General features: G+C 38.4%; 2 protein-coding genes across 3 annotated transcripts in view; one reads left to right on the top strand and one right to left on the bottom strand.

Moving 5' to 3' along the window:
• The window catches only part of LOC121423917 (methylcrotonoyl-CoA carboxylase beta chain, mitochondrial-like), an 11,382-nt gene extending 6,723 nt beyond the window's left edge, over positions 1-4,659 (top strand). The window contains exons 6-10 of the mRNA XM_041619466.1: positions 278-369; positions 1,175-1,448; positions 2,981-3,076; positions 3,524-3,646; positions 4,553-4,659. Of these exons, the coding sequence (XP_041475400.1) occupies positions 278-369; positions 1,175-1,448; positions 2,981-3,076; positions 3,524-3,646; positions 4,553-4,639 (672 nt within the window). The 3' untranslated portion in view covers positions 4,640-4,659. The remainder of the gene's footprint in view (positions 1-277; positions 370-1,174; positions 1,449-2,980; positions 3,077-3,523; positions 3,647-4,552) is intronic.
• Positions 4,660-12,130: 7,471 nt separating this feature from the next.
• Positions 12,131-46,601, bottom strand: LOC121424027 (atrial natriuretic peptide receptor 1-like). Of its 2 annotated transcripts, XM_041619600.1 has the most exons (17): positions 46,519-46,601; positions 45,015-45,087; positions 44,373-44,502; positions 42,442-42,528; positions 35,288-35,431; positions 32,194-32,315; positions 30,742-30,886; positions 30,042-30,198; positions 28,684-28,897; positions 27,145-27,232; positions 26,427-26,566; positions 24,445-24,597; positions 23,463-23,561; positions 21,102-21,193; positions 19,661-20,024; positions 18,384-18,404; positions 12,131-14,569 (listed from the first exon to the last, which is right to left on the bottom strand). In XM_041619600.1, exons 2-17 carry the CDS (start codon positions 45,061-45,063, stop codon positions 14,505-14,507), a joined length of 2,070 nt encoding a protein of 689 aa, XP_041475534.1. In that variant the 5' UTR covers positions 45,064-45,087; positions 46,519-46,601; the 3' UTR covers positions 12,131-14,504. The 2 variants fall into 2 exon arrangements, with proteins under 2 accessions (XP_041475534.1, XP_041475535.1); XM_041619601.1 differs by lacking the exon at positions 18,384-18,404.
• Positions 46,602-72,089: the final 25,488 nt, after the last annotated feature.

Here is a 72,089-nt window from a genome sequence, read left to right as displayed (position 1 = left end):
CTTCAAACAGTGGACTCATGAATAAAATATTGTACCTAACCATGTTGATATGCGTCAATTTGGCGCGCTGTGACAAAAGCGCGCATCAGCATTAGATATTCTTTATACACGCGCCCGATATACGTTAAATTAAGCGTAATTTATACAGGAAATCTGCTTAAACCATGGATTTAAATGTGGGTTTTCAAAACCGCCTTTGTGAATTCGGGTCTTAGTTTCTGCATGTTTCTTGCTTCCTCTGAGTGATGTTGATATGAATATATTGATTTATTTTCAGATCTTAGCACGATTAGTAGATGGAAGCAGATTTCATGAGTTCAAGAAACTTTATGGAACTACTCTCATTTCTGGCTTTGCATTTGTGAAGGGGTAAGTCTTCTGTTGTTGTACACATTCTCTTCTGCTTGTACGCACCCAGCTCATTTTGTCTATACAGCTAATTCTTTGATGTCATCCAATTGTAAATACGGGTGGGGAAATTTTTTATAACTAGCAGCTGAGAGATGTAGTCTTTTTTTTTTTTACATTTTGTTTTGCTTCAGAGAAGAATCCTGATTTAAATGTGCTGTCTATTAATAAGCTCAGTGGGGCAAGAGACTTGCATTTGTTTTCATGCAATGTGAAATTTAGTTTCTCTTATTTCTTGTACGTGTACAAGTACTTGCTGATTCAGTAGCACTTAACCCACAAGATTACTTGTTTTAAGTTAGTCTTCTGCGTCCATCTCGATTTTTGTATATAGTTGTATATATAGTTGTATATATAGTTTGTTTATAATTAGCATTGAAACTAAGTTTATGGGCTTGCCTTCTTTACAAGCTTTTGCTTTTCTTGGCAAGTCCCTCCGTTCACTTCTTGTTTCTTTTCATTGATAAAATTACTGCAACAAATTGTAGTTTTGATTAATTTATATTCAACATTTGTTACAAAATGTCATTGATTTGTCTGTGTTATCTATTATATTGAATATGTATTGTTACTTTGATTGTATTTTGAAAAAAATTGTTGAACGGAAATGAATAAATCTAAATCTCAATCTAGCTACAGGGAATGGGGGTCTCTGGACAAAGCCGATGGGAATTATAGAATTCAGCAGCAACAGGCTTAATATATCAATGTTTCTAAGTTAATGTGCTAATATCTACCATTCCCATCTTGTTTCTCTGTTAAATAGACATCTTGTTGGAATCATAGCGAATGATGGAGAGCTATCCCATGATGCTGCGATCAAGGGGGCCCACTTCACAGAGCTCTGCCAGCATCGGAACATTCCCCTCGTTTTCCTGCAGTCGGTATCCGAGGATGAGAGCTGGGCCGAGGGTAACTATGAGCTGATTGCAGAGACCCTCAAGGCTAGGGCGAAGATGGCTGCTGTGGTGGCATGTATGACTGTGCCGAAGATCACAGTCATTGTAGGGAGAAGCTATGGTTCAAGCAGCTTTGCCATGGTAAGCCATTCCGGTGACTTCATTCTTAACATACTGTTGTAGCCAATTGGCACCAAATAAATAATACACATAAGTAACCCAGAGTTGCAATTTGGTGGATTTACTATATGCTGCTCTGCCTGTCGTTTGCAGCAGACAGGCCAAAATTCGCAATGCTTCATGGGAAAATCGAAATCAAACTCTGTGGCGCATGCAATGTGCATGCAAATACGCTGCGCTTGCCGACTTTGCTTGGACGGCTGGCATATCTGTTGACCTGTGTACAGGAGGGGGGTGAGATGTTGCCGCGTATTTCCCTGCAAAATGTAGATGGTTTATGATGAATTCTTCCTCCACTTTTGCCATGGTTTTTACATGTGCAGCGGATGGTAAACACACAGTACAGTACCCTAGCTCTGTGTACTGCCTGCGCCTGCCATGTCAAACCAAAATTTAGAAATTGGCCTGTCAGTTACAACTGAAAGGAGGCATACCTTATTGTGAATCCACCAAGTTCATCTGGCACATTCAGATGATGTGACATAAAATAATTTTCAATTTTTCTCTGGTCTTTTATTTAACATGTAAATAGGGCCTGGTGCTACAAAGTCAGAAAATAGCATTAAAAATGGTATGCCTTTTTTTAATGCTATTTTCTGATTTTGTATGATATATCATGACAAACATTATACATTGTACTCTTATGACATTATAATTATCCACATTCTTACAACCGAAGTAGAATATGTGGGGAAGCATGATAGTGTTGATGTAAATGTAAATTGTCTGACTTGACCGAAGATATGTATGTTCTATAGAGATCTTGTAAATTCATGTAGATGAAGTTCTAACTTTGAAAGTGTTGACTTCAGCAAAAAAAAAACAAATAATGTAATTGTTATGTGCTAATTCATGTTCTGTAATTCTCTGTTATCAATTTCTTTAAGTGTACCATACTGGGGTATCTATACACCTTAATGACAATCTGACAAGGCAATGGCATGGGTTATACATGTACAATGAACCAAGCTGTTCATAATGGAAAAAGGTCCCTGTTTTATAAGTTAGAGTGAGGAAAGACCAAAATTGAGTGAGTCTTACTCTCAATGGGTGAGAGTTGGCAGCACTGCAGTTACCTTAGCAGAGATGCCAACTTCAAAGACCAGCTATGTGTGAGATTTTCTGTGAATCTGAGTGAAATCACAGACATTGTGTACAATGTATATGGGGATAGGCTGTGATAGTTGCGTGAGACAGAGATTTGAGGGGATGAACAAGAGTCCAAAATGCTTGAGTCTCACGCACAGTGCGTGAGACTTGGTAGCTCTGCCTTAGTAACTGTACTTTACAGCCAAAAGCTGAAATTCAGGGAAAGCTGTCAGATGTATTAACAGCTTCTTGGAAGAAAATGTTGATGAAACACTTCCCAAAATCTTGTGTTTTGACACATTTTTAATAGGTGTGAAATCTTCATTCATTATGTTGAATTCAGAAGAGGGTGATTTATTTCATGATATTTGTTTTGTTGCCTCCTATTTCTCTGTTGTTTACAGTGCAGTAATTCATTTGATCCTCGTTTTGTATTCATGTGGCCTAATGCAAGAGTAGGACTCCATAACCCTGAGGAAATGGCAACACTAGCTGCACAGGTAAATACAGCTTTTGAATAATCCTCTACTTGTGATTTGTCCCTTCCAGATTCTACCCAAATAATAGCGTAATTGTCATATGTTTAATACTTTCTAATTGGATTCTCCATGAAAATTTGTTGTCACAATCTTAACGTAGTATTAACTGTTTTGTTATAACATATGACAACAGGAGGATCACATTGAAATATTGTTTATTGATGGGTAAAATTGTAATCAATATTTAGACTCAATGGCTTGTATTCTGAACTCTTGATTTAATTTCACCTCTGGTCTAAAGGAAGTATTTGTTACATTGCCCACAAAATGATTCTCCTTTCACCACTTGCTTGTTCACGTAGAAATTCTAGAAATTCTAGAATAAACCTTTGAACTATGCACTTTTTCTGAATTTCAGTACCTTACTTTGTTATGAAATATTTTTCTATTGTAATGATTACTTTGTAGGAGTCTGGAAAACCTGAAATGGAAGAAAAACTAAGAGAGAAATTCCAGAAACAGTCCACTGCCGTCTTCGCTTCGAGCAGAATGTGGAATGATGGGGTCATTGCTCCACAAGATACCAGAAATGTAAGGAAGCATGTTCAGAATGATATGGGTATCTTTAAAATTACATCCAGTGGGTGTTTCATAAAGCGGTTCGTAAGTTACGAGCAATTTTACGAACAATTTTACGAACAATTTTACGAACGACCTGTGACCCCTTCTTTGGAACTAAATACACACCAATGAATAGTTAGTGCATATTATTTACCTCGAGATGGAATCACCAGTCATCCCTACAGTTGCTCGTAACTTACAAACAGCTTTATGAAATATTCACCTGGGCAGTCACATGAAATATGTACAGGTGTATGTCCAGCTTATTTATATGTTCCCCTACGATTTCTCGTATTTTCAAGTTCTTATGAAAGGTGTGATGAAATCACAATTTCAAGAGTTCATCCAGTAAAGGAAGAATAAAGAAAAGTGGGGTAGGACAAAGGTTGGAGTGGTAGAGTGATTGAAAAACAATTTAGAAATATTTTTTCCAAAAAAAATGAACATGAATGTTACAATAATAATAATAATTCTGAAGTACATGTATTATTGTATTGAATTATTTTTTTATCTGACGATTAAAAATGATACTTGGTTAATGTCCACAAAGTAAAAAAGATTGGAAAATAACTTGACTTGAGTCAGAAAAAGAGTAAGTCGATATAAATCAGATCCGTAAACATTTTTCGTTTGCTGCAGTATTTTTTCTGTTAGGGGGGGGGGGGAACAAAATCATATTCATGGAGAATACTGATTTGTCTCAAATGAATTTACTACTTTTTCAACAATAACATGACATGAACTTGCCCTGTATGACTGAATATTAACAAATTTGTATACTTTTATTTTATAGGCAATAATATTGATTAAACTGTTAAGTGGTTCTTCACAATTGTGATGTCCGAACATTAATTTTCTGTCCCTTTATATTCTCAGGTTTTGAGCCAGTGCCTAAGTATCTTGTCCCAACAAGCCTGCAACGAGCCATACACCTATCAAGACAGAGCAGTGCTACGAATGTGATCCCTCAAGGAACCGTTGTAGGACCTTTATTGTGGTAATTTGCTGTCCATCTATTCCAAAACAAATCGAAGGTCTTATTAAATTTCATGTATTATTTCTGACTTTTAGGAAGGGCAACTTTCATGACTGTGTTGGAGAAAATTGTCAATTTGATAATTATGAAATTTATGTTTTGTCTTCCTGTTGTTGCCCATAATCATAAAAGTTGATTATTATGGCAAGTTGAATAAGGAAAATCAGTGAAGAAATGTCTCAAGCCAGAGATTTAGTATCATCCCCCCTTTTCTGATTACTTTCTTCTTTTTTTGTTTCATTTTTTATATGTGGACACATAGTGGTCTAGTGGTTCTTACTCTTGCCTTTGAATCCTAGACATAGCAAGAAATTTATTCACACTTTGCTGCACTCGACTCAGGTGAGGTGAATGGGTATCCAGTAGGAATTATACCTTGATGCTTCAGCACCAATATGGTGGCTCAGCTACAGCTGGGGTAAAAATATGGTACCAAGTATGAAAGCGCAGTATGTACATGTAGTAACTGTGCTATATAAATGGATATATTATTATCATTGTCATTTTTAAAAGAATTACTTTTTTCATGTGTCGAAATTGAAATTTGTTCAATAGGTTTAAAACAAGAAGTCCATACTTATGAATAAATCTTGTAGGTTTTGAGATACGAAGGAAAAACCCCAAACAAACACAACAACGATATATCTTGGCTGAGAATGTATAGACACTTTCTGCTATTATGTATTGATTGTACAAAGACCAAAAGTTTTAATGAAGATGTAATTATTCTACCATGTGTATTCAGTAGGGTGAATAAAAAAAAATACTTGGATTAAAGCTGCTGCCCAATATTGGATATTCAGGTTTTAGTAGCTGTAATACTACAATGTGGCACTATACCATCTTTATTTATGTACTTGGGCTGTAGGACAATATTGAAAGTGGGGTGGGGGCAGCTGAACATACATAGAATCACAATTTGATTGTAATTTTCATTTTTTTTTATAAATGGTCAATCAAAAAAGGGGGAGCTTAATACATTTGTGACATTTCAGTGCCTTGATGCATGCAGAAAATAATAATATACATACACATATATGTACATGTATTTAAATAAGGCTTACTAAAATTTCATGACACTATTAACGGCTTCTGAGTAAAACAAACAGAAACCCACTCATAATCCTCTTTTCATCTCATTTCAGCACACATAAACCAATGCAAAATACAGGAACCCCACTGTAAATTTGATTTCTGCTTAAAGGTTTGACACAAAATTTTGTGAAGATTCATAATAGTATACAATCCCTGATTCAAGAATGAATTTATTTGATTATTGGTGTACTACTCTGTCATTATTCTGGTCAGAAAACTGATTTGACTGAAATATGAATTTGAATATGGAAAAAAAGAAATTGAATGAAGCATGAAATGATATTAATATGCACTATACATTGATCTTGAACAGGAAATGAATGTCTGAATAGTGACCTGAATGAGTTGTTTCACGGAACAATGACAATGTCACAACTTTGACAGATACTGTAAGTAAGGTAATCGCCTATTTCAGTCAAAGTGAATTGTTAGTAACTGTATTTTGTTTTAAAGTGACCAAAGGGATATTGGTAAAGTTTGACTTTGATTAGCAATCGATTGCAAATATTATTTGCAATATATGCAATTGATTGATCACATGTAACTTTTTGTCAATTGCTATCATGTGAATAGTGGACTTATGATTGATTTTTAAAATGAAGAATTGATTCCATTTTTTTTGCTTACAATGTATACCATTGTCTGGCATGTCTAATAGACCAGTTCGTAGTTACTTCATGGGCAATTTTGGTCAAATGACCTTTCATTTCTTTCATCATGATAGGCAGATTTCAAAGCACGATATTACGTAAGCTTGCCTTACATAGCAGGATGAAGAAATTGAATAGACCAGGTGACTAGAATAGCACACCAATGAACACTTAATGAAGGTATTTGTTGCATACCTACTTTGAATGCATATCTTAGCATGTTGCACAATGTACTTGACAAACTGTGAAATACCAGTCGTTCGTGGAAGCATTGCTGTTTTTTGTGGATGTAAATGAAAACGACAATTCAAAAGAATATATGAATAATCAAGACATCAAAGTTGGTGCTTATCTCATTAGATTTTAAACCACCATGTCACTTTAGTACAAATGACCTTCTTCTGATCATGCGTAGAATCTTTTGATCATGCGCAGAAAGGAACTACGAACTAGCTTATTATAAGGAAAAATGTTGTAAATAATAAGAGTATACAATAAATATGCAGATTGAACATATATGTTTAATAAGCTCAGAGAATGTGTGTGAATTACATTATATTGTAAGTACATGAATTATTACCTTTTTTAAAATTCTATTTTGCCCTGTGTATTATATATAATTGCATTGAAACATCATTAACAACAAATGCTTTCTTGTTACAGAATTGAATCTTTAATAACATCAACTGGGATTGTTATGTAATCATGTAATAGATTTACATATTTACACCCATCCAACCCCTTTTAAACACTTATTTTCAGCTAGCAATATCCAAAATTAAGCATTTGATAATATTTTGTAAATTTGAATATGACTAAAATAATAGATTTGATAATGTTGAAGGAAATATATTAATGCGATTCATGTTTGATTTGTACAGTACATTGTGTGTGTGAGAGAGATCAATGATACATTTTAAAGCATGTTATGATTTGATCTGTTTTTAGACCCTTCATATTTAGAAGAAGCATCCAAATGAAAATTGGTGTTTATTCTTACCCCATCTCCAGAACAAATAATTAGAATATTGATTCAATTTTCTATTGAATTTTATCTCTGTGCTTCAGTATTCATGACAAGATATTATATCACATACTTTATTTGGATCCCCCATTTCATCACAAAACCACCCTTGTGTCAACCCAGGCAGCAAGGTCATTTGGCTTGGGTGCCCATTTTAACTGCCTTTTTGCCCTCAAAATTCCTTTCTGCCCCCCCCCCTTTAAAAAAACTTTTATTTTTTGGTTGCTCCATGAAAAATAGGGTCTGTTCAACAGGATTTTTTTCTCTCTTTTTATACCCCCGTCCTAGATGGGACGTATTATGGTATCGCTCTCAGTGTCCGTCCGTCCATCTGTCTGTTAACTTTTCCTTGTAAACGTTTGACTTAACCTAGGCTCATATAGTTTGGTGTGTATGATACTAGCATGGATCCCAGGAAGCCTATTGATTTTGAGGTCAAAGGTCAAGTTCACTGTGACATGTTTTCATCTTACCCTTCTGCAGTCCTTGTAAACGCGATAACTTCAGTTTAAGTTAACCTAGGCTCATATAATTTGGTGTGCATGATACTACAGTGAAGCATGGATCTTAGGAAACCTATTGATTTTGAGGTCAAAAGGTCAAGGTCACACTGACATGTTTTCATCTTACCCTTCTGAAGTCCTTGTAAATGCGATAACTTTAGTTTAACGTAATCTAGACTCATATAATTTGCTGTGTGTGATACTAGCGTGGATCCTAGGAAGCCTATTGATTTTGAGGTCAGAAGGTAAAGGTCTGGTCATAGCAACATGTTTTCATCTTACCCTTCTGCAGTACTTGTAAACGCGATAACTTCAGTTTAACTTAATCAAGGCTCATATAATTTGGTGTGTATGATACTAGCATGGATCCCAGGAAGCCTATTGATTTTTGAGGTCAAAAGTCAAGGTCACAGTGACATGTTTTCATCTTATCCTTCTGCAGTCCTTGTAAACGCGATAACTTTAGTTTAACATAACCTAGGGTCATATAATTTGGTGTGTATGATACTACATGTAGCATGGATCCCAGGAAGCCTATTGATTTTTAGGTCAGAAGGTCAAAGGTGAAGTCGCCACCTACTTCTCTTGCTTGACCAATAACTCAATTTTCCGCATTACAGACTGCCATATTATATGTTCGCTTTAGTAACACTTGTTAATATTGGAAGCTACCTTAAACTATTTATAAGGCTTCAGCACATATATTCAAATTATTTTGAAGAATTTAACTCTTAATTGAAGTGTTTTGATGTGTTATGGCTGTGGGTCGGGAAAAATGGGTCGACCATATATAGGGTCGGTGGGTGAAGTAACATCAAGCATTTTTATTTTTTCCTAATCCTGTCGCTCTTAAGGCATTTTTTTGGAAAAATGCCTTGCCATTGTGAAGGCCTTCAAGTGCTGGTACAAACCTTCCCATACCCCTCTTCTTTATATATAAAACTTTTCACTACAGGATTTTTAAACATTAGTACAGGATGAATGAGTTCGCAACAGGCTTTCCATAATAAGTATGTTCCAAATTTAGCCAGGCTCGGCCATTTTATGAAATAAATGTACATGAGACTCACCCTTCAGTCCCCCCAAAACAGACTGTACCCATATACTTTTGAGTTCAGATAGAATTTGATATAGATTCAACATATAGATTATATTGGCTATGCTATGTGTTGAATGTACACTACATGTAAACCTGAAGAGCATAACATTTAGTCAAGTCAAAAGTACAGTCAACTTTGTCTAGGTCAAATCTTAGAATGACTTAATATGAAGGTTAATACCTGAAAAAGATTATCAAGAAAAGATTTTCGACTTGGGCGATTTGATTAATGAGAGTTCAAATAAGGCAAGGCTGAGTGTAGATTTCTCCTTTACTTGCAATCACATAAAAAGTTTGATTTGAAGAGCATCTTTGATACAAGTTATTGAGAAATATTCCATTTGATTTTGAGAGGCAACTTCACCCAAAGAACAAGACGGACAAAAACGAGAGTTACAACATATGAAAGTTCTTTGTATAATAATTCATTTTTATTGCCTTCATTCTATAACAAATTAAAAGACAAATTAAAAAAATGTGAACATGACACACAATCCTATGTGCTGTATTTTTTCCACTTCTCAATGACAAATATGGAAACATTCTCACTAATTTTTTTGAATACTTAATCTATAGCAGTGTAAAATCTGTATAAGTTTAATCAAATTCAGCCATTTTGACACAACGAATCCCAGGCGTTGAGAATTCAGAACATAAAAAGTAAACATATAGTACACATTACCAGCCAACACGCTGATGGTTTCAGCTCACTGCCAAATATTGGGGGTGTTTTTCGTAAAACTGTTTTTAAAGTTATGAACGATTTTATGAAGGATGGGAGTATGTAATGCAATCCGGAATTCTCAATCACGTTAACTATCATCTAGCATTCTTATTGATAATATTCTTTTAGTAATAAGTGTGACATGCCGCCCCCATTCAAACATTTTTGTTTTAGTCACACAAAATAAATTTTGAGATTGTTATTGAGCTTGAACAATCATGTATTCCAAGCTTTGAAATTATTTTAACTTAGAAAGAAAATATGGCAATTAAAGACAAGAAAGTTTCAACTTTTGTGGAAACAAATCTTATATGTTATCGATAACTAGTCTATAAAGTAATTTCAACCTTATTAATTCAAAGGGAATTCTATTTTAAGAAAAGGACGTGTATGTGATTGTTTTTTCTAAATCATGTGAACAAAATCTATATGTATATTTTTTTTACATCTGATGCAACATACTTTCCACAAACGAATCTACATATCAATGAAATATGTGAACACTTAAGGCGCTCATATATGTTTAAATGCCATTTGTTGTAAAGAGACTTATTTCCACTGCCAAATATTTTACAATCATTCTTTTTTTTCATAAAATCGAGTACATTACATACTGTCACAATGTACATGTACATGTATATATAAAATATGATAGTGCTCTAAACAAGAGAAGATAAACATTTGATAAATTGTACATAATCGGAATCATCATTCAATCTATCTTTACATTATTTACAGTATGATATATGAAAGAAAGCTGAATCCTTTTTATATAATGTGCAACATTTTGTACATATTTTACATAAGTGGGAAAAATCACTTAGTACATGTATATACAACATGCATAACAATAAAACACACAAGTTTCATAATAAGTCTAACTTGAAATATGGCAATCAAATATAAAAAGAGGAGAAATTGGGTAAGATTACATTGTTATGAACACAGAGAATTAGGATGATTGAAGTGTACTGCCTACATAAAATGCAATAATTCCATGCAAATATCACCACATCACAATTTAAAAACAATAATGATTAGCCCGCACTACAATAGATCAGTTTACTAATGTTACGATTTGGTGAATTTCTTTCTATTATTTTCTTTATTTAAAAAAAGGGAACTGACTTTGATAACCTGTTTGATAGACTGTTTCGCCAACTTCCACAAATCATTAATGCTAACCATAAATGAACAACATTTGCTTTGTTAAGTTTTCACTAGAGATATTTGTTTATTTATTTCACTCTTTCTTGTCTTTCATGCATTAATTCATTCTTTCTTTCCTTCTTTTTTTCTTAGCTTTTTTATTTTCTTTCAATCTTCTCTTTCACTCTTTCTTTTTTTTCACTCTATAATTTTTCTCTTTCACTCTTTCTTTCTTTCTTTATTTATTTCTTTCTTTCCTTTCTTTTTTATTCTTTTTTCTTTCACTTTCCTTTTTTCACTCTTTCTTTCACTTTCCTTTTTCACTCTTTCTTTCTTCTTTTTTTCTTTCTTCATTCCTTCCTACCTTGTTTCATATTTTCTTTCTTTCTTCCTCTCTTCTTTTGCCCCTTCCTTCCCTTCATTCCTCCCTCCCTTCTTTCTTTCTTTCTTTTTTCTTTTTTTTTCTTTCTTCCTTCCTTCCCTTCTTTCTTTCTTCTTTTTTTCTTTCTTCATTCCTTCCTACCTTCTTTCATATTTTCTTTCTTTCTTCCTCTCTTCTTTTGCCTCTTCCTTCCCTTCATTCCTCCCTTCTTTCTTCCTTCCCTCCTTCCTTTCTTTCTTTCTTTTTTCTTTTTTTTTCTTTCTTCCGTCCTTCCTTTCTTTTTTTCTTTCTTCCTTAATTTCTCTTATTTCTTTTGTTCTTTCTTCTTTTTTCCTTCCTTTCTCTACTGATGTTTTCTCCTTTTTTCTTTCTATCTTTCTGTGTGTTCTTCTTTCTTTCTATTTTTCTCCTTCATTCCATCCTCTACTTATTTCTTTCCTTCTTTCTTTCTGTCTTATTTTCTCTTTATCTTTCTTTTCTTTCTATCTTTCCTTCTTGCTTCCTCCCTTTTTTATTCTTTATTTCTTTCTTACTTACTTTCTTTCTTTCTTTCTTCTTTCTTTCTGTCTTTTCTCTTTCTTCCTTCCTTCATTCCTCTCTCTAATTATTTCTTTATTTATTTTCTTTCTTTCTTCCTTCCTTCTCCCTTCCTTCCTTCCTTATTTCCCTCCTTTCCTTCCTTCCTTCCTTCCTTTTTTCCTTCTTTCATTCTCTCTTCCCTATTTTCTTCCTTATTTATTTATCTATTTAATATTTGTATTTATTAATTGACTTGTTTATTTACCTTTTCGGGGGGGGGGGGGCTCGACTCGAATTTTGGAAATTGATAAACTGTAAACAAAATAAAATAAAATATTTTATTCGAGGCGACTTGAAAGTATAGTGAGGGGCGATGACGAGGGAAAAAAACAACAGGACAGTCTGACTCAACTTACTTATTTCTGTTGGAAGATCATCTAATCATGTCTTTAGCCGTGTATTGACAAGTAGGCTTAATATGGTGTCATCAGTAAACTGGTCCATTGGTTTGAATTAGTAAAGGTTAACAAACCCAAATCTATGAGTCTGACATTTGCATTCAAGAAAAAAAATCACATCACACTATATTTTTCCTTATTTTTTTTTCTTTTTGCAAAACATAAACCAACACAAGCAATTTCGTTGCAGAAGACATTTTCATGGTTGTTTATTATTCATAAACAGAAATTACTACATCTGTTTCATAAATTCCCACCACAACGTACACCACAATTTGTTATTGATCTGCCGTGTATTCCCAGTCAAAAGTAATCAAATGATCTTTCATGAATCTTTGATGGTTAGTAATTGAGGATTTATTTTTAAAACTCTGTCCAATGATCGAGACTGAACTACATATATGATGTTTGATCCATCATCATATTAAGTGACGATTTGACCGGTTTTACTTGTTGATTGTTTAACTAATATGATACGTTTGGAGTGAATTAAAAAATTCGCACAGGCGACCCCCTTAAAAGAAATTAAAGAATAATAAATAAAAATAAGATAAAATAAAATGATATTGATGATAATAATAATTAAAAAAACACAAAATACAAGAAAAAAAGTACACAGTCGGGGATTGAGTTCATAACTTTTAATTCATGGGTATGTGTTTAATGATTGAAGATTATAGCCTGTTGTCGTTAAGGACCGAATTAAAAAAAAGTGAGAAAGTGAGAAGAAAGAGCAGAAAAAGCAAATGTAAGAGACAAACATAAAGAAATGGACAGAACAGAGGAAGAGATAGAGAGAGAATGAGAGAGAGAGAACAAAAGAGAGGGGAGAACGAGGGGATTGGGAGAAAGCAAACAAGAACAAAAAATGAGGAGATAAACAAAAAGATCGAGATAGAGGAAAGGTCATTTTGAAAAAAAAATCTTTTATATTGAACACAATTATTGTCCAATATAAAATGCGAAAGGAAGGACGGATAGGTGTATGAGGCATGTGAATGAGCAATAATAAAGATTGAACTAATGTTGGCAAGGCAGTGACATGAAGGTGAACAAGAAACTACATCAATATCTTTTTTTGTGCGAGTTTGTATGACTTCTTAGATATCATAGATATTGAAGATAAAAAAAAATTAACAATCCTCTCGAAATCCTTTCTGCCGTTATGCTAAAAACGCCAGCAAGACCAGGGCATCATCTGATAGCGGTTTAGGGGGCTCAGTAGCGTCGTAGTGTTGCTGCTTTTGAATCGGTACCGCACAAATAGTCACACAAGTAATGCCATTGATCACTGATATATTTAATGTAGTGCCCGAAGTAACAGCGAATTCGAGTAGAACCAATGTCACGGTATGGCAAATCAAGCTGACGCCATAATAGCTTAAAATGAATCAATCGACGTGGAGTGGACGAATCGTCTCTGTTGCGATGTGTCCAATGAATGTCGCTGGAATGACCACAAAGAGATCAGTTCTCTCACAGCATATCACCCTAAACTGTTTATTTACCAATCAGATCGCATTATTCGACAATTTAACATGTGTAATAAGCCGACTCAATCTGATTTGTAATCGTTGCGTTTCCAACGACCTTGTTTAGTTTTGATTGCGTCGGCATAGCAGCCCGACTTCTGTTTATGCATTAAACGACTGGCCAACAACGTGTGGAGAAATCTCTTCATTTTTTCTTCTGTTGATACAGTCTGAACCGGCAGACTTAGTTGTTTTATCTTTATTCAATGACTATACATGTACAGTGTGCTCATCGCATAGATATTTTGTGTGTGTGCATAGCTTTTAGCAAAACTACCAAATTTTAAGCATAGGACAAGTATTGGAAATGCATCAGGACTTCCGTAAGGAATTCAGCTTCCTTACTTATCGCCCGTTATACCGATTTTTTTAATCATTTTCCATTCTTGTGAAGAACTATAATATTTTCTTCATTTTGTCCTTACATAATTTAGCCATTTGAAACACCATGAACAGCGTTACAATCTGCTACCCTTCATATCGCGTTCACATACATGATGGCTTTTATTAGCTGGTCTTTAGAATCAACTCGCGAACAAACTAAACGCTACTCATTAGTTAAGCGAAGGGAGCGCCCTCAGCTGATCGATCCTGTACTGATCTCGCTTCACATTGGCTGATCCAGTCGGGTCACGTGGTAATTATGAGTTGGCGCCACTAGAGGACACTTTCGCGGATGAGGCAAGCTGTCTCCGACTCATCTTGCTGATCGTCTACAGAACCTGAACATGGAAGGTTATTAGAAGGGGAAAAATGAAAGACGAAATGGACATGCATGAACGTCTGAATAATATGATGTATGGTTAGAAATATGTAATTTGTTAAGTATGAATTGGAGTGTAATTACACCAAAAATAATTTAAATTGTTTACCACGTGCGTTAATATTATCCGCATGCACAGTATAATTGTTACTGCGTGCATGGATATGACGCTTAATGATTAAAAGAATGTTTTCTCCCCCGACCCTCTATTTAGCTATGTTTCAATTAAAATAACGAGTCTCCAATTTTTCACTCCATGATGTATCACGATAAATGCTTATTCTCAGTTCAAATGACGTTAAATGTTCATGAATGAAACGGAAAACATATGAGCATAACTCATAAAAAATGATATGCTACACAACTAGACATCGGTTGGAAATTGGACTTATTGGACTTGGTAATTGATATAGAAGATGGTAAACACGTCAAATTTCATGTATGTATAATTTTCTGAATTTCATTACAATTTATACAAAACATGCAAGACTGATATTATGGTTAGACATTCCACAATAATTAGAACATGAGCATGCGACGAAATGAAAGTGAATAGAATGAATATGACATTCATGCTAAAATCTGAAGTTCACCCATGTACAACGAAAAGCAAAACAAATAAGGAAACGTGCTCATAGCTTGTTCTTTCATGAAAACATTACTAGTATCTTATTATTTTTATTGCCATTTTGTTTTCTTCTTCGAAGAAAGTTACAATTACAGAGAAACATGTGGTAATAAATATCATTTTTGCATCTAACCATTCAAGTAAAGATCAAAGTATTATTCAATCTAATAATTGCTTTAAATGTTGAAGACGTAGAAGAATAAAATGGAAAAAATAAGGTTGCTGAAGACAAACGAAAAAAAATGATGCAAAAACTTGAAAATCGTGATTTATCCAAGTCATTCTTTTTATGTCCCATTTTATCCGAAATTACCAAAACACCTGTCCACCCGTCTGTCTAAAAAATGGATATTCTGTTTGAAATAAAGATACGGGACCCATTGCAGAAAATTGTTATTATGGTAACTTTGCCATCCAATGGTACCTTTCATTGATTCCTTGATTTTGATTGGCTGATTGATACTGTTACCATGGTAACTTTGCCATCCAATGGTACCTTTAATTGATTCCTTGATTGTGATTGACTGATGGGTACTGTTATCATGGTAGTTGCCACTGTATGGCAAAGTATCAATAATAGTAACTTTGATATTGTAGCCTTGATATTACAAACTGAAATTACGTATAGACCTGTCGAAACTGGAAAAAAAATCACAATTTAATATCCCCGGCTTTCCTTTTATTTTTGTAAATATTATTACTGGAATATAGTCAGCAGGATGTGGAATCGATATTTTTAAATCAAACTTGACTAGGTCATCTAAAGACAAAATAAAAACGGTGCCAAAATATCCAAGAAAGTTAAACTCGACTAGAGGCTGCGTCATTTGACTTTCTTGACATATAGTCTTAATGTTTCAGTTTCTTTCATTAAAACGCGTTAAGACGATTTTCTTACTCCTTCGGCGTACGTTATTTCAAATAGTAAAAAAAGTATATTGACTGAGTATATGAAAGTGTGTGTGCTATAAAGTATTGGAAATGTTAAAAGCACCGATAGTGCGTTGTAGACTGATCTGAAAGAAGGCAAATTGTAGGAAGATAAATCAACTATCGTCTACTCAAGACTAAAACCTGTATACTGCAAAGCCATAATAACATATCCATTCTGCATTACATGATTTAAGCAAGAATCCATCGCGACTTATAAAGAAACGAATCCAAACATGGATTTGCTTTTCATATCTAAGTTTAGATATGACCCTAATTAAAAACAAAGTTTATTCATCTTTTCACTTTTGATGGAGGTCATATACCTATACAAAAATACAGAAAACAAAGTTCGATTCGACAGGACAGTAATAAAGCTCGAAAAGATGAAATGTTGAATGTTCTGACATGTGATTACATAAGCATAGAGAAGAGATATCCAGAGCTGAAACGGAGAGAAACTATTCACTTCTGATTATATGAAATGACGAGTTGAAGGGAAATAAGAGATTTCCAAGATATGTCGTAGTGTGCAAGACAAAACAGGAGATCAGGACACCGTCTTACAAAGAGTTGCGATTGATCTTTCCAATCAATCAATGTAATTTGTTTACAGGATATTGGCACAGTGTGATTTTTAAACAGTAAACAAAGATAAGCACGTTGAATTTTCAAGAAGACAATGAACTTATGAATATACAGCAAATCTAGAAAATCTTTTGAAGAAACATGCATAACAGATGTGGACGTTGCTGGCTTTCTATAGTTGCGGCTTATTTGATCAATCCCAACTCTTTGTAAGACGGGGCCCAGGAATCATCTGGGGAGCGTTTCATTAACATTTTCGTCCGACAAGTTGCCAGGTCTGACAACTTTCCTCGATTATGATTGGCCGAGAGGCAGGGTTGCCATAGTAACTGCCGGATAAAACGTCTGACAAGTCCTTTCATGAAACGCTCCCCGGATCTCGCAGTGACAGCTATCAGAAGATATCACATGTATAATACCTGGCAAAGAAATATTGTTGGAGTGGGTCTCTATACGAAAAAAAAGGTGAAAATCGAAGTGGGAATAAAAAAAAGGAAAAGTGGTGATTGAGCTAAAATCACAAGTGCATTATGGATACATAGATAATGTTGGTTGGTACTCTCTATGAGCTATTATAATAACATTTTGCCATGTTGAGAACATGAAGGTGCCGTAGTCGGATGGTCTATGGTGCCTAACTGGACTTTTGAAAGACCGGGGTTCGATCCCAGGCCACGGCACCTATGCCCGTCAGCAGTACATTTTATTGGACAGTATTCTTTTATTCTGCATTCAAATAAAATGAAATGTGATATGAATTCTTGGAAACTTGGCGTGGACTTTTTTGAGTTGAGAATATTAGCGAATAAGCGGATCACATTTTCCTTGCTTATTCGTTGTAACCTCGTTTAACAGCTTAATTTAACAATGTCAAATAATCTGTTAAAACTTACCTTCCAATGTAATGAAAATAAGAAGCCAAAGGGAGAATACCAACCGTCAACTTCAACATGTCAATTATTGTGTGAATGTCACAGCTATCACTGGTATTCGTGTATCGTATTTCTTATGGAACTTTTGGTCACACACGCACACACAAAATTGTGATAATCATCTTAGCATGGCATATTAATTATGTAAAACAAATCAATTTGCTCCCAATGTTATTCGTACGCATTTATGACGGAAGCATTCTACGTCATTTCCTGTCCCCACATCTTTTGTGTTCACTTTCATACCAAAAGGAAATAATTACAAGGATATTGAGCATCCTTTTAAATATCAGTGCAATAATGAGAAAGATGAAATCATAGTGGATGTTTACGTATTAAAGATATGCGCAATTTTCATGACTTAGGGAGGAAGCATTTTAAAATAAACTCGGTATTTTGTAAAATCTTATCACAGCCTCATTAAGATTTAATCAAATGACCAGCGTCATTCATACATGCATAATCAATTTAACTTTCATTAAAGTAAGTTGCAATTTGTGGGGGGTGTAAAAATCATAAATAAATAAAATTAACATGCAGGAATACACTTAGCCAGGTAAGGTGTGCGAGCTACTCGAATTTCCACCTCACACAACCAGATTCTACACATTTACAGATATAAATTGATACAATTTTTTATGCCGAAAATGGGCAAATAAAAATAAAACATATTTCTTAACCTTCAATGCACTTACTTATTTTTGTCGTTTTACCATCTGACAGATTATCAAAAGGGAAAAAGATCAGGTTAGTTACAGTATTTTTGATTAAGTAGAATGGTATTGACAAAATACATTTAAAAGCATTACTGACGGGGAAGATATAAATAAGGCCATGAAATAAATTACACGATATTGCACATTAGATCAAAGTTAGGAAAAATGAAATTATAGAGTTAGACTATACTCATGGGTAATCAAGATTCAAAGATTTTATTCATATTACAAACATTACTCTGATCACAATTCAATGGAACGCCGTCTAACCCAAATCAAAACCCAAAGCCCCCTCCCCCCCCTACTACGACTTCCTAATCGCCCAGGCCCCAGATCCAGTTGAGTGTTTCGTAAAACGTTTCTCAAACTTGCAATTTTTTGAACAACTAGACTACCCGTACCGATTCTGATATATCTTCCCGTGTAACAAAAGTATTTATTGTAAACGCATTTCCAGAATTACAATAACAATTTTGGTATTCAATGCTCCTTTTTTTTTCCATAAATGCACATGAAATCTGTGTTAAAAAATCTCAAATAGGCCCTTTTAATCATATTCCATTTATGGTATTCAGTGGCGAATCCAGTTAGGGGCACTTCCAGCGCCCTCCCCCCCTTGAGAGGCATAAAAAAATTATAGTTGAATATGTATGAATACGCAAGTGAGGACTTTTTTTTGCTTAACATTTTTTTCGTGTACAAAAATCCCCCCCCCCCTTTACTTGGAAAATCCTGGATCCATCCCTAATTGTAGTCATACTCTAACTCTAAGAAGACTATTATGATTATACCTTATGATATAAACAACCCCAATAACGTCAGATTCCCTTAACGCATAGGTTAGCGATTGAACGGACGCTTGATTTCCACGATTTAACATACTTTATGGGCAATCAATCATTGTGAAGATATTCCTCCACGATGATCGCTAAACTATGTGTTACAGGACCCTTATGTTATTGCCGTTTGATTATATCAGGTGTATAATAGTCTTTACCTAATCTTAAGTACTTCATCAGCAGTCTAAAAAGGACAAAGTAAATTGAAGGTATTCTTTTGTTTTTCAAACTTCTATTCTTTTCATTGCTTGAGTAAAACTCACTCCGATAGCGGAAATTCTATGTCTATCTATGTCTACAAGATATCCTCTGCAAATTTAGACTTTTCTTTTCCGCCATCGTCACCGCATGCACCCATCTCCTCCGGGTCCCCGACAAAACCATGATTGCACTCAGAGGTCAAATCTATAAGCTCACCCGGAAGTGATATGTGACTGTTCCTGTTTCCGCCCGACGGCGAGTTCGGCTTCTTCACTCCGGGTTTCACCAGGTTAATGGCGTCGCCGTTCTCCGGCCCGCGTAACGGCGTCGTGACATTGTTATTCGCCGGATCGTCCTCGTCCAGATACACACTGTTGACACTATTGGCAGTTAAATTGTTTTTTGTGACTTGTCGGTAAGTCGGAGGCTGCGCATGTTGGTCCTCCTCGGCCTCCATCTTGTGATGGTGCGGCGAAGGCGATAAGTCTATGATTTGTGCGTCTGCTCTGATGTCGTCTGAGCCGCTGCTTCTTCGTTCCGTCTTCCCCTCCACCCAGTACGTGACCATGACACCCTTGCCCTGGATGAAAATCAAGGATAAGGTTAAATATTCAATAACAGCTTTTAGTAAAATGTGGACATGATCTTCTGCAATCAGAGAGGATCAACCCTCGCACCAAACAAAAGGATAAGCGAAGGACGGAAGGATGGAAATCCCCTATTTTAAGGGTTCTTTTGATCGTGGTTATCGTCTAGAAAAATGTGCTTTACCAACAGTAGTAGTAAGAATGTTGTTCTTCAAGTATTACGTTCTCAATGAAAGAGAATAACTGACGATGGAGAGTCAGTTAATGGTCTCCTTTAGTAAAGCTATTATGTTCGTACTAAACGTTCTCTTGCAATAGATCTTCTGCACTGACGTCATCGTGCCGCCATCTAAGACATGTTAGAGGCTTAAACCATTGTCTTGTAGGTGATCTGCAGCCGCCACACCTCTGAGAATTCAGGTTAACGCGTATTTCTATGTCCTCTGAGAGAGGGCGCTATTAAATTCAAATGCATAAAGTCTCCACAAGATAATGCATCGGGGATCTAAACATAAACTGAGGTAACATGGGGTTAGATTCTTCCCGATTAAGGGTATGCGCGTCTTAATGGGTGTGTTGCAAGAAAAAGATTGACGATCAATAGCAAATATCTTTTGCACGTTTACAATATTAAGAGTGACTGGCGGGCCCCTTCGTCATAAGGCAGATCTCGCAATCGCAACGGGCACGGATTCTACAACATACAAAATCTATTGTCAAAAGCCCTTCATGGCAAAGGAATCTTTGTCGAAAATCAGTGAATCAAAACCGCAGTTTGTCCTGGACTCTGCAAAATGACATATATATAATTTTTCATCAGATCAGAATCTTACAAGAAACAACTGTCCCGGTTTACCAATTTTACACCAAGACCTCTCAGCTGTTCATTCTGATTTGACAGGCAAATCCAATACATTTTCTATGTTACAGATCCCGTCCCTGCCGCAACTGCAAAATGTCCCTATTTGCTTTTATCTGATTTTACCAAATCCATGACACTTGAGATGAGCATTTCAAAATTGAACCATGGATTCATACAGAGATTTAAAATACTTTGGTCTGGTACTTACCTTCACCGGCATTTCCCCTCTCTCAGATAACGTGTAGCCACCCAGCTCTTGTAATAGATTGACACAAAATTCACTAGCTTGGATTTTTAGTGCTGTACAATGGGAGCAATAGAAACACTATATTATTAGAAAAATAGAAACATAACAGACCACGACAAGCAATGCTCTTGCTACTGATGTTTTATTACAAGTCAGCATTATCTTGGTCAAAAATTATTCCGAAACGAAGAAAAGATCTTCTCTGTAGATTAACCTGCCACTTTTGGGGAATTGCTTTGTATCGACTTCAATAATTTTCGAAAGATTTTTTTTTTCTTTCAAGTCCCCCCCCCCACTTTTGAGATCAACTTTGCGACGCCCAGATGCGACGCCGCCCGGATATGTGGTTTCAAAATTGCGTAACATGCAAATGCATGTCAGACCGACAATTCCTCAAAACGTGATTTCATGTACAAATCAAATGCAAATTTTGTTCTTTCTAAAATTCATTAGTCATTATCTTAGTTTTACTGGTTAAAATCAACACATTTTGTTGTTGATGATTGGAATAATCTCATCGACGATTTCCAAAGAAACAAAATTGAATTATAAAAGTAAAAGAATATAAATGCACAAGAAATTCAGAAAACAATAACATAGATTAGAAAATGTTTTGATAAATCATTTTTAATTCATACAAAATAAAAATCCTGAAGAAAGTATTTATAAAATTACATTTTCGAATTCGAATCTTACACATAAGTTCGCTTACAAGTAATTATTCAAATAAAAAAATAAAACTGATTTTAGCTAATTCATGTAAAACAACTTTTAGATTACGTCATGGGCGATGTACGTGCATATATTTTTTAAAGTCTTTCCAGTCTTTCTAGTTTAAAAAAAACCCATCTAATAAGGATTAAACAAGAGCTATCACCTCCACCTGTGAAATGCTGTTGTATTCCATTGTCCTAATACCTAACTACACAAACGTTCTTTTGCGCATACATCTAGCATTCACACTGTTCCCCGCTAACCAGGGGGCGATTTATATATTTTTTTAATGACGGAGCGTCCACACGTCCCCCAAATCTCAGGGGTACTTGTTGGGCTGACTGCTATCCCTGGCGAAGAATTTCATTGTCTCTGCGTTTTGCGAGATGTCCCTAACCGTCCAAGAACCCGGGGAAGAACCGGGGGGGGGGGGCAAGAAAACAGGAGACGGGGATTTTTCTATATTTTTTTTCGAAAGATCTCCCGCTTACCGGGACACCCTCCGGAGATAATCTGAACACGGTGTCTGGCTTCTAAATCTTGTCCATTCAGATTAGAGCAATACGATCATTATTTGAATCGTAACGGATGAATGAAATAGCTTAGCTGAGCCCTAGATAGACCATTAACAGTACAAATCAATTTACATGATAAAGGTTGTACGTGTGCATGTGACTGTCAAGTCTACACATAAGGCCCATGGTCATCGCGATGAGCATAAAATGGAATTGGCAAAAAATGGCAGGAGTGGGATCTCATTGATATGGTGTTCCTTAATCTTGGTAACATCAAGAGAAACGCTCGGCGATGATTACTTTCGTGAGCGACATGCAATACTCTTCTTCACCTGACATTTTGCTTGCTTGGTTCTGTAGTTCACACGACTTGGATCATGACGTCATGTTCTTCAACGAACTTTAAAAATCCTTTATAAAAAAGATCATTTTCATTTTGCTTATCATTTTGAACCCCTGTGTACGGTTTGCTATCTGGATTACGGCCACACTGCCGTTATCATCGCCGTGTTATGCCCATGGAAGGATCCCAGTTTAATTTCGAAGAGCTGCTTCTTGGAGTATCAAGGATTGATTTTTTTTGTGATGGGATTTATAATGGATAGATAACATACAGATGTGGACGTGAAGGTCATTTGAGGGGTCAAGATCGTTACGAATGGTAAGTGAGGACAATCATTCATATGTATTTACTTCAGGGCTCTGTTGTGCAAAGAGTTATGACTGATCCGCTCAATCGTAACTCTATATGGAAATCCATCAGTGTCATAATTTTTTCTACGAAATATTTGCACAATGTCTTTTCATGCAAAGAGAAGCGCAGTGAATTTTCAAGAAAACAATGAATGCATGAATATAAATCACAGCTAGAAAATATTTTGAACAAACATGCATAATAGATGTTGACGTTGCTGGCCGTCCATAGTTGCGATTGATCGGATCAAACGTAACTCTTTTGTACAACAGGACCCAGATTTGTTTTGTTGTCAGAGCCTATCATCCAAATAGCTATGACCTCTTGACATCGATATCGGTAAATTATCCGCGGCATGATGTGGATTCCTGGCGCGATTTTGCTTTGAAATTTCGTTACCTTCTCCTGTTGATTCCATCCGAGAGGCTGTATTTACGGTGTCTCCAAAGAGACAATATCGAGGCATCTTTAGGCCGACCACTCCCGCTACCACCGAACCTGGGGAAGAAATATGAGAGAATATTGTGATATGTATTAACATTAATATGCAAAGAGCTATTGATTTGATTCATTATCTTGATGCAAAGAAAGAAACACATTTGTTTCTATTGATATGCGAAAGAATGGGATGTTTCCAGAGACTGCGGAACGATTTTTGAAAATAACAAATTTATAGACATCGTCATCTTTTTGTATTTCGTTACTGAAAAAAGTAGGGGCAGGGGCTGAAGCCCCAGTCCTCCGGTTCCGTAGTCATCGTTGTTTGGGCGTATTTGAGGTATAATCTGCAATACTAAAAATGCATGGAGCAAGTGGGGGAGAGAGGCAACGAGAGAGCAAAAGATAGACGAAAGTCAGAGAGAGAGAGAAAAAAAAAGACAGAGCAGATCATAGAACAAATTTGCTGGCCATGTCCTTCTGATAGGTAACTCAATATTGTAGTTGGAAAGTCGTGGATTTCTTTGAAAAGTAAGTTCGGATTCTCATTCATATCCTTTCGTCACGAATCAATAATCTCATTAGCAGAAATAGCGAGTTATCGCAACTGCAACAGAGACGGGTTATAGAACATAGCAGATACACTGAAAACGCCAGTCAAATCATGACGAACGCTGAGAGGTCTTTGTCGAAAATTGGTGAACCGGGACAGCAGATCGTCCTAAGATTCGGAGCAGACGAAAAATTGAAAATATGTCGTTTGTCCAGAGTCACGGTTGAAACTGTTTTTTTTTCACCGATGGTCGACAAATACTGCTTTGTCATAAAATGCTTTTGACAATATATTATCTACGTTCCAGAAAGCGTTTGCGCAGTTGTGAAAAAATCTCCCTATAATTATATTCGACTGAAGACATCAAAGTGAAAAAAGAGACATTCCAACCTGAATGGATTCCCGCTCTAATCCTTAGCTTCTGGTCCTGCCGATGAGGGATGACAAATGTCTCACATACTTCGACAAGATCAAGGGCCATACTAGCAATTTCTCCCGCGTGCTTGTGACCGTTCTTTTTCGGGACTCCCGATACCACCATATCTGAAAAGGGGAGTGAATAGAAGTTAAAGTCATAATTATGGGAGAAGGATTGTAGTAGCATCAGAAGAATACTTATATAATATTGGATGGCCTTGAGGTTAATACAAGGAAATATTTTGCAAAGCGAGTCCTATATTTCCTTGTATTGACCGAAAAATGGGACATCCAGTATTATGATTATTATTCATACAGAGAATTTTAGCAAATAATTTTTAACTTACCCTCCCGCCCTGAGACTCTGATTCTGCTGTATGATGGGGGGGGGGACCTAAAGCTACGCACTTTGTTTTCAAACAATGAAAACTGTCCCAACTTTAATATTTCAACAAATTATATTTCACTAATTTGTGGCAAACATTCTATAGATCATTAACCAAGTAGAAAATATCACAAACTCACTAATACGAAAATCCCGTCGTGTTTTTCGAACACCTCTTGATTTCGCCGCCCGATATAGAAGGGGTCCTAAAGCTACGCACTCGATTTATCATGCAAAAAAATAGTATTTCCTGTGCCTCAATTTCTAAAATATATTCAAATTATTATAGGATAAAATGAAATTAAAGCGAATATAACTCCAAACTTCCTAACAGTTGTTGGTTTTCTCTGCATTTAGAGATTTACTGCAGCCTCTGTAGAAAATATTTAATAGGAATTGTTCATCACTCTGCAGTCACAGCTAGTTCCACACACAGTGCGCATTTGCCATTGAAAACTGCATGCGCGCGCGATGAGTGGTGCGTACATTTCGGGAATTCCCCTTCTAGTCGTCCAATATTTTCAATATTGTGTCACCTCGGAAAAAAATATTAGGCGAGTTCAACAAACTTTTTAAGTGGGTCGAGTGCACCAACAAAATAACACTTGTATTTGGGCTCTAAAATTGTCTGTATGAATAATAATAGTTATTATTGTACTTAATGTGAATTGGTATTATCATTATTATATCAGTGGAGACAGCAGTAACATCAACCGAAAAAGTAGTAGTTGCAGTCGTTTTTAGTCGGTAGCAGTAGAGGCAATTGTGATATCTGTTTCCAATTTGGATATTCTAACGGTAGCATTGACGTAATAGCAATATACATGTACCTTCACTGTATTAACGACCAGAAGTAGTAATAAATCTCAAGTATCCATTATAGAAATGTGGGAGGATTGTTGGCCTAGTCGCTTCATTAAAGGGGTGGTCCAGGCTGAAAGTTTTTATAGCTTAATGAATAGAGTAGAATTCACTGAGCAAAGTGCCGAAAATTTCGTCAAAGTCGAACAACAAATAGCAAAGTTATTGAATTTTAAAGTTTAGTAATATTTTGTAAAAACAGTCGTCATGAATATTCATTAGGTGGGCTGATGATGTCACATCTCCACTTGTTCTTTTGTATTTTATTATATGAAATTAGGTTTATTCAATTTTTTCCTCCAAGAACTAGAAAAATTGGATTGACAACTGATTTAGTGCATTAGATATTTATTGCTGCAACTTATTTCATTATAAGGGAGACATATTATTCACACAAGTATGAAATAATGAAAAAAATATGATTTTATGTAATAACATAAGAAAACGGAAAGTGGAGATGTGACATCATCAGCTCGCCTAATGAATATTCATGACGACTGTTTTCACAAAATATTGCTAAACTTTAAACTTCAATAACTTTATTATTTGTTATCCGATTTTGATGAAATTTTTGGCGTTTTGCTCAGTGAATTCTACTCTGTGTATTAAGATATAAATATTTTCAGCCTGGACCACCCCTTTAAAAGGAAATGATCTCCCCATCCAGTGACAAGAGCTTGATACGTGGCCAATTACAAAGAATACTTACATGCATCGCCAATGGTTTCGACTTTATAAACATCATAGTTGTCAATAATTGAGTCGAAAGTGACATAGAGTTTGTTGAGCAGTGCTACCACCTCGTACGGTGAGCTCGTACTGGAAAGACTTGTGAAACCTACAATATCGCTGCAAAGATTACAAGCAATGTCAGAATTATCGGGATTAGAAAATTGGGTAGATTGTGTGAGTTTTATCGGAAAAACAAGTTTGTAATCAATAATGGCGTCCCACAAGGTTGAACGCTTACACCAGTTCTATTCGTCTAGTTTGACACTGTGGATATTCATGAAAGGGTTTGACTTATTGAAGACAACAAACTGACATTTAAATGGCCCATGGATAAGAGTATAGTTTTATTTACTAGATTACCGACATACGTAATGAATGCACTTTCCAATATCGTGAATATAAGAATTATAAAATACAGTTGTTATCAATGATTTTTTTTTTAGTATTTCAACAATCAAATTTCAGAGAATTGACAATATAAAGGAAGAGAAAGGGATTTTTGTTAAATTAATATATATTTTATATTTACGTATTTCTGCGTTACTGGTATGGATCATTATATTTATTTTGATGTAATTATCTATATCAACTTGTTCATTATAAAACAAGAACACTTTCAATGCAGAAAAAGACGAATTGCACAAAAGGAAAATGAAAATAAAACAATGAAAACTTATCGAGTATATAAAACTTACCTAAAGAAAATAGTACATGATTCATATTGTTCCGCCTTAGCAGTATTTCCTTGTCTCAAGTCGTCTGCTACTGGCTGTGGTAACATACCTAGACAGAGAGATGGTAATAGATAGAGATTTAAAAAAAAAGAGTAAGGGAACAAACTGTAAAAAGTGAGGGGGAGTGACGACGGCTATTTTGTTTTTCACTTTTCATAGTGAGAGTGACAAGAAACTTTGACAATGTTAGACACCGTGAAACTACACAGGTCTTACCCAAGAATACTACCCGAGTGATCTTGCAGAGAAAGAATGCGATACAGAGCTTGATTTTGATTAATAACACAGAGTCATATTTATACAGAGGGGTTTTAATAACTTTCAAGATATTTACGATTGTGGATCGTGTTTTGAACGAAAGGGGTTTACGTAGAAACTGATATTAGGAAACTATTAAGCACTCAAAGGAAAACGAGATGTTTACATCATTTAAATTTCCAACTGAAAAACAGAATAAAAGCACTATTTGATACAAAATTGTGGTCCATGAGGTATTTTTCCTCCGGAGCAAATATACGACCGCTGGCTCCAAAAGGCAGAATGATCTTTCAAATAACACTCGCAGAAATAAATACTACTAATAGAAACAAAACTAAAACAACCGCCAGTTGCTATGGATGCTCTTTCTTCCCTTATATCATGCGGTGTAAAATTATTCGCTTGGAATATGAGAATGATCACCATCATGATTCTTGTGGAAACTATTTTCCTCACTGCGTGCGGTTTGAATTCCAAACTGCCAAAGTGTGCTAAAAACCACACCACACAGATTTCTATTACATCGAATTACAAACAACCTGAACAATACATTTATGGAAAGAGTATCCACATATATAAATTATATACTGCAGTGTTTAATACAAAATGATAAATGATGCAGAATGAGTGACAAAAACACGCGAACTTTACTTTGTATATCATGTATATTGTCATAAGGATCTTCAAGAGAGCAGGAAGTTGTTGGGGTAGGGGAGGCTGTAATTCTTGTAACGTATATATGCAAAATGCATTAATTGGTTTTAAAATTTAACCATGTGATTCCTAACATTCCACTTGTTGAAGTTCCATTCGGCATGCCGCCCTTTTGCTGCAGTGACTAATTTTCGGAAGGGAAAGGAAGTTTCAGCTTCGATTATAATAAAATATTGGTTAAACTGCACGATGAATTATAAATCTAATGATTTACATTAGAAATAGAGCATCGATGAGTTTCTCAAATTAAGCGCCATGCCAAGCCCATAATTTGTGTACCAGAGTAGATCAAAGGAAAATTAGACCCGTAAACAAAAATAAAAATTTTAGCAGTATGTTCCCATCATTTGTGCTCATAATCTAATAGTGTCTGATCTGCTCATAAGATCGTGAACTATTTTACCTTTTGCTGCAGTTCAATCGTATCCATAATGATTCGACATATTTTTGCTAATGTTTGTATAGTTTTGTTTAAGTGCAAGAGAAACTTTGCTGTATACATGCATAGTTTACAGGGATGCTACTCACTGTAAAGTAGTCTATCTGTCTTTTGCTTCTCCAGCAATAAATCTTGCGTCCTCTCGGCGACAATTGATTCGAGATGCCTTGAGTACTTCTCCATAAGCTGCATCATCAAGTCCACAGGACTAAGCTTGCTAGGGTTGATACTGTGCAGGGTCTGCCGAATCTGCGAAAAGTGAGGACGCTGGGCGGGGTTGATGTTCCAACATCGTTCAATTAGCTGCGATATCAAAATCAATATATATAGATATATAAATGCATGTGCCTGTACAGCTTTTCTTTTCCTAACTATCAGATTATTCTTTTGTAGCAAAGTGATGAATGATATCAAACATGGCGAAAGACTACATTGTAATTCCATTATTCATTCAGTCGTAGGTTGTGAGGGGAACGGGCAACTAATTTTTTAAGCTTTTCAAGATATAGCTCACCCTAGACTACATTTAGGTATTGAACCTACTGTTCAGGGGAGAGGGGGTGAATCATTTGGCTATCCCCCCGTAAATGGCACGGTGTCAAGTATGAACAACCATACAGATAACGGACAAATTTGTGAAACATTCCCGCTGAACCTTAACAACTGTTGACAGTGCTTTATTTATTTTTTTTGCTGGAGGTTAAACAGAAGTCCTATTTTTTGTTTTAGATTTTAGCCTATTTATGTAATTGATTGGTTCATAGAATGTTCATCGAAAGTTCTTTTAGTGCAATGAATGACTGTTCTCAAAGAAAACCTATTCCAAAGCTTTGCGTCAAACGGTACAATCGCTGTTGATGCAGGCCAGTAGCATCACGGGCTTCCGTCAGCTCATGGTCAATAGCGCATGTTTGTGATTGTAACGGGGACGGATTCTACAACATAGAAAATGAAAATGCCCGTCAAATCAGAATGGAGAGCTTAGAGGTCTTTGTCGAAAATTGTTGAACAGGGCAGCAGATCGTCGTAAGATTCAGAACTGTCAAATTGTAGTTGTCCAGAGTTCAGGGCGACACTGCTACTTTGATTCAGCGATGTCCGACAACGACTTCTTTGTCATGAAGGACTTTTGACAATGGATTCTCTACGTTCCAGAAAGCCTCTGCGTAGTGGTTGCGAAAACTCCCATCGTGCACTGTAAAACTGTAGTGTTAAAACTGACACCAATTGGTGATAATAGAGGACCACATCCTGAGGTGTTAAAATTACACCAAGAGATTGAACATAACACCAAAGAGTGTAAATGTACCAACCATAGGTGTTGTAATGACACCTATAGGTGTAAAACTAACACCACCAATTTAACACCGGTGTAAAAATAACTGGTGTGGTCCTCTATGTACAACGGTTAACACCACATTTTTTGCTGTGTGGCATCAGTACTTACACCTAAATAATCTGTCGGACATGGACACCTTTCATCATCTGTAGTATCCCCAATTTCTAGGTCTGGTAAGGGCGGTCTCCACGTCTCATCCAAAGGATAATCATCTTCGGGTATCACCTCATTTCTTGAGGCTATTTCAACCAGAATTACTCCATAGCTGATTAGGGCCATAAGAAAGGATGGGCCAGGAAGAAAAGGGATAGAATAAAGATGACATTTATAAATACCAAAGATGCTCAATGCTCCTAAATCTATTTTTAGATCATGAGGGACATTTCATCGATATTTTGCATTCAACAAGTTGTCAGATCTGCCTCGGTTTTTGTTGGTTAAGAGGCACTTTATGGTGACGGTCAGAAAAAGAAACAGATTGTGGGGGGGGATAAAACGCTCCCAAAGTGGCTATTTTCTTTGATATCAAATTACTTAAAATTCCTTCCCTCTCACATATGTCCGATTGTGTTGATTAAGACTCAGAGACGAGGGGTTCTAAGTCTTTCATTCCCGTTTTTAAATGATATGACACACTTTGTGAATTCATAAATTTGTTTCCATTCCAGATTCAAGGTTTTTTTTCATAAGTAAAGTGACAATTTTCATCAGAAAATTACTCAGTTATTTTCATGTGATGTAACCTTTGATCCAACACCTTGCATCCTTCGACACTCCTTCCTTCCTAACATCGTCCTCGTTTAAATACCTGTATACATCTGTAGTTTGTGAAACCAGGGTATATGTATTACTTCTGTTCTCTGGAGGAAGATAAACCTGCATGGCTTTCGATCTGTATCCTCCTGTGTTTGCTTGTGATCCTTCTTGGTTTCTGAATGTTGTCAACCCATAATCTGAAAAAATGATTGAATATCAATGATAGCGATAGTTGCCAAACAAATCTGTGAACAATAAGACATGAACAAATGAAGCAATGAGACAAAATGGCCCTGTAGCATCGTTCCGTTCAAGCCTTGCGTGTGCTCGCTGGTATAACTATTTTTTGCTACCCGCATGTCGCCCGAATTGACAGTATCTCTCACGAACCTCACACGCAGTTGCCAGCAGAAGCGCATGCAAGTCTGATTTGGACGGAGAAAAGCTTTGAACATGCATGCTCAAAACTTTGTGAGTTTCGGGTGAGTTGCGGGCAATCATCCGCAACTCACCCGTAAGGCTTGTACGGAGCAATGTGACAGGGCCCTAGGCAATAATGTTTTTTTTTTATTAGTGGCAATTTAAGACTTATTGTTAACGTCGAGCTACATGTCATCTGTGTTATTTTTTAATTCAGTCCAAAGTTACCACGTGTCCTAAGTCACATTGGTAATTTTACCGGGGTCCCGTTGCATAAATGCCGCTATTGTGGTAACTTTGCCTTCCAATGGTAGCTATAATAGTAAAATGACCAAACAGCCAATCAAAATCAAGGAAAAGGAAAGTTACTATTTGATTGCATAGTTACTAGAATAGTAACTTTGATACAATGGGGCCCTGCCCGTCAAATATTACAAAAACTCGACAGAATTTTACCTATCAAAAATGACGATGATTAGATAGAATATGCGCCCTTTGATTGATAACCTTGCCATTTTACTACTGACCCTGGAATCTAACAATGCGTTTACATCACAAAATACAATGTCTTCGATATGATACACGCTCTTCTTTCTGACCTCCTGATTATCCAAACAAACCCAAAACAGATCGACATCCAATACGCGAGATATTTGCCAAAAAGCAAAAACGTTCCCCACAGTAAATTCCAAAGAGGATGAAAAAGGCACAATAACTATTTCCCTTGCAGTGAGTTATTTGACTCGAATACTGATTCAGATTCTCTGTGAGTTATCTAGGGTTTGTGGAACCCGTCTTACAAAGAGCTGCGATTGATCCGACCAACCATAACTATGCGAAGCCAGCAGCGTCAAAAATCTAAAATGCATGTTTATTTAAACTATATTCTAGATATGATGTATATTCATACATTCCCCATTTTCTTTGCAATTCAGTGTGCTTCTCTTTGTTCACAAAGTACATTGTGCAAATCTTCTGAGGAAAAGCAATGACACTGATGGATTTCCATATAGTTAACGTTGATCGGATCACTCGTAACTCTTCGTAAGACGGGGCCCTGGTGTTGCGCTCTACTCAAACCAACCTGCAATCTTCACCACCCATCTGTCATCCACAACGCAATTTGATGACGTCAGTTTCCCGTGGTAGAGTTTGTTGTTGTGCATGTAGTGCATCCCCCGAGCTACGTCCATGCAAAATGAAAATCTGGAAGAAGAGACACACATAGCACACAAAAAGGAGGGAAAACGGTTAAGGATGGGACGGAAGGAGGAGAAAAGAAAATCGATATGCCTTTTTCGAAATTTGTGGCAAAAGGATTCGAGATGGGTATATGGTTACAGATCGTAAAAGGGGAATGAAGTCGCAAAGTGTCCCTAATTACCACTCTATATAAGTACATTAACATAGCAATTTACACGGTTTATACTCAAACAAATTAAAAAAAACACTGTCCATACTATCTCTTATCAATGAATGATAACACGACAATGAACAACAGCAACACCGCTAACAAATATGGCTATAATCAATATTGATTAATGCTGATGATTACACTAATAACGATAAGTGATTACAATTATAGTAGAAATGTTGTAGTTGTATTAGTAGTAGTAGTAGATAGGTAGGTAGGTAGTAGTAGTAGTAGTAGTGGTAGTAGTAGAAGTAGTAGCAGCAGTAGTAGTAGTAATATCAGTAGTAGTAGCAGTAGTAGTAGCAGCAGCAGCAGTAGTAGTAGTAGTAGCAGTAGTAGTAGCAGCAGCAGCAGCAGCAGTAGTAGTAGTAGTAGTAGTAGTAGTAGTAGTAGTGGTGGTAGTAGTATAAGTAGTAGCAGCAGCAGTAGTAGTAGTAATATCAGTAGTAGTAGCAGTAGTAGTAGTAGCAGCAGCAGCAGTAGTAGTAGTAGTAGTAGTAGTAGCAGTAGTAGTAGTAGCAGTAGTAGCAGTAGTAGTAGTAGCAGTAGTAGTAGTAGCAGTAGTAGTAGTAGTAGTAGTAGTAGTAGTAGTAGTAGTAGTAGTAGTAGTAGCAGCAGTAGTAGTAGTAGCAGCAGCAGCAGTAGTAGTAGTAGTAGTAGTAGTAGTAGTAGTAGCAGTAGTAGCAGTAGTAGTAGTAGCAGTAGTAGTAGTAGCAGTAGTAGTAGTAGTAGTAGTAGTAGTAGTAGTAGTAGTAGTAGTAGTAGTAGCAGTAGTAGTAGTAGCAGTAGTAGTAGTAGTAGTAGTAGTAGTAGTAGTAGTAGTAGTAGTAGTAGTAGTAGCAGTAGTAGCAGTAGTAGCAGTAGCAGTAGTAGTAGTAGTAGTAGTAGTAGTAGTAGTAGTAGTAGTAGTAGTAGCAGTAGTAGCAGTAGTAGTAGTAGTAGTAGTAGTAGTAGTAGTAGTAGTAGTAGTAGTAGTAGTAGTAGTAGTAGCAGCAGCAGCAGTAGTAGTAGTAGTAGTAGTAGTAGTAGTAGTAGTAGTAGTAGTAGTAGCAGCAGTAGTAGTAGTAGTAGTAGTAGTAGTAGTAGTAGTAGTAGTTGTTTTTGTTGCTGTCGTCGTCATCATAAACTGTGATTCATGTAAAACGGCCGGTGATCTTTTGATGACTTAAGTTATCAGACTTCTTTAACGATTTATTAATTCAACATTTGAAATTGATTGACGACGGCAAAGCAAATTGGCTGTGTTTCGTCAAAAAATGAGTTGGAAAATTACTTGGCTTGGATTGTCTATTACAAGATTTACAAGAAATACAAAACATATATGAAATAAGTAAAGAATAGTGATGGAGCTCGATAATGTACTCGTGGTTTGGAACGCAGATAAAGGGCAAGAATCGGCAATTTATGTTTTTGAATATCTTTACTATGGATTATGTATTATTGGTACAGTTTTTAAAGCTTTTTATCCCTGTACCATCTTCACCAGTTTTTTTTTCTCATTCGAATGATTCGGAATTCTGCTCTGGGATACGATTTACTCTAAGCTCTCTAGTGATTTCGAAAGCGGATGCCTGCAATTATTTCTTCTTTATTTCTATACCCGATGTCAACAATAAAATGCAAATGGCTAAGACTTGCCTGGATTCCTTGGAATACATGTATTTATGGTTTGGTCGATACTTTTCGTTATATTCCTTATAACCACGCTCCTTGTTGTATTGCTCTGTTCTAATTGGGATGTATCTAACAATTCGTTGGACGCACCACGAACCGTCCTCTCTGCGCACTTCTATGCGAAAGTTACTTTTGCAGAAAACGCATTTAAAGAAAATGTTTTTTTTTAACCAGCAATAAGTGCACCTACTAGGAGAGCAAATTATTTACCAGTGTCTTCGTTAAAAAGTTCAGGTTCCAAAGTTTTATTCCGTATCTTATATTTTCTTGAAGTTAATTATTTACGCCACGGTTCGTGGAATAGATACAGTGCGCTTAACTTCGGCATCGAAGTGCGCAGAGAGGACGGTTCGTGGTGCGTTCGACGAATTTTGTTATTACGTTCCATTTACATACTGTTAAATATATTGCTAGGAAATCTTCATCTTTCCCTAACAACATTAATCAAAAGCGCAAAACTTGACAAATATTAATTATCAGTGCCAGTTATTATAGCGGCGCAAATAGAGAGCCCAGAAGTCATCTTCTTTACATTAGCTCAATTATGATCCGGCTCTCTCTATTTATCACCCGAGTCTTAGCCACGTTGTTGGAGTACTGTTGATTTTGATCTTGACGCGTCATCGCTCAGAGACTTAGTTGGATCTCGGATCGAACAAAACAGTATAAAAATAGAATGCATTACACTGGCACATGACGATTTGTAAAAATATAAAATGCAATACTTATAAAGAAGATTACGTTTCATCCAATGGGATTTATTCTGATAATTAAACGTAGTCTAAACTGGAAATTTAAACCACTTTTCTATGGAATGCTGGTTTAATAACAATTTCTTTCATATTCGCGCCGATCATAATGTACCAAATAATTTTTAAAAATTCATTGTATTTCCGTATTTTACTTTTCCAATTACACGACTCAATATGTTTCAACACTTTTAAGTAGAATAAGAATATCTTTAATTGGTCAACAATTTGATGACTGGCACTCCAGAAGAGTGTGGTCTCAATTAACCTACGCTTAACTAAACTGTGGCTATCAGAATACCATCCCTTAACGAGTTTATTCAAATCTCAAGTGCACTCACCTAAAACTCCAGTTGAGAGGCACATCTTCGTTTAAGAGTACATCGGAGAGGGCGCCCTTCGGACAATATTCTGTGATGATGGCTACGTTTGGAACCTCGATGCATCCTCCAACAAATTTGCAAAGATTCGAATGTTGGAGGTCACTTTAAATAAAATGAGGAGCAAAGGTTTTATCTATTAATGGTAGCTGGAATACGCTTGGGTCCACAAATTCAGTAAAAAAAATGTAATTGGGAAAATCAGAAATTTCAGTCACATAAAAGAAATAAGTTTTCCAACTTGATTTAAGAGAGAAGGAAGGGGGACGGATAGGGAGAAGCATGTGAGACAGGGAGGGGACACGTGTCAAGGCCAATGTTTTATACGAATGATGATTTATGAAAATAACCACTAATATTGGCATCGCCAGGACATCGCAGCCTTACCATTAACCAATGAAGCGCTCTCTCCTTAATTCATTGACGATTTCAACATGTTTAAAGCGAAATGAATGACAAGTTAAAACAAGGAAACAAAATAACTGAAACAAATTCGATAGTTATTGCTGTAATCATGAAGATTTTATATTAGAAAAATAAAACCGCGCTTCTTTATACAAAGTAAGGTAAATGAACTCTTTGTGAATAATCATGATGCTGCTAGGCATAAACATACACCTCTATATACACGTATAAATGTTATACACTAGTAGATTGTGATATATCCCTATATGTATTTGTTTTCTGTTCTTGTGGCCAACGTAACGCAGCAAACCAATATAAGCAGAAGATATGGGCAACTATAAGCACTGATCCCTGCTGGAAATAACACAGTGTAACGCAATGTGATCACAGTGTGTTCAAATAGTGGACTATATGCACTGAAGAAACACTGGTGTTGATTTAATACCAGCCATGAATCTATATGGGGATTGAAACAACACAATTTTTTTAATCAAACCGTTGCTGTTTTGATACCATTTGGTGCTGCATAAAGACCTATCTGGTGTTGTTTAACACTTCTCTGGTGTGGAACTATATAGATTCCGGGCTGGTGTTAAATCAACACCGGAGTGTTTGCAGTGTGTGAAGATATCATTCACCTCATTGAAATGCTCAAATTCAACAGTTTGAAAATATTTCCCACTAGGGACACCTCGACAGTGTGACTCCCGTGGAACCCTGTCTTCTTTTCAGCAGGGATTTCTGATAATCCAATGATCTAAAGAAGATATGAACACATGCACTCTTCATATCCCCTTTCATCCGATACAAAATAACATAGATAATATCCTGCCTTTTTTATGCACCTGCTACATGTGGTACACGAAATCCACTCTGGATGTGTTGTGATAACCCGACTCTTATCATGTCTCTGGACAAACGGGGTCATGAAAGTCACATTAAAGTCTCGACTATTCATAGAAGTCGGGTGAACATTATCCCCATCCTATTTTCTTGCCCGTTTCCAGCCCGTCCAAATAGGTCGATAGCAGGCGGACCGCCCTTATCCAAACATTATCTTTTCCATTCAAGCAATTCTCTCTGACATCTTTCACTCCAGTTCAACTTGATTCTTTCATAAATAGAAGAAGGGGAGAAAAGCACCGTTTTTCACCCTGGAGGAGCAAATATTCCCGGGCGATGGAGATGGTGGACAGGTGTGTGGATAGCCAAGCGAATGTTGATCATGACTGGGTTTATCTGTCTCTCTCTCTCCTCTCCCCCCTCTCTTATCCTCCGTCTCCCGCTCTCTATAACCATCCTCCCTACCCCCCTCTCCTCGTCAATTATGCCAAGATATACAGTGTGCGTACTTCCTTCTTTCCCCTTTTCGAATTTAAAGTCACCGTAAGGTGATTGTACCTCAGGGCCCCGTCTTACAAAGAGTTACGATTGATCCGATCAACCTAAACTCTACGGAAGTCCAACAATGTCATCATTTTTTTTTCTCCTGGAAATGTGCACAATGTCGTTTGCAAGCAAAAAAAAGCATACTGAATTTTCAAGAAAATGATGAATGTATCATCATATCTTGAAAATATCTTGAACAAACACGCATTTCAGATTTTGACTTGGCTGGCTTTCCATAGTAAATACAACTGTTGTGGTTAATCGGATCAATCGTAAATCTTTGTAAGACAGGGCCCAGGGCATCAGAGTTCGCATCCCTCAAATTTAGGGCTGGTTATAGTTTCTTTTAATGTTTCCAGTTGGGCAAGCCGAAAGATTTCGAAAACTACATGTAGTCTTTAAAGACTTTAAAAAGAAAGAAAAGCACACCCCAGCACACACACACCTTCATTTACACTTTTTTAAAATGAATTGTGAAATTCATTTCAAAAAATCATTTCAAAATAATAATAATCAGACAGGAACTTATATTAATCTATGTGAAAGTGCCCTCTTGCCCTTCTCTGTACCCTGTGAATAGGATGAACAACATTACGACGACATTTTAAAGGTGACGTCATCTTTTTCTAAATGATGAATGTAACGTTTCATGATCCATTAGACTTTCCATTGAATTTCTTAACTTTTCTCTCTCTCTCTTTTTTGTATCCACCCGTCATTTCTTGACAGATTACAAGGGCTGTTGTCATCCGCCCTTAATAGCACTGCAGTGTGACATCACCGTTTTACATTTCGGTGATAGCCTGCAATCAAACAAATGTACATTAAAAATATTTTGCTAGATTTGGTTTTCGTTTCTATGTTTATATGGAAGCAAGGGATGGCGACGGAGAGTTCGAGGTCATACCCGCTTACGATACAATATTATAACTTCCTTCGAATCCCTCGCCAAAATATCAGAGGACAGAATGTAATGTCAGAATTTTCACCAGCAGGTGGTTCTTAATTTTAATGATCACGATGTTGTTTCATCATCAACATTGTTTTAGCTGGATATTTTAGTACTTCTGGAATTGCAAGAATTAATCATTGATATGACAGCTATTTGATTTGAGGTTTTGCGTTTGTATATTTTGTAACATGACACTTCTCGTTCCATTACGTTCATATGACCCCTTGCTGATAATTTCCAATGAGTAACTAGTGTCAACGTACTTTACAACAAGTTGGTTCTAGAATGATACCGTGTTTACACGCTGCATCGGCACGCGGTCTAGAACCGGTTTTGCACCGCGAGAAGATACATAACATCACCATGATCACAGATGTCACGTTTATTGACTGAGATATACATGTATACATACATTTCTTCCGGTTCATGTATTATTTGAACTCACTCAAAATCGACTACATGTATTTTCCCTTTGACCTGCTGAGAATTAACCTTAAATTAGCGGACTTTCATTTTGTGTTCTGATTGTCTCTTACATTAGTTGGACTTCATTGCTGCAGTGAATGAATTTCTCGTTCTTTTTGCATTAATGGGAATCAGATGAACATCGGTAATAATTGAATTGATGTTTGGATGTACGTTGCGTCTGTTAGATAAAAATAACTGATATTTTTACTGTGTTTCTAAGGGCATCTTTTTTTTAATCAGTTCCGCCAACATCCACAGACCATAAGGGATCAAGAAGATGGCCCGACGATCGCGCACTGCTAAAGTGCTATCAAGGGCCCTGTCTTACATGAAAAATACGATTGATCCAATCAATCTCAACTGTATGGAAATCTATCCATACCATATTTTTTATCTCCATGGAATTTGCACAATATCTTTAGTGAACAAAAAGAATCACACTGACTCGTTAAGATATTAATGGATGTATGAACATCTCTCATATCTAGAAAATATTTTAAAGAAATTTGCATTTTAGATGTTGACGTTGCTGGAAATCCATAGTTGCGGTTGATCGGATCAATCTCAACTCTTTGTAAGACGGGGCCCTGAGGTGCACCATTAATGAAATTAGGTAAGAGATTAAATGCACAAGTGCCGGAGACATCTATCAGAACTGTACTTAAGATCAATCAATGACGCCGATTAAGTGCATGTTTCATAATGGTTAGCAATCGTCTCTCTTTCCATTGCGACACGCGATACATCTTATTCTACATGTAATTCCCGATGTTCTCTAGAAATTCAGAAGATTTTGTTCTTTTATTCTCACCACTAACTTTCAATGTTGCATCCAAAAGGAAGAATCATGTCATTAAAGGGAATTTCGTTTAATCAAACCATCAGTGCTATTTCATCCGTCTGTTTTCAAGTCATATCATAAAAATTTCTCTCTGTGAAAATAATAATACCCCTCCCCCCAAAAAATGATTACCTAACCAAATTGCCCGAAACTATTTGTACGCTTATTCCCAAATACACTGCTTTACATTTAAAACATGACAGATAAATATTAAAGTGTTAATGTCAGGTGACAACAGCTTAAATAATTTTGAATACATAAGTACTATTATATACATGTAGCAACCTATTGCATCCCCCTCAACTGGAATATCTCCACAACAACTATGCTCCGAATTCAGCTTCTTTATTGAGTTTATATTTCCTCGCTTTGTCTTGCCACCCCCCCCCCCCCCTGAATCTATCCCGCGCTTGTATCTCCTCGTATAAACTGCTTGGGCATTATTGCTCGCGTTACACAGTTACTTCGTCAAACAGGAGATAATGATAACTCTTTATTTGATTCCCTTGTCCAGATGCCCGCGGGGTTGGACAGGTACCCATTTTCCAATTTTGGTTTCTCTGTGTGTTTTCTTGTTCGTGTACCGAACACCAAGAATCGATTGCATTCTCTACACCATTTTACTTTAATCTGACACATGTACATGTAATTCGAACACTTAAACCGAACAAATATTGCATCCAATTATTCATTAGATCCCCGGATAAAGGAATGAAATAATCATTCAGGCGTTTGTGTTTAAGATGCAATGAAGTGTTAATGACCTACCTTGGAAAGGTGGTTGTTATCTTGTAATACAAGAAAATGACTGATGATTGTCATTCATTAAATTGTAATGCGGCATAGCCGAAAACACCTTTTTTGTATACAATTCCTTTATTCTTTCCACTGTGATCCTGAGTGACGATTTACTAAATATTGAAGTTTGTGTAGAGAACTTGAACTTTCTTCATGCAGAAATTTTCAGTATTTTCCCGTTACCTCAATAGATGCACTTTAGTATTTGTTACTTGTAGCTGAATTTACACTTTTAAAAGTCATTTGGAATGAATGGAAAGGAATGCTCCCCAGGGAGTAGAAATTGTGCACTTTTCGTGCTTGATTGAAATGAATCCAATGACCGGGGTAAAAATATGCTGTGACGCGCTTTTGGCCATTCTGGGAAAAGCGCTTTATAAAAATTGGCTATTATTATTTCACAAAGCAAGGGATTCGCAAACTGAATACTAGCATTGTGCATGATAAAGTAAGGCTATGAGGAACATCAAAGGCCCCTAACACAAAGCTTAGAATTCATCGTAGAACATTTTGCCTTACGATTAATTACATTAACTACGGCCCGTATTCTGAAGTCAGGTTCAACTTAGACCATGGTCTAACCCTGTGCTAAAATTATGGGAAGCCGAAAATGTGAATATTTTTTTTTAGTAAGTTGTATGTTTTTTATGTTTACTGTGATCTTTCCTGATTCATCGATGGTGAAGACAATCATCTATTTATATTATCTAGACAATTATGAATGGGTTGAGAGCCAGAATAGATGAAATATGATATCTCTACTGTTAGTGATTTATGTAACACTTGGCTCTCCATACTTAAACCACATTTTTAAACCTGAGTTTAAGTTAAACCTGACTTCAGAATACGGGCCTTGTATAATGTACCATATTAAGCGTGAAAATCAAGCGTACGACTAATCACTCATATTTGTGTCACGGGACGCAGGGTTAGGTGTTTACACTGAGGTGGGCAGGCCAAACATATGATATCTATCCAAAGATGATGTCTTTCAAGAGAGAGGGGAGAGAAAGAGATGATTGGGTGTGTGTGTGTGTGAATGTTTGTGTGTATGAGGATATGCGTTGCCTGTGTACGCGGTTATCGGTTTGCGTTCCGTGTGTATTCTGATGAGGGTGCGCGTCTGATGGTGTGTCTGTGTATGAGGTGCCGCAGCCGAGTGGTTTAATGGCGCCTGGCTATACATGGAAAATCCGGGGTTCGATGCCCGGCCGCGGCACCTAAGCCCGTGAGCAAGTCATTTAATGCACAATGCTCTTTTATCCTGCTTTCAGATAGATGGAAATGATCTATGCATTATTGGTAACTAGGTGTGCACTTGTTTTTTTTTAATGAGCTGATGTGTGGGTGTGTTTCAGTTTGTAGTGACCTAGTACCGGGGACATATTCTCTTCCATTTTACCTATCAACTGGGGACGCCCTACAACCAGGGACGTTAGTAGATTTTATACGATGTTTCGAATGGTTGAGACCACAAACGCACGTCCCCACTTAAGCGATTAAAAGAGAGTGTTCGATCGTCAAGTTGTGTTTGTGTGTGTGTGTGGGGGGGGGGTGGTTGAGAAATTAGAAGAGAGAAAGGAATAAAGGAGGGGATTAGAAATCTCCCAATATTCATCAGGCTTTAAGGGACAAAGGAATTCATGATCATTATTTCGGAGAGTGGATAAGCGAATTTCACAATGATCTACGTCGAGCGAGGTCAAATACGCGCACAGAGAAAACACTATTCACCAATGTATAAATCTATCCTACAGCGTACCGGGTACAAGTCATGCATGTATTCAAATTGAAAATGAAATTGAATCAAGTCCCTCCAAGGCATATCTCTTCGGTCTAGCCACGCCAAACAAAACATTGTCAAGGGGGATCTATCACTCCGTCCCCTGCCAATATCTAATTCCAAGCAACAGCACAAGTCATACACTGCATAACCTCAGGAATTGAAAGGAATCTGCTAAAATAAATGTGTCTTTGGAATACATTTTCATCCCTCTGACATTATCGATCATGTTACAAAACGTTGGGAATTCCTTTCCACGGAAAAAGGTAATAATTTCTTTTAGCATCTAGTATTTTGCCTCTGCTCGATATCAACACCATTTCACCATGCATGGTGCCGATGGCATTCTTTCAAATTCTTTTTAGATATACAATTCGTCAATGGAATCTTCTAATTTGCACCCTTAGTGTGTGTGTGTGTGTGGGTGTGTGAGGGTGTGTTTAGATTCATATCACAATTGACAATAAAAATGAACTTACCGAACTTGTTTAACTTCCTTCCGTATCCTTTTGTCAAGAGCAAATGAATTTTTGGCGATCATCTTTACTGCTACTGTTTGGCCATTACTAGATTTCAGAATATAAAAAATAAAAAATCATAATAAAAAAAAAACATGGAGGCAACAAGAAAATGGTCATTTTGAGTTTAACGTACACTTTATCAAAATGCACATTTCACGAAACCATCAACGGCTAGCACAATTTTGCAAACATGTTCTAAGAAACGCAATTAAATTTTGCAAACACTTTTCAAGTTTTTGGTGTATAGCGTCTCTTTTTGTTTTTTTTTTCAATGCTTTTTTTTGTGTTTGGGCTGCAATGTTTCAGAAAGTGAACAAATGCTTTGTTTACAACTAAATATTCAAATCTCTAATCAATTAAGAAAGTTAATTTTCCAGCTTATGAGAAAGACTAGGGGAAGGAACAGGCGAAAGAATGTGTGATTAAACAAGAGGAGAGAGAAGAAAATAGACTGGACAGAAACAAAACAAGGAAAAGAGTGTGCTAGAAAGAAATAGTGAAATTACGGAAAACGTCATGGTCCCAATCTCGAATCCAAAATCATTGTAGAACAAAATACTAAAAAAGAACAAAGAGTGAGAGACAGTAAGATACAGACAATAAGACGGGTTTGTAGTGGTGTAAGACAGAAAGTGGATATTCTTGTCTACACTCATATTCATAAGAGTGCACCGAACTTTGGCTAAATCAATAGCAGGAAGAAAGTCGTCAAGAGGTGCTTAAATAAAATAGCCAGGCTCTGCACTTTACGGGCACAGCCGGAAGTGGTGGAGGTGGTTGTTGTTATTCGGCGCCCCATTCAGAGTTGACAGCGATTGCTACAAATTATCAATTTAGTTGATGTTTTATGACGAAACGTTAGCTAGAATGTACACTTATTTTTTGTATAAGATACTATCATACCATGTCAATCTCAAGATGAATATAATATTCAATTAAACAGTCTGTGTGTCTGGCCTCCCAATCGACAAGATTTGAAATGTTGGAGATAAAAGGTGAATTTTAAATCTGATTTTGTTTTCTTTGTACTGTATAATATAAATTTAACATGTTTAAAGGGGACCCCTGTTAAAAAACTTATCCATTATTGAGAGTTCCAAAAGAGGTAATTGTGGTAGGAACCTTTCTTATAGATAGTTTGAGAGAAATCATGTTAATGGCAGTAATCATTTTGTAGAAGTCTAAAATAATATACATGATAGGAAATTTGTTGATTAAGCTCCTTCATTTTTTTCTATTTGGCAAAAATATTGTTTTGCGCTTGCGCAGAGGTTACCCTTGCCTTGCGCATGTGCATAGCAATATTTCCAGCCAGATCATGCAGATAAATAAACGGCAAAAGTTGTGTTGCACATCTGTCATGTCTGAACCTGACCAATGTTATGAAAGCTTAAAAGTGCCACCCAGATGTTCATATAATCCTCTTGCCCTAGGGAAAACGATGAGATGACGAGATCCAAGATCATGTCTGCATCTTGTAAAGGGATGATCTGGGGAGCGTTTCATCAACATTTATATTCGACAAGTTGTCAGATCTAACAAATTTCCTTGATTGTGATTGGCTTAGAAGCACTGTTACTGTGGTAACTGTCGGATAGAACAGGACTTGTCGGATCAAATCCTCTCATGAAACGTCATATCTACATCCTGCATGTGGGAGAGATGTTAATGTGACGTGATCTTAGATCTCGTCATGTTTACATCCAGTGGAAGAGATGACCAGATAAGATGACAAGATCTCGGATCCAAGATCTTGTCATCTAATCATCTCTACCACAAGATGTAGACATGACGAGATGATTATCTGAACATCTGGGTGGCACATATTGTGGGTTTCGAAAAGCTCATCTTCCTTCTGAACGTTGGCCAAAACAAGGTCAATGACTTACTATATTCCCGTTTGTGCGAAGACCTGTTTATGATGAGCTGTATGTACAAAGCCAGACACACTCGATGCAGATGTATCACAATCTCCTCGGATACTGATGACACTCCCGCCAAAACCGCGTTGACCGGTGTCTGGAAAATTAAAGTGGGAATATGATGTATTCATGCTCTTATACGTACTTCTTTGAAATTCATGTATATCACCGAACCCCAATATATTTAGCCTCCTGAATTTGCATGTGATTTCTTTTTACATTCATATCCCAACTGAAATGTTAATGAAAAAGGGGTAATTGATATCGTTACTAATTTCATAATGAGATTGTTCCAGAAAGCGCTCCAAGCACTAAAATGCGGAGGGGAATGAAGTTGTACGGAGGTCTTCAAACCCTTTTTTGTATCACTTAATATGTTTTGCCCTCTATGTTTTATAAATAAATAAATACAAATGCCTAATATTAGTATGTCTTCACATATTTCGTGCTTCAGTCATTGATAAATCATATCATAATCACATGTTTATTCTTAGTTCCTACCATATATCATTATTACCAATGCAACATTATATATTTTCAACTTTGTTATGCATGGTAACCCCCCCCCCCCCACCCTCCCTCATATTAAGAGGAACTTCTATTTCTCACCTGGTTTGATATCATCGTAATTGATAATCCAACTCTCGTCCCAAAACATCTTCTCCTGTCGCCAGTAGAAATACTGAGAAAAAACAACACAGGTTTATTTTCAGTGTATAAAAGATCACAGCTTAACATAATCTGATTCAGATTATGATTTAAAAGCAAGTGAACACCTTTATTGGTTTTACTTTTTTACTTTACGGTACATGATCCACTGAAAACTATTCACAAATAAACGACAAATGATGTGTAACATGGCAAAAATACTAAGGATTTCTTGAGACTTTTTGAATAGAATATATATAACTTGTTCTACAGCTTTTTTAAATATTGAAAACGCCAATTAGCCAGTGCACTTTGATAACGTATTGCATCTTTGTCAATGGAAATGAATATAAATTTATTATAAACGGCTTTCTGGTACAATGGTGGAAAACCACTATTAGTCCAACACCCAAATGACACATGGTCCTAGAGCATAAATACAAAACGCCACCGTTAATTACAATAACTTATTTTATACAACTCCTAAGAATGTTCTGTAATTTGATTGTTCCAAATCGAATCACATAATATTGTGAATTGCATTTCTGCCTTCAAAACGCACTATCCTGCACTCTGACGTCAGAGTACAGGATAGTGTGAGGTCTGGAATTATCTAGAATTCAGATGAAATATATAGCATTTGGGTCCTGCGGACCTCGGTGCGATATATCCATTGGCTTTTCTCACACATCGTTCATTATCTGGCCCTGCATGCACGCGCTTACGTGCATTATTTGTACATTATCTAGTGGAATCAAGGATTCCAAGAAAATGATTAGACATGTAGTAAAATTACAATTCGTCATGTTATTAAAGGAATTTATGCAAATACAGAGGGCTTGTAATAAAAGGCCGTGTAAGTGGTTCGTAAGTTTTGGTAAACTTCTATGGGGAACCATGAGGTAAAAAAATTAACGGCCGTGTCAGAGGAGTGGAAGCTCGCCAGCCTGCCAATATCTATTATGTGTCCTTCAAAGAAGAAAGCTCCCCCAAAATTACATTAAGTAATAAAAATCCTTAAAAGCTCGGGGTGCTTTTTTTCATTTATTATCGTCGAATGCAATAGTCAATTCGTCTATTGCCATTTGATCTAAAGCCTTTTGGTCTAATACCGACCTGGTTAATCATTAATTTGGTCTAAATATTAAACGATCTAAAATAAAATTAAATTTCCATAAATTTATCGATTGTCCAGTTCGTTAAACATGACACAGATCCAAGGGGCCAGATGCTATAATGAATGAAAAAAAAAAGAAAATTTAATTTTTGGTGTTTTTTTTTTTTTGAAGGACATGATAGGAAATAAATGGCGGGCTGGCGAGCTTCCATTTCACTTACACAGCCGTTTATTCGTGTACCTCATGGCTTCCTAAAAAAATTCACCCGAAACTAACGCGCTGAAAAGGCGACCTTTTATAACGAGCCAGTACGGATACAACATAGTAACAGGTAATCCCAAACTTACCCCTATTACGGTGCAGAAACTGCCAACAACCACGACACAACCGGCTATGATCCCTGCGAGTGCCCCCGTCGATAAAGGACATCGTCCACAGTCTGCAGGACATATTGAGCACGTCTCTCCCTCCGCTTCCTCGCACAAATTGTTTCCACATTCTGTACAAAAAATACATAGATGAAACATATTCAGTTAATTGGATTTTCATTCTTACATGCACGAAGAACAGTGACGTACCGTGGGTCAAGGAACGGGGGGGGGGGGGGACACCAACACACTTGGTGGGCGTGCGAGCCAGGCGCAGATCCAGGATTTCGTATGGAGGAGGGGGGCAAATTTGACCTGATTTTGGGGCCCCTGTGTTCTTTTTCTCTTCTAATTGTATATTCCCTTTTTTTTCTTCCTTTTGTCCCACTGCCATGGGGGGGGGGGGGGGTGAGGGAAGGAATCTCACTATAACCAGTCAATACGAACAATTTCCCCCATCCCCCTGTAGTTCAAACATGAATTCAGCGCCCCTATAGTTCGAATATCGATTTCGGCGCACCCCTTATTCGAACAATTATTCGGCGCCACCCTGGTTCGAACATCAATTCGGCGCCTCCCTAGTTCGAACATCAGTTTGGCGCCCCCTTCGAACATCAATATGGCACCCCCTAGTTCGAACATCAATTTTGCGCCCCCTAGATCGAACATCAATTATTGTGCGCCCCCTAGTTTGAACATCGATTTGGCGCCCCCCGTTCGAACATGAATTCGGCGCCCCCTAGTTTTGACATCAATTTGGCGCACCTTTGTTCGAACATCAATTCGGTGCCCCCTAGTTCGAGCATCAATTTGTCGCCCACTTTGAACATCGATTCGGCTTCCCCCAGTTCGAACATAAAATCGGCGCCACCCTAGTTCAAACACCAATTTGGCACCCCCTTGATCGAACATCGATTCGCCCTCCCATTGTTCCAACATCATTTTGGCGCCCCCAAGTTTGAACATCAATTCGGTGCCCCCTAGTTCGAACATCAATTTGTCGCCCACTTTGAACATCGATTCGGCTCCCCCCCCCCCCAGTTCGAACATAAAATCGGTGCCACCCTTGTTCAAACACCAATTTGGCACCCCCTTGATCGATTCGCCCTTCCCTTGTTCCAACATCATTTTGGCGCCCCCTAGTTTTAACATCAATTTGGCGCACCCTAGTTCGAGTATCTATTTAGCGCCCACTTTGAACATCGATTCGGCTTCCCCCTAGTTCGAACATAAATTCGGCGCCCCCCAGTTCAAACATCAATTTGGCGTCTCCTAGATCTAACATCACTTTAGTGCACCCTTCGAACATCAGTTTGGCGCCTCCCTAGTTCGAACATCAATCAGGCTTCCCCCAAGTTTAAACAAAGGGTCGGTGCCCCTATTTCAAACATCAATTCGGCGCCTCCTCGTTCGAACATCAATTTGGTGCCCCGCCCCCTAGTTTAGATATATATCTGACGGCCCTCTAGTTCGACCATCAATTTGGCACCCCCTAGTTCGATCATCAATTCCGCCCCCCTAGTTCGAACATCAATCGGCACCCCCCTCCAGTTCGAAAATGAATTCGGCGCTCCCTAGATCGAACATGAAATTGGCGCCCCGGAGTTCGAACATCAATTGGCGCCCCCTAGTTTGAACGTCAATTTGGCGCCCCCCCCCCCTCTGGTTCGAACACCGATTCGGCACCTTCCTATTTTGAAGTTCGATCATCAATTTGGCGCCCCATAATTCGACCATCAAATCGGCGCCCAGATCAACACTAAACGGGCGCTTACGCTCATTTGTTAGTAATCCCCCTTTCTTTCCTTCTCCCTTTCTCTTTTTTTCTTTCTTTTTATTCTCTCTCTCTTTTCATCTTTCCCCTTTTTCCTATTCTTCCCTCTTGCTTTTTTCGTCTTCCTTTCCCCTCTTCCTCTCCCTTCTTCGTCCTTCCCCTCTCCGGACATGGTGGCTCAGTGGTAGAGCGCCCGCCTCTTGGACGGGAGACCGTTGATTCGATCCCCGGCCGAGTCATACCAAAGACCTTAAAAGGGGACCTTCTGCCTTCTTGTAAGGCGCTCAACGTAGAATGGAGAAGGGTAGTAAAAACATATTATGTTATGCAAGGCCCGCTGGAAGAACAGCTTACAGCTGAGAGTGGCTACCCTGGGTAAATAAGTATTATTGTTTTATCCTTTTTTCTTCTCTTCCCTTTTGCCCTCTTCCTCTATCTTTTTTCTTTTCTTTCCCCCTCTTCCGCTTCTTCTCTCTTTTTCCTTTCCCCTTTCCTCTCTCTATTTTCTTCTCTTCGTTTCTCCCTCTTCCTCTCTCTTTTTTTCTTTTCTTTCTTCCCCTATTCTTCTCTCTTTTTAAGGTGGGGGTGGGGCGGCGCAAGGCCCCCTCGCCCCCATGGATCTGCGCCTGTGCAAGGACCGCTCACTGATCAAATAACGGGAGCTGAAAATTTTGATATTCAGACCTACCCATTCCCCCCCCCCAAAAAAAAAAAACGACATTATAAGCAAATTTTTGTAATCATGATACGGACTTGTATCCCTTAACAAACAATGCGAGCGCGAAGCACCAGCTGATTTTTTTTTCTGTACTTTTTTTTGAGGAATTCATGAAGAGCAAACATATATCACTATAGTCATCTAATGCACATCAAGTAGTCATCGTAATCATAATACATACACTAAGGAAGAAATTATGAGCGCAAAGCGCAAACTGTAACAAAAAATGGTGTTCAAACCTAAAGAGAGGCATTCCCTCTTCTTCCCTTACATGCCTTAAGACATACCTTTTTCCTCAATAATCAATTTCCCTTTTTATCTTGAATATTGTAGTAATTATTGCAAATGTTAAATTGTTATTCCTGCTTTGTACGCGCTATGGTACTTTTTGTTTTTAGCGCCTCTAAATACCCGTTATTATTATTCTAAGGCTTGTTTGTAGAAATTCACTAACCAAATGATGCGAACGCGAATCGCGAGCTGATTTTTTTTATAGTCAGACCAAAAAATATTATGCATTACGAAATAATACTAAAACGTGTAGGACTGCTAACGTGACTAATGACGATGATAATTATGATGTAATGAATAAATAAAAGAATGAACGATGGTGATAATATGCACGGTTGAACTTGTAAGATGAATGATTCGTATCAATTTAGGCCTCCACTCGAATGAATGTGCGGTTAGTATTTAGTAGAGCCATGGTCAGAGGTGCGTTTCAAGATGTTAATGAATATTCATGATAATTGTAAACTGATCATAATGCGCATGTGCAATGAACAAAAAGTTCGTAGGAAAAATAATTTCTCGTCCCGCGAGGAACCGGAATGTGAAGGTCCGGTGTGAGTATTTCCGGGTCAGGTTTGAACTTATTCCGGGTCATCTTACATGTGACACCAACAGACCAGGGGGGGGCCGGTTCATGAAATGACTTGTCGGACGTTTTATCCGACAAGTCCCATTTTATCCGACAGTTACCATAGGACCAGTGCCTCTCAGCCAATCAAAATCATGGAAAGATGTCAGATCTGACAACTTGTCGGATGAAAATATTGATGAAACGCTCCCCAGACCTAGTCCCTTTTTTTAACAGTGTAGAGGGGTACCAATAAATTTCTAGGAAAGGAACACCCATATTGCTGCAGCAATATTTATCAAATTACTGTCATGAAGTCTAGTCATTAACAGCAACAAGCAAAGACCCGTTACAAAAATCTACTATAACCACGCTATATGATATCTTCGCTATAATCTGCAGTTGAATGAATGAATGAGATTATCTTCACACTATAGGACAACATGCCTACGATTTTTTAAATAATATAATAATAATATAGGGTATTTATATTGCGCACATATCCACCTTATTAGGTGCTAAATGCGCTAAGCTAGGCCTTCATAGCGCACACAGCTTTTTAAGGAATTACTTCCTACCGGTACCCATTTACCTCACCTGGGTTGAGTGGAGCACATTGTGGATCAGTTTCTTGCTGAAGGAAATTACGCCAAGGCTGGGATTCTAACCCACGACCCTCTGTTTCAAAGTCCGAAGACTAATCCACTGGGCCACAACGCTCCACGTAATGTTTAATGTTCTACTCCTGACGCAGGTCAATTCCTAACCCCCCCCCCCCCCCCCCCTCTTGCTCTCCTTCTCACTTCTGAACATTTTGCGCCAGCCATGTCATGACGAGCTTCTCCAATCCTCATTAATGGAACTATCAATCTCAGTGCTGCCCTCAGGCGGTCAGCTGTGTACAGTGCGAAACCAGCCGAGCGCAATGCAATATAGCCACCCGTTCGCGCTGAGCAATTTGACAAAATTTGATATTTGCGCAGCCCCGGGCTAGCAAAGTCGATCGTGTGAGGAGTTGGACAAACTCGCACCAACAAAATAAATGTTGCAATCGGCATAGCTTCGCAGACTATTTATCTTCCAACACTACACTAGATTTTAATCTCACGGACTGTGCATGGGCGCTTTTACCTATCATGACCCGCTACACACGTGACCGAGTTATCAGGAGATAATTTGTAATATCGCACGGTATGCTGTGTTATTCATTCTCGCAAATGCGCGCACTTCTTGAACGGAGGGCATGTTTGTCAAACTCACATCGGACTCAATGGGAACGTGCCGCGACGACCTCCTATAAACCCAGCTACTATGTTATTGAAACATTATTCGAATTGCGCTCCGACACTCTGACATCCCCTGCCAAATCTAATATCGCGAATATTTTCATAGATATTGCGTAGCCTGAATCAAGTTTCCCTAACTCTATTGGCTTTCTTGTGAAAACATCATTAAGCAGTAGGGAGAGGAATAAAAGTGGATTTTCCCGGCGACAATGGTCGCAGGTAATAGTAAGCACCAGCAGGTGAATAAACGTGTGATAGTACATGCTATTTTTACTGCACATCTCACACACCGGATTGTTTTTTAGTTCATGTTCAGGGTTATCAAAAAAGGGCCGTCACTCACTCCCACACGCATGAAAATTACATTTCCTCAATGATTTTCAAGTGGGAGGAAGCAAAGCTAAAGCAGTCTATCCCTCTGTCAACGTGATTTTGGATCACATGCAACGCGCGATGAGGAAAACATACATAAAGATGAAGGACATTATTGTGCGAAATGCATCCTACAAAATGAAGACCTTTCTAATCAAACTAGCTCATGAACTTGGTCTGGTTCCCGTTTCGTAACTACTTGTTATGACAAATGTACATTATTTCTATAACAGTTTTACTTTCCATGCGCGCATCCAGGCTTGTACACCCGGGGGGTCAAATGTTGGCGCCCCCTGTGTACTTTTCGGAAAAGTGCCCCCCCCCAAGGCTATCATCGCCAGGTATATATGTCATATATATCATATATTGCCTTAAACGCAATTTCAATTATCTTATTCCATAAACACGTGGAAAAAGCAATCGGAGACTACCTTTTTTAATGTGATAATGAAAAAATACACATGAATATATTGTAATACCACTTTTTAAAAGAATAAAATGCGACAAGGAAGCAGAGAATTTTAAGCACTTTGTTGTTTCAATTCAGTTTAACTTCTCATCAGAGGGAGAGAGTGTGGAACTGTAATTTCTGACTTGAAATTCGGAAATCTAGAAGCACTTTTGGTAATCACGAATAAAGCGCGAGCTGACAGTTTCCGACCCAAAGCTGGTCATTCTAAGCACTTTTTGTAACCATGACCAGGATGGGTATCTATCTAAGTAATTGATAGCGAACACGAAGCTCGTAAATTTGAACATTGTCAACACTTTTAGTAATTGATGCTAGAACGAAGCACCAACTAATTTTTTTTTACATTTTCTGCTTTGAAATTTGAATAATATTAATAATAAACAATTCTTGTATATCGCATATCACAATTATGAATAATGTCTCTGTGAACATCCTAAGCACATTCTGTAATTATTTACAGGATGGGCATCCAATGAATTGATGCGAGCAAAACTTGAAGCACTTTGTGTGACCATGAACAGGATGAGTATCTATCTAAAGAATGGATGCGAGCGCGAAAGGCGAGCTGAAAAATAAATTAATTCTGATTTAAAATTTAAACATTCGAAATAGCATTTTTGGTAATCGTGAATTCTAACATGAAATTTAATAAAATATTTAATGCGATTCGCGCTGAATATCTTTTATCTTTTGACCCCAAATTGGACATTCTAACCAATAACAGAATCAGAGAGTCAAAAGGGGCCTAAGCTTTCGATCCTAGCAGAATCTTCTTCGAAGGCAAAATGACAAACATATAAGGTGGAACAACCATAATATAGACCACAGACATATTACATGGTTGTTCCACCTTATATGTTTGTCATTTTGCCTCCGAAGAAGATTCTGCTAGGATCGAAAGCTTAGGCCCCTTTGACTTTCTTATTTACTCCATTGGCTCTCTTTTTTTTAGATAAGCAGTTTACAGCAGCTTCTTTTTGCCAATAACAGAATCGTCACCTTACTAAACAAATGTTACGAGCGCGAAGAGCGAAAGGTAATTTTTTATATTTTGACATAAAATCTGGACTTACCAAGCACGTTTGGTCATCATGAACAGGATGGGCATTTATTTGATGCGAGGAAAAATGAGTTTGACGCCCTCTGGTTAAACATAAATTTGGCGCCCCAAAGGTCGAATGTGAATTGGTCACTCCCCTCCCGATGAGGAGGTGCGCCCCAGAATAAACATCAAATTGACGCTCCTCGCATGATAGAAAGGTCGAATATGAATTTGGCGCCCCCTACCCGAGGTTGTACATGGATTTGGCGCCCCAGGATAAACATCAAATAAGCGCCCCTATGTCGAACAAAAATTTGGCACCCCGAGGTAAATATCAATACGCCCCCCAGGTTGAAAATCGATTCGGCGTCCCTATGTAATCAATTGTGCGCCCCTAGGTTAAAATTCAAATCGGCGCCTTTTTCCCTCTCCCCACCCTAGGTAGAACATCAATATGTCGCCCTCCTCTGACGAATATCAGTTGGGGGGACCCTATATAAAATATCCATCCTGCCCGCCGGTTGAGCATCTATTGGCAAAACATTGTCGAACATCAATAATATTCGCCGCCCCCACCTACATAAAAAATGAATCGGGCGTCCCTTGGTAAAAACTTAATTTGGCACTCCCCCCCCTTGGTCAAACGTATATTCAGGACCCCTATGTTGAACATCACTTCGGCACCCCTCTATCTATGTCAGACATCTACAATGTAGCTCCCCTATGTCGGACATCTACGACAGACATCGATTCGGCACCCATAGGTTTAACATATCAAGTCGGCGCCCCCTATATCGAACACCGATTCGGCGCCCCCTAGCTCGACCATTAATTCAGCATCCCTATGTCAAATATCATTTTGGCTCCCCCCAATATGAAACTTCAATCCCCCCCGTTGAACATCAGTACGGCGCCCCCTACTTTGAACATCAAGTTGGGGCGCCCCTAATTTGAACATCAATTCGGCGTCCCCTCCCTCCTAGGTCGAGCATCAATTTGGCGCCCCTATATCAAACATCAATTGGGCGCCCCTAGGTTAGAATTCAATTCGGCGCCTTCTTCCCCCTCCTCACCCTTGGTCGAACATCAACTTCGCGCCCCTATATGTATGTCAGACATCTATTTGGTGCCCCAAGGTTGAACATCAATCGGTGACCTCCTCCCAACTATATCAATTTGGCACCCCTAGGTAAAAAATCAATTCAGCGCCCCTCCCACCCCCTAGATCTAACGTATATTCAGAGCCCTCATTTCGAACATCACTTCATGATGTCAGACATCTATTAGGCGCCCCTTTGTTGAACATCAATTCAGTGCCCTCCTCTGACGAATATCAAATGGGGGGGGGGGACCCTGGATAAAACATCCATTCTGCCCGCCGGTTGAACATCAACTGGACACCCCCCCCCCTTTGTCGAACATCAAATCGGCACCCCCCTCAATCATTTGAGGGGGGACTTCAACTTCCCCACCCCTTCGAACATCATTTCGCCCCCCCCCCCATATGGAACTTCCATTCGCCCCCCATTTGAACATCAATTCGACGCCCCTTAGTTTGAACATCACGTTGGCGCCACCCTAAATCCATTATCTGTTAGGCGCCCCTAGGTTGAACATGAATTCGCGTGCCTTCCTCTGACGAATATCAATTGGGGAGGGGACCCTAGGTAAACATCCATTCTGCCCGCCCGTTGAACATCGATTGGACATCCCCCCGCCCTTCGTCGAACATCAATTCGGCACCTCCCCCTCAATCAATTGAGGGGAGGGGGAGGTTCAACTCCCCACCCCCCTCCCCCTAGGTTGAACATCAATTCGGCTCCCCTCCCATATGGAACTTCAATTCGCCCCCCCCCCCGCTTGATCATCGATTCGGCGCCGCCTAGGTTGAACATCAAGTTAGCGCCACCCTAAATCCAACATCTTCATGTATTTGGTGCCCCTAGGTTGAATATGAATTCGGTGCCCTCCTCTGACGATTATCAATCGGGGGGACCCTAGGTTGAACTTCGATTCGATGCCTTATGTCGAACATCGATTCGGCGCCCATTAGCCGAACTTCTATTCGGCGCCTTCCCCGCAAAGGGAAATTTAATTCGTCCCCCTAGGTTGAACATCAATTCGGCGCCCCCTCCCAACTATATCAAACATCAATTGGGCGCCCCTAGGTAAAAAATTCAATTCAGCACCCCCCACAAATCTAACGTATATTCAGGGCCCTTATTTCGAACATTACTTCGGCAACCCTAAACATGTGTGTATTTCAGACATATTTGGCCCCCCTATGTCGGCCATCAATTTGGCGCCTCTACGCTGGACATCTATTCGACACCCCTAGGTCGAATATCAATTTGGCGCCCCCTTTGATAAAACACCAAGTCGCCCTTGCCCCCTATGTCGAACATTAATTCTGCGCCCCCCCCCCCCCCGATATGGAACTTCAATTCCAGGTTGATCATCAGGTCGGCACCCCCCATATCGAACATCAATTCGGCGCCCCTCCCCACCCCCTAGGTGGAACATCAATTTGGCGCCCCTCTATCAAACATTAATTTGGCGCCCCTAGGTTAAAATTCAATTCGGCGCCCTCTTCCCCCTCCCCACCCTAAGTAAAACATCAATATGTTGCCCTCCTCTGAAGAATATCAATTGGGGTGACCTTATTAGATGAAATATCCATTCTGCCCGCCGGTAGAACATCAATTGGACACCATCCCCCCCTTGTCGAACATCAATTCGGCACCCCCCCCCCTCAACCAATTGAGGGGGAAACTTCAACTCTCCACCCCTAGGTTGAACATCAATTCGGCGCCCCAACTTATATAAAAAATGAATCGGGCACCCCTAGGTAAAAAATCAATTTGGCGCCCCCCTTGGTCGAACGTATATTCCGGCCCCCTATGTCGAACATCGATCTGACACCCATAAGTCGAACTTCCATTCGACGCCCCCCCCCCCCTATATGGAACTTCAATTAACCCCGGTTTAACATCAATTGGGCGCCCCTAGATAAAAATTCGATTCGGCGCCCCTCCCCCCTCCCCCCCCCCCTAGGTCGAACGTATATTCTGCGCCCCTACATGTACATGTATGTGGAACTTCACTTCGGCACCCATATATTTATGTCAGACATCTATTTGGCACCCCTATTGCGGACATCAATTTGGCGCCTTTACTCCGGACATCTATTCCGCACTCTTAGGTCGAACATCAACTCGGTACCCTCCTCCGACCATCAAATATCGGGACCCAAGGTAAAACATCCATTCGGTCCGCCGGTAGAACCTCAATTCGGCATCCCCCCCCCCCCCTCAATCAATTCGGGAACCCAGTATGAAATACCAATACCAAATACTAATACCTAATACCAATTAGGCGCCCTTAATTTGAACATCTATTCGGCACCCCTGAGTCGAACTTCGATTCGGCGCCCCCCCCCCCCCCGCCTTATAGGGAACTTCAATTTGCCCCCCCCCCCCCGGTTGAACATCAATTCGGCGCCTCCCTCCAACTATATCAAACATCAATTGTTGGGTGCCCCGAAGTAAAAAAAATTCAATTAAGCGCCCCCCCCCCGTAGATCTAACGTATATTAAACGCCATAATGTCGAACATCACTTCAGCACCCCTATACCCCTTATACATGTATTTATGTCAGACATATACATGTATTGGGCAACCCTATGTCGGACATCCATTTGGCGCCTCTACGCCGGACATCTATTTGGCATCCCCAGGTCGAATATCAATTCGGCGCTCCATTTGGAAGAACGTAAAGTCGGTGCCCCCGTATATCGAATATCAACTCGGCGCCCCCTCCCAAAGGTCGAATATCAATTTGACACCCCCTAGTTTGAAAATATATTCAGCACCCCTATGTCAAACATCCATTCTGCGCCCCCCAGGTTGAATATCAATTCAGCGCCCCCAGGTTTAAATTCAATTAGCCGCCAACTCCCCCCCCCCCCCCCACCCCGCACCCTCGGTCGAACATCGATTCGACGCCCAAATATCAATTATCAATTCGGCACCCCTCTATGCATGTCAGACATCTATTCGGCGCCCCTAGGTTGATCATCAAGTTGGTGCCCTCCTCTGACCATCAATTGGCGGGACCCAAGGTAAAAACATCCATTCGGCCTGCCAGTCGAACTTCAATTCCGCACCCCCCCCCCCACCTATAGGGAAATTCAATTTGCCCCCCCCCCCGGTTGAACATCAATTCGGCGCCCCCTCCCATCTATATCAAACATCAATTGGGCGCCCCTAGGTAAAAATTCAATTCAGTGCCACCCCCCCTAGATCTAACGTATATTTAGCACCATTATGTCGAACATCACTTCGGCACCCCTATACATGTAATAATGTCAGACATATATTTGGCAACCCTATGACGGACATCAATATGGCGCCTCTACGCTGGACATCTATTCGGCATCCCCAGGTCGAATATTAATTCGGCACCCCTCTATGTATGTCAGACATCTATTCGGCGCCCCCAGGTTGATCATCAATTCGGTGCCCTCCTCTGACCATCAATTGGTGGGACCCAAGGTAAAACATCCATTCGCCCGCCAGTAGAACATCGATTCAGTACCCCCTCAATCCATCCGGGAATCCTATATCAAACATCAATTGGGCCCCCTAGGTAAAAATTCAATTCAGTGCCACCCCCCCCCCCCCCTTAGATCTAACGTATATTTAGCACCATTATGTCGAACATCACTTCGGCACCCCTATACATGTAATAATGTCAGACATATATTTGGCAACCCTATGACGGACATCAATATGGCGCCTCTACGCTGGACATCTATTCGGCATCCCCAGGTCGAATATTAATTCGGCACCCCTCTATGTATGTCAGACATCTATTCGGCGCCCCCAGGTTGATCATCAATTCGGTGCCCTCCTCTGACCATCAATTGGTGGGACCCAATGTAAAACATCCATTCGGCCCGTCAGTAGAACATCGATTCGGCACCCCCCTCAATCAATCCGGGAACCATCTATAAAACACCAACTAGGCGCCCCTAAGTTGAACATCTAATCGGCAGGCCTAAGTCGAACTTCAATTCGCCCCCCCCCCCCCGGTTGAACATCAATTCGGCGCCCCCCTCCAATTTATATCAAACATCAATTGGGCGCCCCTAGGTAAAAAATCAATATGGCGCCTATACGCTGGAAATCTATTTGGCATCCCCAAATCGAATATTAATTCGGCGCCCCCGTACATCGAATATCAACTCGGCGCCCCCTCCCCCAAAGGTAGAATATCAACTCGGCGCCCCCTCCCACAAAGGTCAATTCAACGCGCCACTAGTATGAACATAGATTCAGCACCCCTATGTATAATATCGATTCGGCGCCCCCTAGGTTGGGTTGGAACATCAAGTCGGCGCCACCCCCCACCTAGGTCGAGCATCATCATGCTCCTCTATCAAACATCACTTGGGCGCCCCTAGGTTAAAATCAATTCGGCGCCTTTTACCCCCCCCCCCCCCACCCTAGGACGAACAGCAATTTGGCGCCCTCCTCTGACGAATATCAAATGGGGGGACCCTAGGTAAAATGTTCATTCTGCCTTCTATTTGAACATCAATTCGACACCCCCCCCCCCCCCCCGCCTTTGTCAAACATCGATTCAGCAACCCTATATCAATTAGGCGCCCGCAAGTCGAACTTCTATTGGCACTCCCCCCCCCCCTCTATAGGGAACTTCAATTCGCCCTCTCCCTTGATTTAAACATCAATTCGGCGCCTCCTATGTCAAACATCGATTCGGCGCCCCCAAGTCGAATTTCAATTCGGCACCCCTATGTTCATGTCAGACATGTACTTGGCACCCCTATGTCGGGCATCAATTTGGCGCGTCTACGCCGGATATCTATTCGGCACCCCTATGTTGAATATCAATTCGGCGCCCCCTTTGGTAGAACATCAATTCGGCGCCCATCCCCACCCTAGGTCGAACATCAATTCGACGCCCCTTTATCAAACATCAATTGAGCCCCTCTAGGTAAAAATTCAATTCGGCTCCCCCCCCCTAGTTTGAACATACATGTATATTCAGTGCTCCTATGTCGAACTTCACTTCGACACCCCTAGGTCGAACATCAATTCGGCGCCCCTATATCAAAAATGCATCGGGCGCCCCTAGGTAAAAAAATTAATTTGGTTCCCCCCCCTTGGTCGAACGTAAATTCAGCGCCCCTATGTCGAACATCACTTCGGCACCCCTCTATTTATGTCAGACATCTATTTAGCGCCCCTAGGTTGAACATGAATTCGGCGTCCCCTATATCGAACATCAATTGGGGAGGGGGGACCCTAGGTAAAACATCCTTTCTACCAGCCGGTTAAATTCAATTGGACATCCCCCCCCCTTTGTCGAACATCAATTCGGCACCCCCTCCCCCTCAATCAATTGAGATGGGGGAACTTCAACTCCCCCACCCCTAGATTGAACATCAATTTGGCGCCCCCCCCCCCATATGGAACTTCTCTCAATACCTCCTTTCAATTAACCCGACAACCCTATATGTAAAAACAAATTAGGCGTCCTTAGGTCGGATATCTATTCGGCAACCCTAAGTCAAACTTCAATTCGGCGCCCCCCCCCACCCCATATCGAACCTCAATTCACCCCTGGATTGAATATATATATGCAAACATGTTATTACAACAATTTGTTGTTACGAAACCAAAAGGCTTCACGGAACTGCTTGAATGAAATGCACAAGTTCGGTCAAGTTGCAATTGATGTTCTTTCTGAGGATTTATCTCAGACTTTTGCATTCTACGAGAACACCACCAACCTTTCATCAACCTTATTCTCAAGCAATCATTGATACACATAACTTATCAGATTAAGTCAATTTTCTCGATCCTAAGCAGCATGAATCAGTAGAATAGAAGCTAATCTGCTCCGCTGCGCTGCCTGATGATTTGAATATATCGAATTCATGCCTTCTCAATTTTGTATTATACCAGAAAAGAGTAATCTATTTGCAATGAGAAATTGACAGTCCAACAGTCATAAGCCTTGGCCTACTGTCAAACCTTTATGTACAATTTCTATGATTTAGGCAGATTAGCATATGTACAGTAATTGCATCAATATATCGCTGAATATATATATTTTGTGTGAATGTGAAAATAAACGTTGTAATCCTTAAACTTTGTCAAATCTCAAGCATTTGAATTTAAAGGCATTGAGCCTTATCAATCTTAATGATAAAATTATCCAGAATTAGATTGATTACAGTCCACCTTTCAATCCTTTCAATTAATTATGTTTTCATCTGTAACTCGTGATGTTTGGGGTCGCACAAGCCTCACACTAAAACAGTCCGCATCACAAGCGTTCAGTTATTTATATTTGTATTTTATATATTTTTTCACGGTTTAAAAACCTGCTTTTAGCTAGAAGTTGCTTTGCAGTAAGGCCGTGAACAGCTAAATTTAAATAATACAAAAATAAAAATGACTTTTAAAAATAATAACAACGAAAACATACTATGTGACCTACCACCACAAAACCACCAATAAGTCGCCAGGTTAGGTTCTCTGTCAATAGCCAAAATAGTAATTTAGACTCTAAAATCCAAAAATTAACAAAACAGCTTATCTGACAGAACAATTCTTCTTCATACTGTTAAAATTTGAAGTCGTGAAGTTGAATAAAAGAAAAGTCACAAGAGTTTCTTGGACACTCCTTTTTTCAGACTGCTTGGAAGTTTCACTGAGACTACACATTGAGTACATGTCATACATGTGAACCACAAACTTCAAACCTTGTTTTCTCCATATTTTCTAAGCTCTTGCTGAATTTCCTTGTAATGGTTATTGTCGGTCAATTTAAAATATTATTCATCATTTTAGAGCTTAGGAAATTATTTTTCAAGCTCAATGAAAATCTCAATATTCATTTTGGTCGACCTATTGTTGGTTTTGGGGTGGCTGGTCACATATAACAAAACATGAAAATAATCAGCAACACCAACATTATTTAGTAACTGTAGCAGATACGTTTTACGCTACGTATACGATGGCGCTGGTCTGGTGCTGATAAAAGCAGCACCAAAATAGCGTGGGCATGGCGCGGGCTATTTTAACCCAAGCCATTCATAAACCCATTTTATGACTTAGCTCGGGACTGGTCCGGATCAGCGAATTCCTGAAGACTACGAGAGTAGACTTACCGCTACGAGGTCGAACGTTTACGACGTGATGCAATGCGGCCTGGAAGTTTCCTATTCTGATATGGGCGATTATTGAAGTGACACCATCGGGCACCAGGGCCAGAGGAGTGGTCCAGTTTGTGTGGCTTAGACTGTCCGTCTCAGACTCTGTGTGGGTAAAAATATCCCCCGCGGGCGGCACCCACGGACCGCATATCCCTCCTGATTTTGAAAGCTGGAACAAAACCAAAAAATTGTAGATGATAATGCACTATTATAGATGAAGGATTATAGATAACGATAAAGAACATAAAGAATACAAAATAAATATTTATATATCAATTATGCAATTATTATCAGAAGTGAATATGATATGAAATGTACTGTTATCTCACTGCTTTAAGTTTTGACTCTGGGCCCCATCTTAAAAAAAAATTTGCGATTGATCCAATCAACCACACCTACTGAAAGCCAACAAAGTCAACATCTTTTATGCATGTTTGTTCAAAATATTTTCTATGATGTAGTTTATTCATTCCGTGCTTCTTTGTGTTTACAAAGGAGATTGTTTAAATCTATTGTAGGAAATATTATGACAATGATGAATCTCCACAAAGTTAAGTTTGGTCGGGTCAATCGTATTTCTTTGTAAGACGGGACCCAGATCTATGTTACGATCTTAACAGCTAATTATGTAGACATTGAACCACAAGGTCCGGGGTTCGAATCCCATCGCTTCGCTTGCGTCCTTTGGCAAGGCGATTATCTATACATTTTCCACTCTCTACCAAGGTGGATAAAAAGGGTACCCTGTCGGAAGAATTTCCTTGAATGCTCGAACGCACGATAAGAGTAGCCGTTCTTAATTCGGGGTAATAGTATGGAGCGCTTAGAAACATTGCATTAAGCGCTACATGTATATCGCTTAGAAATGTTGCATATTACTGATGAAGCTGATTAAGAAATTATTGAGTTTTTTCTTCAATAGAATGATGATCAGGATCCCATAGCACAAAGGTTAGTGAATGAATGTACGCTTTGTTTCCACGATAACTGTACATTGTTGTCAATGCAATCAATCGTAAAGACATTCTTCTGCCAATAATTACTACGCTTAGTGCCATGGCTTCCAGACATGATGTCACAGTCAGACAAACTATACCGACTTCAAACCAAGAGGGTATGTCATTTGAAAAAGGCCCTAATAGGTTTGTTCTCGGTTTCTTTGGTGGGACTGTTGCAAAGCATTGTATTATAGAGTGGGCATGAACCTTGACCTTCTCAGCTATACAATCTCAATTGTGAGGATTTGAAATAAATCCATATTGGATTGAAGTTAGGGACTAATCAAATTCTCGATTTAGTTTTCATTTATAAGAATAAATCTCGGGGCATTTGAATCTAAATCCTTTGAGATTTATAAATTAATCTCTAGGATTAAAACTACACCCAGAATTCGATTTATCCCTTACTACATTCCCCCTGGATTTGTTTTATATCCCTGCAATTTAGAGTGTAAATTCACCTGGAAAAAAAATAAATTTAGATACAAATCAAATATGCCCGGCTACGTCGCTGAGTGAAAAGTCGCTACTGACTAAACTGAGGCTTTGATTGTCCCTCATGTTGTTATCAATATCCTGCCGGGATTTTTGTTAAAAAGAAAGAAAACATACCACCCGAGATCAAAATCAGTTACGAACGCTCACGTGCATGTCACATTTATAACATGTTTTAAGACATTTTTGAACTTGAAGATCTGTTGCGCGGAGTCGACAGCTTTCTTGGGATTATGCATTGTCTGAAAAAAAGGCTTCTCTGACAAGAAACGTACAACATCTGTTTACACGATGCAACGCCAGTGGAAGGATCAGGATCCCTTATGTGTATGTGTTTCTTAACTATTCAACCTTCACAGACGGAAATTTACTTCATAAGCTTAATCAGGAAAATATCGATTTTTTTATTCCTTTGTCTTATGCTAATAGGTACAGAATCTTTATGGCAGTTCACTGGGGATTAAACGTGAATAAAAAAGTGGATCTTTAGTTCGTCAACGCAAGATTATGAAACCTCTTAAATTCTTATCTTACGTTTTTATTCATATGCCATCTAAATCTCTGTAACCAAACGAAAGAAATGTTGTGGAATGCAAAATCCATTAGGGCATTATACCCACATAATCGTTATCAGAAATAAGATATTTTTCCAGACTGCTCCAGAAAAGGGATAGGGGACTGTTAGGGGGGGGGTTGCAAGACGGGGAAGATGGGAAACGGCATCACAGTCCGTCCCTAAAGTCTTGATTTTTCCCACTCTTTCGACGACAGGATTCAGTGATCACGATGGCCTCACGCTGTTCAACTGAAAGGAAGTAAATAAATTAACCCCCCCCCCTCCCCACTTAACATACAAACATGCACATATGATTTCGTGGAAAACATGTATTATTTAAAAAAAAAAGGTGGTGATAATGATGATGGTGGAAGAGGTGATTGACGTGATGATGATCTTGATGTTGTTGATGATGATGAAGGTGATGATGATGATGATGATGACAGTGATGATAATGGATAATTATGGTGATGACACTATGAACACGAGCAGGAATTGCTCTCGTTTTACTCTCAATAAAACGAGAGCCACTTCTCCCGAAAAAGTGTCTCTTTTTGAACTATTTTTAACGGATTTTCATCTCAAAATTTTCGAGAGAAAAGTTAGTTTTTATGATCCTCTCGAAGGCCACACCTAGAATTTAATGGCCGTTTGGCCCTGAATGGCCCAAGCGAATCACTTCGCTGATGGGATTTACGATCCTACAGGGAGTATCCGTTCCCTCTCGATCGTGGCCACTAGTGCGCTTAATCTCAGTCCCAGGCTTTCATGAAATTAAAAATAAAAGTGCAGGCTTATGCAGTGAACTGTACATAAAAACCGATATAAAAAAATTATTAGAATAAGTTTGAAATTGAAAAGAGCTTTTGATAGACGGTGTTCTGCAGCATCCTTTGGCAGTATCACGTTTGTGTTGTTTTATACTTCTACGGATCTGAAAGGCCCAGAATTTTGTGGCACCGTCGAACAGGAAAGAAAATTGTGCTGTTAGATAGTGGCTGTTCTCATATCTGAAATTTACTAGGAAAACTCTTCATCATAATTGTCTTCGAATAGTATCATATCACAGCATGACTTCAATAATATTTCATGAATTTGTAAATGTTATTATAACTTTATCACATTTTAAATCAATTACTGTTCTGTGCTATTTTCCACAGATCCCTGTAGAAAGCGTAATGGCAAAAAAGGGTTAAAAGTTACAGTTGATTTTTCTTCAGTTCTTGTAAATTGAAAAAATAGATGCAAAAAAAATACAAAGTATACCCAAGTATATTTTTGCTTTGTAAAGTACATACTGCATGCATTCATCGCATCTGTGGCTGAACAATCATTATTCGCAGCGAATAAAAAAATAAAGGAAACATTAGCTCAGACAACACCCTAAAGAATTATTACTCCCAGTTTTCACCTATTCGTTTTATTTTCAATTTCAAACAAAGTCAACAAAGTTAATGAGCGTACAGATGCAAATCATCGTGTTACAGCAAAGCAAACTCAATACAATAATCTCATATCGACATTTTCATAAGATAAACTAAACAATTCTGAAATTAGGCATATATGACATATTGAATGAATGCGTTTAAAATGAGATCAACAGCAAAGGAGCGAGAGGCTTATAACACTCAAAATGAACGCAAATATAAAACGGACGAATTTTGTTAGCAGATGGCCATGGATAAATGGGGTGGGGCTTCAATAAAAGAGAGAAAATGATACAACAGAAGAAGGAAACAACAATAATGGAGGCATCTAATCAAGGGGGCACGATCAAGCTACAAGCTAGTTCTATTGACAGGAAGCATTGGGGCGTAGTGAGTATAAACGGGTCCTACGTAAATGTTGTAAGAGTTCTTTGGAGGCAGGCGACACTTTTTCTCAAAATAAATTGTTAAAGGGATGATCCAGACTGGAGATATTTATATCTTGAAAAATAAAGTAAAATTCACAAAGCAAAATGCTGAAAATTTCATCAAAATCGGATAACAATAACGAAGTTATTGAATTTTAAAGATTTGCATTATTCCAGTGAAACAGTTCTAGGCATGTCTTTATAACATTCGTTAAGCTGATGATGTCATATCCCCACTTCTTCTTTTGAATTTTATTATATGAAATCAGGTTTATTCAAAAATTTTCTAACATGAACTAAAACAATTGGATGGACAACCGATTAAATTCATTACATGTAGTTATTTACTGCCGCAACTTATTTTTTCATAAATGAGAGACATGCATCATTTACACATGCATGGAAAAATGAAACACTTATGATCTCATGTAATAACACAAGAAAAAGGGAAAGTGGGGATGTGACATCATCGGCCACCCCATGACGATGTGCATATAACTGTTTTCACAAAATATTGATAAACTTCAAAATTCAATAACTTCGTTATTTGTTATCCGATTTTGATGAAATATTCAGCATATTGCACTGAAAATTTCACTTTATTTAGTTAGATACAAATATTTTCAGCCCGGACCAGTCCTTTAAGTAGGGTAATTCTTGGTGGTTATACCCGAGTATATATGACAAGATTCGATCGATAAAGGATGTTTGAATAAAAGAGACTGTCTAGGGAATGTCTAAAATTAAACATACTTATAATCTGCAGAGGTTTCTTTTTGTAAAATCATGGTTCTATAGGATCCATGGTAAAAATTAATAATTCAACATTATGTTGCACTAATATTACGAATATTACGCGATGAGATTTGAGTAGAACTGACGATGAACATGATGAATATAGGTCAAATCCCAGGGTCAAATAATTTGTATATGGGGGCGGGGTCCATTTGAGTGTGTGATTTGTGTGAGTGTGTTTATTACATATACACCAACATTTGTAAGTATGGAGGGACTATATCTCCCCCCCCCCTGAATATGGACAGGGGAATCCAGCGTTGATCATAAAATGTCGTGGTAAAAAGGGCAAAATAAATAAAACAGAATGGTGTAAAGGAGTTAGAGAAGCACTTTGTCCGCTATTCAACTTTCCCCTTTCAACTTGTCTGATTTTTCTTTTTCTTAAAGTCAAAACCGTTTGTATTTGGGTTGGATTCCCTGAAATACTAGTAGGGTCCGTGATTAGCGACATCATCGGGCGCGTGCGACCTTCAACATGCCCACTTTAGATCAGATTCTACAAAAAAAACCAGGTAAAGATAAATCTCATCACGTGTAAGCCCTTTAAAGTTATTGTTTAACTTTGTGAGCAGCCGATTTAAAAAATTCTCAAACCAAGATGAAACATGTGTACAAGTGCATGTATTAGAACTAATAAACCCTGAAAACAACCATTATTAAGAATGAAAAGCTAAAACTACAAGGCAAACCCCGATTTTGTAAATAGGCGTCTTATAGACGCCTAAATAATACATGTAAATGTATGGGATGAAATTAAGATGGTGTTTCCGGTCACTTTATATTTCAATTTTTGAAGCACTAAATAATTATTTTCGAACGCAATTTTTTCTGGGCTTCATTTTTGTAACATATCACAGACACAGGTAACAAGTGTGACCTTCTAGCTCAGATTTTTTAAAAGTCAAACCAATGTTAACCTATCACTTTAAGACATAGTCTGCTGTGCAAACCCTTACTCGAGTAAAGGGACTGACTTGCAGCCTATATGCCTTGTGTGAAACAGAAAGTTTTGTATTTGCTAGTCTTTGCGTGGAGACACACCTGTTGATCAGTTTCAATCAGGGTCTGTGCCTGCAAACTATTTAGGTCATTGTGTGCAGGGGCGTAACAGGCGTCGTTGGTGGAGGGGGGGGGGGCAAAAATTTACCAGTCATATCATGGTATGAACGGGCAGTGGTTTAAAGGGGAAGTTCACCCTGACAAAAAGTTTATTGTAAAAATAGCAGAAAAAATGATAAAAAATATTGCCGAAGGTTTGAGAAAAAATCATCAAATAATTAAAAAGTTATTAGAATTTCAATTATTTGATTTGTGACGTCATATGCGAGCAGCATTCCTACATAGCGAATGGTAAAAAATCAATGAAATGCCATTTTCTCAGAAAATTGAAAATGGTTTTCACTGTAACTTTTGTATATCAATAGACAAATCATTTCACACCCGATCATGAAAAGAAAACAAAATTAAGTCATCATGAACCATACAGAATTTGAAATTCATACATTTTATATTATATAACACATGGGGCAGCTGCTCGTTTATGACGTCACAAATCCAAAATTGTGAAATCTAATAACTTTCTTATACTCTTTAACGGATTTTCCTCAAACCTTCACCAATATTTTTTTACTATTTTTACAACAAAGTTTTCTTCAGGGTGAACTTCCCCTTTAATGAGGCAAAATTTTTGAGGGGGTCAGATATGGCGTATCGGAAAGAAATTATCTTTAAAAAAAAGTTGCGATGGAGCAAAGCGAGCAAACAAAACAGATCAAATTTTGTGATAGATTTTGACATAATATTCAGAAAATAAAATATCATACTTCACCCTTATCTCTTTCCTTTTTTGGTCTTGGCACTCGCATAAGATGGCTATGGTTAGATATACAGTAGGCCTATATATTCTTAATGGATTCCTAAACTGTATTCCTCAAATGTCTCTGTTTGGGGTCATACACGAAAATGTCAGGTCGCGCTTCGCGCTTGCATTATTTGTTTAGCTAAACAGGTACGTATCGTGATTACAAAAATTGCTGTAATGTCCCTTTTTAGGTCTGAATATCAAAACTTGAGATTGCGCATCACGCTCGCATTATTTGATGAGTGAGATACATATCCGTTCAATGGCACTGTCCCTAATAGGTCAGTCAAAGTAAATACCTGGAATTTTTGCCGGTCCCCCCCCCCCCTTCAATGCCGCAACCCAAGGTATGCCAGTAAAGGAATATAACAATTTATGTGTAGCGTCTCCGGGAGAACTACTCTGTTACAATCATCCACTTCTCCAATATTTTATGTCTTTTTACACCATTATGTACATGTCCCTAGTTCCTGCTTTGTTATTTGTAGTTAATTTGCAAGTTTTCTTTTAAAGGCATACCACCCGCGCACATACACCCATACGCACACCCAAACATAAAATATGATAACTGATCCACTTACCGTGCCGGATAAGTTTTCCTTTGGCAGGGCATTGCACTGTTTTTGCCTCTTTTGGCGGAACGTGGTTGGTATTATTCTCCATATTTCATTAGCTTCAGTACTTAGTAGTCACTGAATGCTGGAGCTGGACTGACCATAATTTGCAGGGCAGTGGCTGCTGGCAGAGTGACCGATCGAAAGGGTGTGGATGGGCGTGGCACAATTTTTAATATATGTGGTTGGAACATGGTCGGAATCACGAAAGCAATCTTGATATTTATTTGGTTCAGTTCTGCTTTTGAATAACGGTGTACTGAGGGGAAAGTGTCCTTGACTTTTAAAGGCCAAGCCGATAACTATTTAGTCCAAGTGCTATATGGAAATTGGCTTGAAGCGGAAATGGAAGCCAATCTCCACTTACCGACTTTATGCGTCGTGTAGAGAAATCCGACAGACAATTCTTCAATGTGTCCAATTATTATTGCACGATCCCAGTATTTGTATTTATACGTGTATAAAATATACACAAGATCACACAGATTACCAAAAAATAACTTGACTAGCACAAGCGGTATTTGGGATTTTTCTCTGAGTGAAATGACGGAGAAAAAGGGTAGTACGATAACTGGTATGTGAGATGAAGTGGATGAAGTTTGCTCCAAGTGAGATGATGGAAGTCCACATAATATAAAGCCTGGGGTATATTTGACGACGTTCTCAAAACACGTGTTTACGAAAGTAGGAAACCTTGAGAAGTGTGCCAGAAAAGAAAGTACATGTACATGGAATACTTTTCATCCCAAATGAGATGGAGAATGTAAACAAAGAGAGAGAGAGAGGGGTACCAATTCAGAGAATTTATGAGTCACAGGTGAGTGTGCGGTGTTTGAGAGTCACCACTTGTTGGCATGTTTATTGCTAAGGAGTGGAGGTAACCTGTATCCAAGGGTGATGTCCTCTCGAAGATGATGGGCAAATTTGAGAAATGGAAAGCGATAAGATTTTGAAAATACTACAGGCTTTTTAACCAACTGGTTAATACGGTGAGTGGATACATTGGCAATTAGACCATGTGGATAGTGGAAAGGCTGATGGTAAATCATAATTATGATAGACGAGTTGGCAATTGGCTTGAGACTAAATGAAAATAAAGAGCTATAATCTTCAATGCCAAAACTTTTATTCATCCGAGGAAAGCAAATGAAAAACCATGGTTTGTTATTATAAGAACATGCGAAAAAACAGTGGGACATACTTATTTTTGCCTTTAATATACCTATATGTTCACACCTTTGTCAGCTCGTTCTACAAACGTCGCGGTCTCACGAGATCGCGCGGCCTCCTGATAGAAGCAACATCATAACATGTAGAATGATTTGATTCTATTTTCTACAATACTCGATCGTGTTGACTTATAAGGCAGTGATTATTGGGGTGCATTCATTTGCAGCCTGTATACATGCTGAGTATCCAATTAAGTAACTTAACGATGTTGCAGATGTATTCCGATGTTCATAAAGTGCTCCAAATGCAATTAAGGTTTTACTTCAAAATGTTTCTACCTGGTCACCACATTCCCTCGTAATAAAAGGGTGTCATTGACATTAAAACCCAATATCTTGCTTTATTCTGTATAATACATTTTTTTGCATTTAAGGGCTCTAAAATATGAGAATATCGCTCTTAAAAAAAATCCTGAACGTACCAGTCCCATGAATCCCAGCCCCCCCCCCTATCGTTAAATGCCCTAACACCCATTAGGGTGTTCTCAAGCATTTTGAAAGTTTGATTTTTTTTTCGTCTGTCGGTCGCTACGCTCCCTCGCATATTACAAATATTTTAATGGAGGGGGTGTACAGCTTCTTGGTCAGTATAAGGCTAGCAGCAATAGGTCATTTTCAGTGTAATGAGTAAACCAACGTCAAAATTTTCCCAACTAAGCGCCCCCCCCCCTCACCAAATAAAAAAAAACACTTTCGTCTAGAATCGCGCCTGTTCATATTGTGTCTTATGGCTATGGAGAGGCATCAATTAGCACTTGAACGTCTTTCAATAAATGGAAATAAAATTATCCAAATGATGAAATGAGTGATTGATTTGTTTATTCTTATTAAGAAACATGTTCAAACAATAAACCTTTTATGACTCGGTAATGACATGGTAAATAATTGTTAGTCACAGCATAGAGCTATTGTCAAATCTGTAAAGATTGAAATATTGTAGATTTCAAACAATAAAACACAATAGAAGTGGTGAGTGAGGGTGAGGGACATCATCGATTTTGTCATTTGCATGTGACTAAATTGTGCATAGGCCCTATAACTATATTTTGTGAAAAATAAACGAAACTTTAAAATGTCCCCACTTTCTCATTCTACATCCGATTTTGATGTAATTGTCAGCATTATTCTTGTCTGATTTTTCTTTGATTCGAATTACACTATTTTTTAGGTGGACTAGACCTTTAAGTTGTTCCCAATGTATTGCTCTATGGTCACATCATGGACCTATTACGTGGTAGGGTCCATGATGTAGGTAAACTATTCTCGACCTTAACCCTTAGCCTTTTTATGGGTACTTCAGAGGGAAAACAAAGGTGCCACTAGTCTGCTATGCAGACTCTGAATGGCTCGTGAGGTGGGATCTGCTACTGGTTTGCGAAGCAAACCAGCCTGAAAGGGCGAGCGAAGCGAGCCATTTCATCCATCTTCTGCAGCCTCATCCATCTTCTGCAGCCTCAGTAGACCTAGTCTGCTGTGCAGACTCGTTGAATCAGCTGAGGTGCAGATGTGGGTCTGCATGTAGACTAAGGTGCCACCGTCTCGTAAGATGGGTTTGTTTGGACCGATCACCATGTATAGTAAAAGTTGTGAACATGATCATGATTTCAAATGAACAGTGAAACGCGAATAAGACGGGGAATAAGAACCTTGTCTATTTGTTGCTCTGGGATATGAAGCTTCAAATGCCATGGCAGCTAATAATGAACACGGTCCCTTTGCACATGATAGAACAAACGTTTAATACACAGTCCTCTATATGGCTTTGTGTTTTTTTTCTTTCTGTCCAAAGAATAAAACCTATATTCTTCTCTCTCTCCATATAAATTTTGGTTTCCATTAGTTCCCACACCTTTTTTCTACTCAGTTTTCCCCTATCTTGCCAGAAATTGTAAAGTATACACGATGTAAGGGTATAAAAAGTATTTTTTTCATTGCACATAAATACACAAAATTTCGGCTCTTCTGTTCGGAGCGGATTAACACTTCCGTCACTCCCCGAGTTTCAAAATACTATTTCTTCCGCTTTTCAGCAAGCAATTTTTGAGCAAAGTATCTGCCCACAGGGGCGGAGGCATTTAATTCGTGTCATGCTACATGAAAATGTATATGTGATGAAACTTTTTATATCGCTGCACATCCATCTCCTGTCTGTTTTGAATAGTGTTTTAATTATAGTTACAGAGGTTTCGATGCCTCGCCTGCATGGAAAAGTAAAAGTCCAGCATCTAGCTTGCATCATGCCGTTCATTATTATGTTGAGCTCTTTTTTTTCTTCGTAATCGAGTTATAAATTTATAAAAATATCAAAACTATAGAGCAGGTTAGAGTTTCAGAGAAAGTTCTAAAATTCAGAGCTTCAACGCCATTCGCGG

This window comes from Lytechinus variegatus, chromosome 11 (genome assembly GCF_018143015.1).
Source record: "Lytechinus variegatus isolate NC3 chromosome 11, Lvar_3.0, whole genome shotgun sequence".
Classification (NCBI taxonomy): Eukaryota; Metazoa; Echinodermata; class Echinoidea; order Temnopleuroida; family Toxopneustidae; genus Lytechinus; species Lytechinus variegatus.
This window is presented reverse-complemented; position numbering and strand designations above follow the sequence as displayed.

What these genes read in the sequence shown, in the direction of transcription:
- LOC121424027 (XM_041619600.1), bottom strand. Translation starts at nt 45,063, where the DNA reads ATGTTTTGGGACGAGAGTTGGATTATCAATTACGATGATATCAAACCA. An exon ending in TTACGATGATATCAAACCAG is followed by an intron (nt 44,503 to 45,014) that starts GTGAGAAATAGA and finishes TTAATTTTCCAG; the next exon opens with ACACCGGTCAACGCGGTTTT. An exon ending in TGGTAAAACGACAAAAATAA is followed by an intron (nt 14,570 to 18,383) that starts GTAAGTGCATTG and finishes TTCCATGTTCAG; the next exon opens with GTTCTGTAGACGATCAGCAA.